Genomic DNA, 69624 nt, shown 5'->3' on the forward strand with positions numbered 1-69624 from the left:
CAATTGTATAAATGGTTATAAATACAACCACTTACTTTTTGTTCCACACGAACAAATCAAAAGACTCAAGATACAAAGGGAAATCTCCAACAAAAGAAACAAAAACAACAAGAGAGCAATGCAAAAGCTCCAAAACCATCGGCACAAACTATCTCAGTTCACAAGAATTTCAGTAATCAGAGACTAATCCCACAATACAAATCCAAGATGAACAAATCACTAACACATCTGCCAAATTCAGCCCAATTAGAGAAATTTCATTGTCGGATTTCACACTGATATACCATGGATTTTACCCACTTTCAGCCATGGTAAGATCCATGGTATATGAGTGATTTTGAAACTATCTATGTTGTTTTGGAGTCCTTTTAGTACTTTTATGATTAGGAGAAAAGTGGTGATTTGGGTGCATTTTGGAGATAAAATGAGAGGAAGCTCGAAGCTGACCATCGAACCAGTTCGAGGTCAATATTCAGAGTCCACACCATCGATCGATGCACACTATGTGCTGTCGATCGACGATGAAGCGTGCAAGCCCGACCGGTTTAAAACCCAAGTCAAGACATAATTACGGAAGTATCCCTAGCCAACTTTTAACCTAATATTTATGTTCTCTGCCATTGTTCTAGGCAACACGTTTTCTGCACTATTCATATTCCTTAGTTTTACATAGCAAAAGTTTTTAGTAGATTTGGAGAGAAGATCCAAAACTCCTTCAAAGATTTGTATTAGAACTCTAGTATTTATAACCTTAATCTATTTATGCATTCCTTTATATTATTTGTTATGAATTGCTTGCTATGTCTGAGTACTTCACCTTGTCAGGTTTAGGGATCAAATAGGATTATGAAGGAGTAGCCACAAATATAGATCTCTGAGTTGTTTGTGATATCCATCAATTGAATTGTTCTTATTGCTTATGTTTCTAGAGTAGCTAACTAGAACCTTGATATTAGGATAATTAGGTGCAAGCGGAAGCATGGTATGTTACCTGAATTAATTCACATTGTGCTAGGATTGCTAGAAACAAGCGACAACTGATTTAGAAACCTAGTGAACATAAATCAAACCCGCTCGGTAAAGCTTGCTGGAATGAACATCGATCGACAACCCAATAGGTGTATCGATCGACGTTCTGAAAGGTGTATCGGTCGATTATCCATTGATAATATCGATCGACACTTTCTCCAGATCAATAAACGACAGTTGAGATCTGAGATCCAAACAATAGATATTCTAAACAAACGACAGTTGATAGAATATTACTTTGTTTAACTTTTAGAATATCCAATAAACTACTCTAGCTTCTATACTATTATAATCATGATTATCTGAATAGAAACCCTAAGTCTAAAGCTTTCTCATAGCTGTTTACAATAATTCAATCGAATCAATCGAACAACTACCTTGTTCACCACTGCAATTTACTATTTACTTAATTGACCTAGCTTAATCATAAACTGCTTTAAGATCTTTTGTGTGCTCCAGCTCCTTGTGGATTCGATCCCTAAGTACTACAACTCGACCTCTTATTTTAGAGAGTACAAATCACTTAGGGTAATTTGAGTGATATCACACACACTCAAGAAAAAACCTGTTGAAGAACTGTAGCGGGCATCCTCACTAAGAATATCTTAATTCACGAGAAACCAACGGCTGAAACATAAATCCCAAGTTGAATCTCAAATCAACATAGTCATGAACCTTCACACAAAATATATACGATATGAGAACGCTTTTGGACCTCCAAAATCTGACAAGCCGAGACAAATTATGCGTTCTCTCCCTTTTCTCTTTCGTGTCCAATCTTAATCTTGTGGATTGTAACACAATTAGATTAAAAGACTTTTGTATAGTATATCACTAACCATATGCCCGATATCAACCTCATGAGTTAATATTAATGGCTCAGGCCCAAGTTTGGTTCTCTCCAACAAAACCTAATGGTTTTCACAATCATTTCTTCAACCTCTAGAAAAATGGTAGCTTCCAATCCAAGCAGAACCCGAATAGATGACATATTCACAACAAGGAAAAAGATTTAATCATAATTAATCCATTTTTCTGAATCACTTAACAACCAATCTAGTATTGTAGCAATGTAGAAAAATTGTAATCTCATGCTTAATCATGAACACCTACCTCTTACGCAATTCCTTCTTGCCTTAGGTAATTTTGCCAAATTGAACGTATGATCTATCCAAAGAATCTATCTTCTCATCCATGGTCCCAAGAATTTTATCCTAGTGTTCATCCTCCAAATATTGAACAAAGATTTCAGGTTCTTCTCCATCATTAAGTAACACATAATCACTAGAATCATACCTTGTCGGCAATTTAAAAACCTCTCTTGTATCTTCTAACATTTGTAGGTTGGTTGGCGGTAGTTGGTGTCTCATCATAATCATCATTATTATCACAAATACCTTCTTCATGTGCAAAAGATGAATCATCATGAACCTCAGACCTCACAGGAACCGATGTAGAAGAACAACACTTGAATCAATCAAACTCTCATAAACCTCATTTGGATATCCAGATTTTTAATGTCTGTAATCGCTTGATCTTCCATGAACAAAACATCTTTGCTTCTTATGAGCTTCTTACCAACGAGATTATAACATATGTACTAAAATCCATCTTGACCATAACCTATGAACACACATTGTCGCAAGCTCATCTTAAGCTTTGATCTTTCATCTGTGGGAAAATGAACAAACTTCTTACACCCAAATACTCTCAGTTGGCCATATGAAACATCCTTACAGGTCCAAACCCCCTTTGGAATACACCCTCCAACGGATTGGTGAAAAATTCAGCACATGAACAACCGAAATTAAAGCTTCACCCCAGAAAGTCATTGATAAGCATGACTATGATGTCAAACATCTCATCCTCTCGTCAATCATCATTTTCATCCTCTCAGCAGACCCATTCAACTGTGGCGCGTCGTGAAATACGATCTTATACCATGCTCTTATCAATAAATATCAAATGGTATGGAATACTTTCCACCATTACCATTGCAGATACACGTTGCATTCTTTCTTATTTCTTATCAACCAATGTCAAAAGTGCTTGAAATAGCTTAGAACCTGATCTTTCTATCCTCTTTGGAAAAATACTAAAACCTTCTTAAATGATCATCAATAAAAGTGATAAATATGATGCAGCACCAAAATATTTGGTCTTATTGAACCGCACACATCTGAATGCACCAAATCAAGTACCTCAAGTTTCCTATAAGGCAAAGAAGCCTTGAAAGACACTCTATGTTATTTCTCTACAAAACAATGCGCACATTTCTGCAGATGCAAACCATAGATTGTAGAAATCACCTCATTCTTAGAGGACATAGACATTTCCTTTATTAGATATGGTTCGATCAATGATGAGTCACGCAGATCTTCCATTTATCCTTTTGATGATACCCTCTATAAGCATCTGAATTTACGTGAAGAAGATATCCATCAAAATAAATTGAGAAGACACCATTTGAGATGTGGACTAGAATGTCTCATATTGTCTTCTCTTAAAATTTGGTGATTCTTATATAAAATGTATGTTTACAGATAAAATTGGACTCAAATCTGATAAATTATACTTCTTTGAATTAGCCCAAAAAAACAAAGGTTATTACTTTTTCAATTCTATTGAGAACAAAGTTTTTGTTTCTCGTAGTGGTGCCTTTCTAGGAAAAAAATATTTCAAAGAATAACCATGGGAGTAATGTACAATTCAAAGGAATTCGAGAACTTGTCTAAGAAGTTATCGAAAATGAAAAAGCTTAAGCTTCAAGCAACTACGGAAAGTGTATGTTTTATTGATAATAAGACCAAGAACAGTTAATGAATACAAAGAGTATCCAAGAACAAAGGAACATGAATGTATTAAGACTATTGTTCAGCTGTTGAGAAGATTGGATCCTTTCTTCTTGGCATATCATCCTCCTTTTATAGATCTTCGGATGTGATTCGATCTCCGGAGTGGATCATGCGTCTTTATGGTGATCTTTAATGCTTTTGATTCCTTTACGTTCTATTTTGACTCGCCAAGTTTGGTATGAAAGATTCTTCCAATTAGAAGTAGGTCCTTGACCTACGTGGACTTATTATTCCTTCTTAGAAATAGGTGACACTTAATTTGGGTTTTATTATGTCTAGGCTAAAATCTCGAATCGAGTCTGGAGCAGGGTGAAACCCGGCTCCAACTTGTAAAGTTTTGTGTCCAATTGTTAACATGTAAGTTTTTGTATCCAATTGTATTCAACTTTCTTTTCTCAGCACAAATTCAGCTAAATGACAAACTTTAAAATTTAGTTCTCACAATTCACAATATGATTAAATCTCCCGGTAAATGTTAAATGGATATTACGAGTTTTTTTTTGGACGTCAAACGGCCATTTTATTACTCAAACTTGAGGTGGACTGGGTAACCAGACCGGAATAGAACAATCAATAAAATGTAACTTCCTATGGAAGGATCTAGCAGTCTTTGCTAAAAAATCTGAAAACTGGTTGCGCGCTCGTGGAACATGAATGATGTTGAAGTCCGGACAGCAAATCATCAACGTCTTTATCCTCTACAATTCCGTCGCAAAGCTAGGCCAGACATGAGGTTCTTTTATCATTGCTATCAGCTCCTTGCAGTCTGTCCCAAAGCTCTGGCAAGTTGAGTGTTGAAGCATGTTCTCCATTGCCCACCGCAGAGCTTCTACTTCCGAATGCAAAGCTGATTCTCGTCGATCGAAATTTTTTGTCCCCAACAATTGAATGTTTCCTCCACTGTCCCACCAGACCCATCCACATCCACTAAACTGAGCCGAGGCTGTCCAAGATCCATCTAGCAAGAAAATATTACCCAAGCTTATGACTTAGGGCTCCTCAGGAATGATTTCTTGTACCACAGATTGTACCACTTCGTTCGCATTAAACCAGACTTAACATTCACTTTTTGCATGTCGAACTAGCTCCAAAGGATCTCTGTCTATCCCCCTGAAAAGTTTGTCATTCCTAGTCTTCCAAATGTACCAAATTATCCAGGGATAAGGATCTCTGTCCTGTTCCGGCTCGATAATGCTGTTTTTCCTCCAAAATAGATAATCCATATTTGCGTAAACGCTTGGTAATGGAAATAAACCTGGGCTTGACGGAGTTGATGATAAGGACCAGACTTGTAGAGCTAGCGGACACTCGAATATAGCATGGGTTACAGATTCCTCCAGCTCTCCACATCTTGGGCAGTAGTTATCACACCTCATATTACGTCTTGCTAAGTTCCTCGTTACTGCCACATGACCAGTTAACAACTGCCATATAAGATGACATATCTTTGAAGGTGCCTTTAACTTCCAAGCGAAGGCTTGAAGCTTTGTGATACTCGGCTCTAGGACTTCCTTCTCCTCCTCTGCCTTTAACACATTCTGAGCCACCCAATATCCAGATTTAACCGTGTATTGGTCATTCCTTGTGTAATTCCAACAAAATGTATCGCGACGATGAGCTGAACTTATGGCCAAGCTCCTTATAAGTGGTATGTCCTCCGGATTGACATAATTCTCCAAAAGACCAACATCCCACTCTTTCGTTACCGGATTAATGAAGTCACTAACTCTCATATTAGGAAGCATTACCGGCGCTATAGGGAGGGCTGGTCTCGCCGGGGTCGTTGGAATCCATGGATCCTCCCACACCTTGACTTCATAGCCTGAATGTATCTTTTGTCTGATTCCCGTTAGAAGCAACTTTCGCGCAGCAGAAATGCTAGACCACACATACGATGGGCTGCTAGCAGAGTTTACTCTGAGTGGTGAACTCATTCTATAGTATCTACCCCTTAAAACCCGGGCCACCAAAGATTCAGGAAATTGAACTAGTCTTCATAATTGTTTTGCCAATAATGCCAAATTGAACTCATAGATCATATGGAAACCAATCCCACCCTCTTTCCTTGATAAACAGACTTTCTCCCATTTCACCTAGTGTATTCTTCTTTTTGGTGGATTTGAGCTCCACGAAAATTTAGCAATGGTACTTGCAAAATTTTCACATATCTCCCGGGAAGAGGAAAGTAGACATAACAATGGATATTACGAGTTTAAAGACAATTTGATTGCTGACAAAAAAATGAAGAAGACAATTTGATTTGTTTTGAAATTTTTCTCTCAGGTGGTGAGTTATCTTATAAACATTGGTTACTTTGAGGGTCGTTCTGCAATTGTCACTTTTATTTTGTTTTAAAATGACATTGGTCACAAGCGCTTTCTCTCTCTAGAATCGATGGCGTCTCATCACCACCTCGACTGTGACTGCCGCCGTCTTCACCACCGTGAGAGCAATCCTCACATACCCGCTTACTATACCACGTCATCACCATGTTTCTGTGCAGATTCTACTCCTTGCTGTACACAATGCTCGCCGCCTGATCTAGATCATCTTCTTCGTCTCATCGCTTCCTATCTCCAAAACCAACAACCTTGCTGCGAAACTGCGTCTACGAGATTCAACGCCGTTAAACGACAACGTTTCGTTAACCAACAGAACACTCAACGAGAATACGAGAATATTCTCCGGAAGATCAACGATCTCGATTTGTCGCTCAACCGATTCTCCGCTCGTCGCGAATCTTACTCTACACTGAAGGACTCGGCGGCGCGTGTGATTCAGACCCATTTCCGGTCTTACCTGGTTCGCAGATCCGTTTCACTCAGGCAACTCAAGGAGCTCACAAGGATCGAATCAAGCTTCGCATCTCTCAGATCTTCGGTTTCTGGTAAAACCCATTTCCCTCTCGAAGCTGTCTCTCGAGAAGCTACTCATTTGCTTCTGCGATTAGATTTTATTAAGGGTAGTGCTGATTCTATGATACGCGATGGGAAACGAACATTGTGTAGAGATTTGGTGAGGTTCTTGCATTACGTTGGTGATTGTGCTGTGAGAAGACGTAATGTTGTATCTAAATATGCGAAAGATGTGACCTTTGGGGCTAAACGTCAAGATAGATCCACTGAGAAGTTAAAGAAACATATAAGAAGGATCTATGTGAGTGACGAGGAGAACATTGCTGAGCTTGAAGAGTTTCGATTCGTAAGCGACGAGATCCCAATTGTTTCTGTTGGAAAAAGCAGAAAGCTTGGTGTTGAATCGGGTAGGGGCAACAAAGTTAAGACGCCGGTGGTTTACGAGCTGGCTTCGAGTGCAGAGGATGATGATGGAGTGGAAATCTTGATGATGTCTGGTGATAATGGAGTTGGTATTAGTTCGAGAAGTAGAAGAGGAGTTGTCAAAAATGTGAGCTTCAATGAGAATGGGAATGTCTATAAGGTTTATGGAGATACGCCAGAGGCAAGTGGGGGAGATGATGGTTCTACAAGTGGATCAAACAATGAAAGTGGTGGAGATGGTTACACTGAGGTAGAGAATATCAAATATATGCCCAAGGAGCATGATCGTTTCGAAGAAGAAGGTGAAGAAAGTCTCTCTGAGAATGAAGAAGAGTCCTCTTCACAGGGAAGCAAAGGGGAGGTACAAGTTTCAGGAAATGTCAGTCATAAATTCCATCTTGGAAAAGGAAGTTTGATGATCTCTCCTCCGTTGCCACTAAAAATGGAACCTTGAGACGATGGTGGTATCTTCTAAGTACTTGGAGGGTTTCTCTGCGACATTTGTGAGGGTTTTCTTCTCGGTTTGTTCGTTTCGTTTTCTGTTTATACCGTTGTAGTCTTGGTTGTTTTTCTTTTGAGAGAGGCTCTAATTCTTTTGCGTGTCAGTTTCCTTAAGATCAGCTTCCTTAGATAGATCAGTTTCTAGACTATAATCTTGTACGTGCTTTTGTAGCTCATCCACAAGAATCTTCTGTTGTTTATGGTGCTTCGGGTTCTGGCTTTACTCGTCTCTTTGTATATATAAAAGAACTCATCACCTCCGATGTAACATGTTATCGAATCACACCGCAGTACTGTTGTAAGAATATGCATGTTTCTATCAGCCTCATTTGCACTATAAGGCTTATGACTTGCACGAACTCGCATGTTCTTTCCCACGTTTTTGACATTTACACTAACTCACATTTACACTAAGAAAAATAACACTTTTTGACAAATAACAGAAGAATTTGGCGCCATGACTTGGATAAAAACTTAGAAAATTTTGTTTATTAATAATTGTTTATTTGCGTATATACTCTTTGACGGAAAGAATGTTGGTTAATTCAACAAATTAAAGAAATATGCTTCTGTTATGAAAGTCTACCGTTTTCGTTGAAAATATAAAAAGATGTGGGGCCCGCTTTACTATTTGCACGTGAATTTCTCTTCTATATAAACGATCGTTTCGATCATTGTAAACATACTATTCCTTCTCCTTCTAATAACACATCCTCTCTTGTTATCAGTATTATTTTCTCCTATGGGTATAAAATTTTGCCCTTATTTAAATTCCCGCGATACAATAAAATTCCAGTTCCTTTTATAACACGTTATCAGCACGATCACTCTGCGATTCGGTAAAATTTATTTGTATCATTTATACCCTGTTATAATGGTCGGTATACCGCCTCTACTATTATTTATATCATGTTATAATGGCCGGAATACCGCCTATATTATTTACTAGTAATTTAATTTATTTATTGGTCGGCCGAGCCGCCTTATATTCTGTTTATTATTTATTGGTCGGCCGAGCCGCCTTATATTCTGTTTATTATTTATTGGTCGGCCGAGCCGCCTTATATTCTGTTTATTATTAATTGGTCGGCCGAGCCGCCGTATAATTTATTTATTACTCTGCATTGATCGGCTGAGCCGTCGCATGATTTGTTGTCATAACATAAATATTTCATTGCCATAATTTTTACTTTTATGAAATTTTATAGATTTGATTGACCGTTTAATACGATATTTTCAGACTGATTTTTAGTGCACTCGATTTAACCCCAACGGTCACAAAGAAATTTTTTCAAAATTTCCCCTTTCTCCAACGGTCATGAACAGTAATTTTCATCTATAAATACAACTCATTTTCACTCCATTTCTCATCCAAAACATTTCATCTTCTCTCAAATATATTCAAATCGCTCTCCTCCGATTTTTCATTTCAAGAAAGATGATTCGCGCACTTTTGTTTTTATGTGCCATTTTTATTTGTGTTTCTATTTATGGTTTATTCGTTGGAGAATTTACTCCGAGTGAATTTAAGATGAATATCGGTTTAATTTTCTTTACATCGCTTCTCCTTGTAATTGCTTGCATGATTAATGTAAACGGTTCCTTTTAATATCAATAATATTCTAATAATTTTTATTTATGTGCTTTAGAAATTCAAATGGCAAAAATCGAGAAACTTCAGTTTCCGGCATTGGAAGTAACTGGCACAAACTACACGGCATGGGTCACAAACATGGAGCTTCATCTAGATTCCGAGAAAATACTCGAAACAATAAGAGAAGGCAATATATCAACCTCTCATGAAAAGGCTAAGGCCGTGATATTTCTGAGAAGGCATCTAGATGAAAATCTTACGCATGATTATGCGAGAACCAAAGATCCCTTAGATCTTTGGAAAGCTCTGAAGGAGAGGTTTGATAACCAAAAGAAAATTACTCTCCCCCATGCACTCGATGAGTGGAAAAATCTACGATTTCAAGATTTTGAAAAAGTGGAAACGTACAATTCCGCTATATTGAGAATAGCGGCGCAATTAGATTATTGCGGTAAGCCTGTCTCGGAAGCAGAAATGCTCGAGAAAACTTACCAAACGTTCCACAAAAATCATTATGTTCTACAAGAACAATATAGAAATTGTGGGTATACGAGGTTCTCTGAACTCGCTGTGGCGCTTATAATAGCGGAGAGAAATAATGAACTCCTCATTAAAAACCACAATGCCCGACCCACGGGAACCAAAGCATTTCCTGAGGTAAATGCAACGGATATAAAAAATCCGGAAAAAGGAAATTATTCCTATCGTGGGCGTGGTCGTGGCCGTGGTCACAATCGTGGTTTTGGTCGTGGTCGTGGTTATCGATTTAACCGCAACCATGAAAGGAGTAACAACCCAAGAGGAAGGGGATCCAACACATGGAATCGATCTGATCGGGTAAAAGGAAAAGAAACCCAAGAAAACCCTACTCATAAAAATGAGAACGTCTGTTACAGATGTGGATCGAAGGGACACTGGTCTCAAGTATGTCGAACTCCTCGGCATCTATGCCAATTGTACCAAGAATCTATTAAAGGCAAGGCAAAGGAAGTAAATCTCAATGAACACCTTGTGGGTACAACATCGACATACCTCGAATCCTCTGACTTTATGGGAGATTTCGACGAGGCCACTCATCAAAATAATTGAAGTGCTTGTACTGATCAAGCTTAATAATGCCTAGTGATGCCATAAAATATTATGTATTTCACTTTCAAAATAATGTTGTATTTCAAAATATCTAATGTATAATTATTGTGTACTTGTTATTGATGCATAATATGTTTACTTATGAAAGTTTATTTTCTTTATTGATATTAACTGTGTGTTACAGAAATGGATAAGAAAGCAAATGGAACAACAACTAAACAAATTGGTAGAGAAGTTTGCATACCAGATAGTGGCACAACGCACACTATACTGAAGGATAAGAGATATTTCTCTACTTTAAAGTCAGTAAAAATGACTATAAACACAATATCAGGTCCTACAGACCTGATCGAAGGAATTGGCAAGGCGAACTTTATGTTGCCTAATGGAACAAAGTTTTCCATAGATAATGCCTTATATTCTCCAAATTCTAAGAGAAATTTGTTGAGTTTCAAAGATATATACCGTCAAGGGTATAACACTCAGTCTGCAACTGAGAATGGAAAGAAGTATTTGTATATAACTTCTGAAAAATCAGGCAAAGGCCTTGTACTGGAAAAATTTCCAGAACTTCCTTCTGGATTGCATCACACTTATATTGATGCTATAGAATCACATCTTGTGATAAAAAGAAATCCAGAAGATGTTACATTATGGCATGATCGCCTTGGTCATCCAGGCACTACAATGATGCGAAAAATCATTGAAAGCTCACATGGTCATTCAATAAAAACCCAAGATATATACCAAAGTAATAAAATGACATGTGATGCGTGTGCTCTTGGGAAATTAATCATAAGACCATCACCAACCAAAGTTGACAAAGAATCACCAAAGTTTTTGGAAAGAATCCAAGGTGATATTTGTGGACCAATACATCCACCGTGTGGACCATTCTACTACTTTATGGTATTAATCGATGCATCGAGTAGATGGTCACATGTTTGTTTGTTATCATCTCGAAATATGGCATTTGCGAGATTTCTAACTCAGATAATCAAATTAAGAGCACAGTTCTCAGATTATCCAATTAAAAGAGTTAGATTAGATAACGCTGGTGAATTCACATCCCAAGCTTTTAATGATTATTGTATGGTATCAGGGATTGAAGTAGAGCATTCTGTTGCTCATGTTCATACACAAAATGGTTTGGCAGAATCATTAATTAAACGGCTGCAACTAATTGCAAGGCCATTGATCATGAGATCAAAACTCCCAACCTCTGTATGGGGACATGCTATTTTGCATGCAGAAGCACTAATTCGGATAAGACCAAGTGCATACCATAGATATTCCCCATTACAGTTAGCATTTGGAAAAGAACCAAATATCTCTCATCTAAAAATCTTTGGTTGTGCGGTTTATATTCCAATAGCACCACCACAACGTACAAAGATGGGACCGCAAAGACGGTTGGGAATATATATTGGCTATGATTCTCCATCAATAATAAGATACCTAGAACCACAAACTGGTGATGTGTTTACGGCACGATTTGCCGATTGTCATTTCAATGAGAAAGAATTCCCAACTCTAGGGGGAGACAATAAACAAGTAGGAAAAGAGATCAAATGGAGTGTACCATCGTTATTACACCTTGATCCTCCTACGAAACAGTCAGAACTAGAAGTTCGACGTATCATGCATTTACAAAATATAGCAAATCAGCTACCTGATGCATTTGCTGATACCAAAATGGTAACTAAATCACATATACCCGCTGCAAATACTCCTGCTCGTATTGAAATACCACAAAATGGTGGAACGGCAGTTGATACACGTGAATCAGGAACACGTTTAAAGCGCGGTAGACCTATTGGTTCAAAGGATAAACTTCCTAGAAAACGTAAGGAATGTGAAAAGCATGATACTCCCAAAATAACAGAAAATATTTTGGACGAAGAAAATTGTGAATCTAATGACAATATAAAGCATCTTGAATCTGAAGGAAATCATGAGATTTCTATCAATTACATCCATAATGGAAAGATATGGAAACGAAATGAGATGGATGATATTGATGACGTTTTCTCATACCTTTTAGCAAAGGAAATAAATGAAGAAAACGAAGATCCAGAACCAAAGTCTGTATATGAATGTCAAAAGAGACATGACTGGATAAAATGGAAAGATGCAATTCAAGTCGAATTAGATTCGCTTAACAAACGAAATGTATTCGGACCTATTGTGCTCACACCCAAAGATGTAAAACCAGTTGGGTACAAATGGGTGTTTGTCCGAAAAAGAAATGAGAAAAACGAGATTACAAGATACAAAGCTCGTCTCGTAGCCCAAGGTTTCTCTCAAAGGCCAGGAATTGATTATGAGGAAACTTATTCTCCTGTCATGGACGCAATCACATTTAGATTCCTGATGAGCCTAGCGGCCAATGAAAATTTAGAAATGCGTCTCATGGATGTCGTTACGGCATATTTATATGGATCATTAGATACTGATATCTATATGAGAATCCCAGATGGATTTAAAATGCCAGAAACGTTAAGTTCCAAACCTAAAGAGTTATGTGCAATAAAATTGCAAAGATCATTATATGGGTTAAAACAATCTGGACGAATGTGGTATAATCGTCTCAGCGAACACTTAACAAAAGAAGGATACACGAATGATCCTATATGCCCTTGTGTTTTCATAAAGAAAACAACATCCGGATTTGTGATAATCGCGGTGTACGTTGATGATCTTAATATTATTGGAACTCAAAACGAAATCCAAAAGGCATCAAACTATCTGAAAGGAGAATTTGAGATGAAAGATCTCGGCCAGACAAAATATTGTCTAGGATTACAAATTGAGCATTCTCGAAAGGGTATATTTGTACACCAGTCTACATATACCAAACGAGTATTGAAACGCTTTAACATGGATAAAGCAACTCCTCTTAGCACCCCGATGGTCGTTAGATCACTTAATGTTGAAAATGATCCGTTTCGACCATCTGAGGAAAATGAAGAAATACTTGGTCCTGAAACTCCATACTTAAGTGCAATTGGAGCTCTTATGTATCTTGCAAATTGTACTCGACCTGACATATCTTTTGCCATTAATCTTTTAGCGAGATTCAGTTCGTCTCCTACGCGAAGACATTGGAATGGAATTAAACATGTCTTTCGTTACCTTCAAGGAACAACTGATTTAGGCTTGTTTTATCCTAAAAGTTCAAAAGGTCAAATGATTGGTTTTGCAGATGCAGGTTATTTGTCAGATCCACACAAAGCTCGATCCCAGACAGGATATGTTTTTACAATTGGAGGCACCGCCATATCTTGGCGTTCTCAGAAGCAGACACTTGTTGCTACTTCTTCAAATCACGCTGAGATCATTGCACTCCATGAAGCAAGTAGAGAATGTGTATGGCTAAGATCAATAAGCCGACACATCTGTTCAAGCAGTGGGATTGACGAAAATACGGAGCCAACTATTCTATATGAAGATAACGCGGCATGTGTTGCTCAAACGAAGGAAGGATATATCAAAAGCGATAGAACCAAACATATACCTCCGAAGTTCTTCTCATACACTCAAGAGCTCGAGAAGAATAAAGAGATTGAAGTAAGATATGTTCGATCATGCGACAATGCAGCCGACCTCTTCACAAAATCACTCCCTACCTCGGTATTCAGAAAACACATCCATAACATTGGGATGCGCCATCAGAAGGATCTATGACTGTTCATTCGAGGGGGAGCTTACGTAGTTGTACTCTTTTTACCTTACTATGGTTTTTCCCATTGGGTTTTCCTGGAAAGGTTTTTAACGAGGCAACAAAGACGTTAAGCGAGAGTGGATAGTGACACCGGTCCCCAAGGGGGAGTGTTATGAAAGTCAGAAAAAGCAGCTACCGTTTTCGTTGAAAATATAAAAAGATGTGGGGTCCGCTTCACTATTTGCACAGTGAATTTCTCTTCTATATAAACGATCGTTTCGATCATTGTAAACATATCATTCCTTCTCCTTCTAATAACACATCCTCTCTTGTTATCAGTATTATTTTTTTCTACGGGTATAAAATTTTGCCCTTATTTAAATTCCCGCGATACAATAAAATTCCAGTTCCTTTTATAACAGCTTCAGTATTTTCAGATCCGATCTAAAGATATTTTATAGGGATATTGCGGTGGGTTAAAAACTTAACCGACCATGACCTTAAAAACTCGCCCATAGAGACATATTTTGAAAAATCTAGAAAAAAACTCTACACTAGTAAATAAATGGAGAGTATGCCAAATATAATCACAAAATTTTAAGTTTGCCCACGCACGGATAGCCTAATTATTTTGTTCATGTTCTATTACGAGTTGTTTGGTTTATTTTAAATTTTTATGTATTATGATCATTTTATTTTGTTTGTGATAAATTTTAACTGTTGGCTGGAAAATTATTTTTTTTCGTTTTTGATGAAAAAATGACTTTTTAATAACAAATTTGAGTTTATGTTTGGTGAGACAATATTTTTTTAAATAGATCGCATAAAAATGCAGTGTTTCAAAAATCATGAACCGGTTAGGTAGTCGACTTGGGTTTTAAAATTATTAAATGGAGAAAACCAATTAAGACTATTAAACCTCCATGAACTGAATGAAAAAAATTAGTTAATATTTCCAATATTTTATATTTAATGTATATTACTATTTTAATTATGTATCATATATACTGTTATTATTTTAAGTATATATTAAAATTAACACATGTATATAATTTGTAAAACATGATCCATATTACTATATTAGACTTTGACCTAAATAATTATGAACTAACTGTAACTTAAATAATTATCCAGCTCCGGTTCCAGTCAGGTTAAAACATCGAAAAATGGTGACTTGTCTTTCTAAACTTGAATTAATAACTAACCAAAATTACTACACAAATTACAAGAATCTGCAATTTTTAGGCCTTGACGTTCATTTTGAATTAAAAACTAATCATTATTGCTTTACCAAGGAAACAACGAAAAATGATGCAAATGTATCAAATACAAAGTAGTCGTCTGTTCAACAAAATTTGAAACACAAAATTACGAGAGCTTATATAAGAAAACAAACAACAAAGGTAGAAATTATATGAAGCAAAAACGCAAAAACAGAAACAATCAAATGTAGAGAGAAAAAGAATGAGCCAGATTATCATTATTATTACCTTGTTCTCGTTCAGACAAAAGCAGGCATGTCCTTAAGCCATGCATCAAGTGGCTTACCAATGGAGTAGACGATGAAACCAATCTCTCTCAACTTGTCCACATTCAAAACGTTTCTCCCGTCGAAGATAAAAGCTGGCTTCTGCATATTGTCAAAGATCTTCTGGTAGTCCAACGACTTGAACTCATCCCACTCGGTAAGAACGCAGACCGCGTGTGCGTCTTTTGTAGCTTCATACGCATCCCATTTCACACTCACTTGTTTCACCGTGGTCGGGCTCATTGGCTGCAAGTGAAGCGGATGGTCCCAATCGAACTTTTTCATCGCAAGGTCTCTCTGAATCTGCTCTTCAGTGACTTGGGGATCATAGATGCTGATCTGCGCCTTGTCTCCTAACAAACCTTTGCAGACATCAATGGCTGGTGTTTCCCTCGTGTCGCCGGTGTCTTTCTTGAACGCGAAACCGAGGATGGCAACCTTCTTGTTGGAGACGGTGTTGAACATAGAAGAGACGATTCTGTTCACAAACCGGTTCTTCTGGTAATCGTTGATCTTGATCACTTGTTTCCAGTACTCCGCCACTTCCGGAAGACCATTGCACTGACAGATGTAGACAAGGTTCAAAATGTCCTTCTGGAAACAAGAACCTCCGAATCCGACACTAGCGTTCAAGAACTTGGGACCGATTCTTGAATCAGTACCAACGGCGTAAGCCACTTGAGTGACATCAGCACCGGTGGATTCACACAGAGCGGACATGGCATTGACAGAAGAAATCCTCTGAGCCAAGAAAGCATTTGCGGCTAGCTTGGAGAGCTCGGCGGACCAGAGATTGGTGGTGATGATCTGGTCTTCAGGAACCCAGTTGGCATATACTTCCTTAAGCGTCTGAACAGCATTGAAACCTTCAGGCGTCTCTCGTCCTCCGATGAGAACACGGTCAGGGTTGAAAAGATCAGCGATTGCAGTACCTTCCGCAAGAAACTCCGGGTTGGAAAGAATCTGGAACTTGATCCCTTTACTGTTATGCATCAGAATCTTCTCGATGGCTTCAGCTGTTTTCACGGGCACAGTCGATTTCTCAACGACAATCTTATCAGAGGCCGACACATCAGCGATCATACGAGCAGCACTCTCCCAGTAGGTGAGATCCGCGGCTTTTCCAGCTCCAAGCCCAGTCGTTTTGGTGGGGGTGTTGACAGAGACAAAGACGATATCAGCTTCCCTCACGTGTTTCTCAACGTCGGTGCTGAAGAAGAGGTTCTTGCCTCTGCATTGCTTCACGATGTCTTCAAGTCCTGGCTCGTAGATTGGAAGCTGGTCACTGTTCCATGCGTTGATACGTGGAACAGAGATGTCAACGACTGCTACTTCAATGTGTGGACATTTGAGTGCGATCACTGCCATTGTTGGACCACCAACGTATCCAGCCCCAATACAACAGATCTTCACCATTGTTTTTGAATCTCTCTCTCTCTCTGCAAAAACTGGAATCGTAACAACAGATCGCATCAATATCGAATAGCAACAGAGATCCACGTTCGTATTTCAAAATGAAAGTCAGATCTGGACAAAGAAATCACTCAGTACTCGAGAATCAACGTAGATCTAAGCACAATCCAGCTTGATTTCGATAAAAATGAGCACAATTAAAGATGGATCTATAAATGGATTTTAACACACGGGATGATGCGATCAATGAGATCTGAGAGATATTAATCTGACGATCCAGAGAGAGAGATCAGCTAAGAATCAATTACAGTCTCGCGAGAATAAAAAATTGACAATGCAGCTCATAAAACGTAAATGATTAAAAGAGGAGAGAGATCGATATTACCTCCGAAGTTCAGCGGTGATATTGACTCTTGGAAAAAGGAGAAGGGAGTGTCAAGGAGCGAACGAGGAAGAAGACGAAGAAGAGAGGGGTGCAATTTATAGGAGACGTATTTCCGATTTTGCCCTTTGACGTCCCACCTTATGGTGGAGCAAGAATTCAATCACACGCAAGGGTAAAACAGAGAGTACAGTGGAAGTATTGTTTGAAATGACGAGAGTACCCCTATTGTAAGTAGCCCATGTTTTTAAACCGTCCATCATGCAGTGTTATCTGGCACGACGAGCTCACTAGCAAACCTTCGCCTTCGCTAAAATAATTTCCTCTTTTTTTCCCCTGATTTTTTGGCTTTATAAATTTAAAGTATGTGCTCTTTGAGAATTCATTACAACTTGTGTTTTTGTGTTTAATCTAATTTAGGATGAATTAATTTTACTACATATTAAATAGAGAAGTTGAGATATTATGACACATTAATAACTTATTATCTGAATATATCTTTTCAGTTTTTTGGCAAAATATTATATATATATATATATATATATGATATGTTGTTCCCTTTTAAATATGTAAATCAAAAGAAAATACTTTATAAATATAAATAATTTCGCAAAATATAAAAAATATAAGAAACAGGATTAAAATATTTTGTTTGTTTCATTGTTTAGAAAATTTATATTCAAAATATTCTTTAGTTTATGTCCTTGACATAAAATACACTTTTATGTTATCTAACTAGTTTTAATAACTAGGGGCATAGCCTCAGCGCAAGAGCGGAACCAGGTACGTTATTGATGCATTGTAGTCTTATGTATGGGATTTTGGTTTTTTTTTTAACTTTTGTTTTTCGTGTTATATATAATCTATATTATAATAGATTGATTAGGTTGATATGAGAATATGTGATTTCTTATGTGTTGATATTTCATATCTTATGTGTGGACGTGTAAAAGAGTTTCCGATATATCTTCATGAATTCGACATCTAACAACATTTTTCCCAGGAATATGTCGGACAGAGATCTACATATCCGTTGAGATTCAACATCTGATACGCTGACTAATTGTCATCCTAATTAGCTATCCAGTAAATCCGCGTGCAAGTATAAGAAAATAATTATCTGACACAGTTTAGAAACCCCAAACAATAGTAATACCTTTTATTCGACATAGAGCAAGAGAATATACATATAACCCTATAAATATGATCAAGGCGAGATCTTTTAACAAAAATAAAAAATGAATCTCCATGAGCTCCTCTCAGGTATATGCGAACTCTCTTAGTCCGTCCAAGAAGCTGTGTTTCTTTTTCATTGGTTGTTCCTATAGTTGTCGGTTGTGTAAATGATTTTGTTCACCTCTTCCTTGAAGCTACCAATGTGTTCTAATTCAGATTTGAAGTCTGGAAAATTAGCAAATCCCTCCATGGCGTACATGTCTTAGTGGAAAACTTCGGAAAGTAGAACAAACAACAAAGAAAAGTTATATTAATCAAGTTTTCAGCAAGACTATGAAATTCTATCAATTTAAAGAGTTTCAATGATACGCGACACTGAATAGAGCGGTTTAGAGTGTAATGGTTTATCATTGGAGGTGAGAGTTAAGTGATGAAGTGGGAGAACCTTAGAGACGGTGAAAAAGAATAGACGATTAGGAGGCTTTTTTGGGCCTGTCTGACGCATCAGCCTTACCTTTTAAGGCTTATGTACTGACTGGGTGCGATAGGCCGCGAGTTAGTTAAAATGACCCAACAACCATTAATTCATTACACAGACCTGTTCGAAAACTCGGCGCCGAGTGCTGTTAAATCGCCCGAAAAACGTAACTCGGGCACCAACGGTGACGATATTTACTGATTCGGTCCGAAAATCGGGATTCTTAAAAAAAAATAATTTTTACTCGTTTCATCCTATAATCGAGTAGTATATATAAAGATTCATGATGTTTTCATGAAAATGACAAAAAACGAAGAAATTTATGTATAACGTGAAAAATTATGAGCCGTCTGGAGTCAATATTGCAGAAAACCTAAAATTCTAACCAGGAAGACGACTTGTAAAAGTCATAATTGTCTTTAATTAAACTTAATCATAAAAATATGCAAAACAACATGGTTTCTATTCGAACTCGGGTTGTTAGCTTTTTAAAAAAATGTGTAAACTGCTGCACTAAATGATATTTATTGTAAGTTTTTACGAATAGATAATATATTAAAACAAAAGCATAAAGATGGATCCCACCAAAATCTATAATATAATGAGGCAGTTGACTCATTCCAGATTTTGGTGGGTCCCACTCTTAAAAAATATGAAAAAGTGTTAAGCCTGTTGTTCGAACTCGGGTTATTGAGATACACACACCAACATTTATACCACTAAACTAAAGGATACATTGTACATTGATGGCCGAAACTAAAATATATTTATGAAGGTCGGAAACCTTTGCTTCTTAAGTTTTCTCTGTGGGCCGGGCCTACAAGTGTATTATGAGTTTCATTTTTAAATGAGGTTCATCACGTTATATGAAAAAACAACAATTATAGTTTTTCCATATTGTAAACTGTCTTCGTTTAACACGAGTTAGAGTTCTTTTCATCATTGTCTCAGATAAGTCTGAGTTACAGAGTTGCGCCGTGTGTCTGTTTGTGTAAAAATAGATGGTAACGCATGGGCTTCGAGAAAAGATTGGGCTAATGGATTTTCACTTTATTGGGCTTAGTATCTGGCCCAGTCTGTTAATACAGACATATAGGAAGATTAGGTTAATCGACATCTTCACCATCTCCTTCGTCGCTTGCGATTCCCCTTCCGGCATTTTAATATATTTTTTTCCTACTCATCGGCCTCTTCTTTCTCTACCTCTCCTCAATCCAATCGACGCTTCAGTGTATCCCTTATTTTATATTAAAGGAAGCAGATCATCCACCGCTACATCTAGCAACAACTTCTGAGATTCTAATCTCTACTGTGACTGAATCATTTGTCAAATCATGTGACCAATTAAAACCCGATACAATACTTTAGGCAATCGATCTCGATTCTTCTCGATGTAGTTTCAATGGTGGTCTACCCGGCACAAACGATATTTCTATCTATTGTCGGATGTAAACTTCTGCAGCTGATGAGAAAGAGGTTCACGTGGAAATTGGATCAGTCGATGAGAATTAGAATTCAAGTGTTGCTATTGGAGCCAAGCTCTCTTCTGATGATACTATGGTTCGTGGTTTAGCCGAAGATGCATTTGGCTCAAACCTAAAATAATCATGTGTTTATCACGGCTGATGTGGTCATCCCGTTAGTGGCGAGCTAGCAGTTAGATTTCATTGTTCTAGCGATGCTTCCGTGATCGGGCTTTGTGGTTATATCTACAAGAAGTTCATGGTCGTCGTAAGCGCAGATGTAAAGGTAACGATATCAAATATCCTACTTATGACCACTTTTGGAGTAACTTTCAGTACAAAGTTGTGACTGTCAGGTGAGAGTGTATATCAAGCCAAGTAGCCAACGAGGCGGTCGGGAGCATAAGAACGCTTGCTTTATTCTGCGCAGAGGTGAAAGTGATGAAAGTAGATAAGAATAAATCTGATGGAAAAATGAATCGTTAGGGGTATCGCGGTATCGCTTTCTTAGATTCTTTCTTCATCCTCTTCGCTTCTTACACCGACAGTTTATATGCAGGTGCAAGGATAATGGAAAAGCAACACTCGATTATGATTTTCAAGGTAACACACCAAAACAAATTTCAGAAAATTTAAACGGTTCTTGTCTTAACCCTTCTAAAGGATAATATGTTTTGTTTGTTTTTTTAAAAGGTTTTTTTTTGCCTTCACCATAGCAGCTGCAGCTATTTCTCATTTGATTTTATTGTCTCCTGATTCCAGCAACGCTACCAATGCAGCTGCATCATGTACACAAGACCACTAACATTCACACATCCGTCTCACGGTTATAGACAGAGAATCAAAGATTGATCCAAGTGATGCATCTGGGAGAATGCTTGATAATGTTAAAGGAGATATTGAACACTGTCATACCTTGATCGTAAACACGTTTTTAGATTGTTCGAGGAAAACCAAATACTTCGGTAAGATACATTCATATTAGTTCAGATTAATTGTGTTTCAATATAAAAACGTTACTGATAAATAAAGATAGAGAGTTCAAAGCAAATCTTTGATGCATATCGTTGAGTTTATTGCCACCATTACTTTCTTCCTTCTTTTGTTAGTGTATTTCAGTTTAGCTTCTCATATCCAAACTCCTAGATTTTTCTAGCTATCTCTGGATCACAATCACCGACTCATATTTTAAAGCCAGTAATCTAATTTTAAGATTTTTGTTTACTCAATTGTATATTTGTATAGCTCGGGAAAATTTTCAGCAAAGATAGCAAGTGAGGAGGAACGCAAGATGTGGATCAATGGATAACCTTCAAGCCATTGATCATAATCTATTGTTATTAACAGGTTGTTGCTTTTGATAACAACATGAACTCTTTACTCGAGTCATATCCATCACCAAGCAAATATAAAAGTACAATATTTTTACATGTTACTTCTTTCAATTATTCAACATAGTAACTGAATCATGTGCTATATGTTGGATTTGCAAATAAGGTTTTTTGTTTAGGAAGTTCAGATTGAACCTTCTCGCATTACTATTAGCCAGAGCTGGTTCCATAAAATGTGAGTATGAAATGCATATTTATTTTTCGAGATGTTTGAGACCATGTATGAGTTAAGATCAAACAACTGACGAAATATGCTGGAAAACACAAGCATAGTGACAGGTAGGATATACTACTAATCAATTGGTATTAAACTATCTCGATAATATTTTTCTAGCAATCACTTAACCCACTGAATCACAAATACTGGAAAAGATACAAAATACAAGTTTAATACGTGTATATAATATGGTCTTCATGCACGTAAAGTCACAATAGAACGGAGGCGGAAGCATAAATAACAAACATGAAGATGGCGTTCAACAACAAGAGCAATAGAAACCACCTACACGTTGAAGACAATTGATAGTTGTAACCAAGTGATTGATTACAAATGTACAATTAACAATGACAACAGTCAACACCTTCCATTTGAGAGGGGCGTCAATTATGAAAATCCATGATATCAGATAAGAAAGGAGAAAATCAACAAAATTAACGAAAAGAAAAAATAAATAGTTATAATTTTACAAATAAAATTGACAGTTAATGGAGGTAATCTTAATACGAGACTAAATAGACAAACAAAATAGACAAGGTGATACTAAAACAATAACATCCAAAAGATCGCACTCACTATTATTAATGATAAAGAACACACCAACCTCCGCGCTTGTGCGGGGTGTAGCCACCTAGTAATTAAAATGCTGAGGTGAACACCCTAAGAAGAGAACAAAAACTCAATTATTATTTTTTTTTGGTGGGCAAAAGGGAGAAAAGCCTCCCTATATTATTAGAAAAAATCGGACAACTACGACATCACTACATGTCTAGGACGAGAAACGCCTAAGACATCATCCTCAAGAATCAAAATTATATCAGGTGGTACATAATCAAAACTATGAATTCCTAATGGTAAAGTAAAGGCATAGTTGGCTAACCCGTCGGCTAGACGGTTAGCTTCCCTATACACGTGATCAATTCGGACAATCCAGTCCTTTGAAAGATAGCCATGGCACAAACGTACCAGGAACGACAGTGGGTGAGTCTCCTCAATTCCTGTCTTAAGAAATCCAACCACAACTGCTGAATCAACCTCTAGCTCCAACCTTGCGATCCTCCTTTCCCATGCCAATACCAGTCCATAATAGACCCCCCCACAATTCTGCCAGTGGAGCAGAGCATCGACCAATATTCAGTGCAAAGCCTCCGCACCAATCGCCAAATTTGTTTCTCAACACCCCACCTGCAGTTGCATCACCAGAGTTTCCATGTGATGCCCCGTCTGTATTGAGTTTAATCCACTCATCTCGTGGAGCTTTCCACCCTATTCTTCTCTCCTCTCGTTCCGGTGCACGTTTCTGATCTCCTAGGGCGCATGTTGCTTTGGTCACCTCTGTTGCTTTCTCCTTGACAAATTTTACTCTGTCCCTGCACAATTGGGTGTCCCCAAAAACATTTCCGCACCTCCATTTCCACGCCCACTATACCGTTACTGCAAAAAAGGTGGACCATGTGCTCTCTCCTACCATCTGGTTATCCCCCAGGTTTGTAAACAGCCATTGGAGTAGTGACTGGGTAAAGAAAGTCTGTCTTTTACCCATTGGAACCACACGATTCCATATTCCTTCCAACGCAGGACAATCCCGAAGAACATGTAATACTGTCTCTGGAGCTCCCTTACAGACTTCACACGTATTCGTAGCTCCAAGATGCCGTATGTATGTCCCACAATTGGTCATGATAACCTGCTGTCCAGCTAGCCACAGGAAACATCGTACTCTCTCCGGAGCTACCACCGTCCATATACGTTGATAGAACCTCTCCATGTTCTGTCTTGGTGAGACAACAGAAGTTAACAGCCTGTAAGCCGACTTTACAGAAAAGCTTCCATTATTGGTTCCTTTCCAAGCTACTCTATCCTTCGCTCCAGTTACATGATCAGGCACGACTGCAAGGAGCTCAAGTCGTTTATCCTCTGTAAGATACGGATCAATGTTCTCCAAATCCCAGCCAATGCCGTCCTTCCACAAATCTTTAATTAGTTGATTTTCTTGACCTTGTGGTAGAACAGATGTGATCGACAGTAATAGAGGATCATCCGATAGCCAAGTATCTGACCAAAACTTAATCTGTCTTCCATCTCCGAGTACCCATCTATGCCCTCGAACCACTACTTCTCTTAGTCCGAGACCCACACTTCTCCAAGTAGAAGACCAAGTTCCTTTAGCCATCATCCATCTCATATATTTGAGATCACCTACGCTGTATTTCTTTCTCACCACCTGAGCCCATAAACTGTGCTCGTTGTTCATAACTCGCCATCCAACTTTTGCTATCAGGGCCTTATTCATCTCTTTTGAGCGCCGGATCCCTAAACCTCCTTCATTTTTCTGTTGACAAACTTTGTCCCATGCCACGAGATGAAGCTTTTGTCGGTCTGAGGAGCTCCCCCAGAGAAAGTTATGCGCAAGTCTGTCTAGTCGGTCAAGAGTACTCTGTGGAAGCATAATGGTACTCATGGTATGTACCGGAATCGACGACAATACCGATTTGGTAAGTGTCACACGGCCCGCAAAGCTCAGCGTCATACTCTTCCAGCCTGTAAGTCAAGATGAAACCCTCTCAAGAACCTCTCCAAAGGTGTCCTTGTTAATCCGCTTCTGCAACACCGGCATGCCGAGATATTTGCCCAGATCATGTGTTGAGTGAATACCACTCTCATGACTAATCATTCTTCACATCTCCCGCGAAACATTCAAAGAGAAGAATATTTTGGATTTCTCCAAGTTGACTTTCTGGCCAGATGCTATGCAGAATCTTTCCAGTACACCTCTAATGACACGTATCTGAGCAACTGAGGCCTCCGCAAACAGTATAAGGTTGTCTGCAAACAAAATATGGGATAACAACGGTCCTCCTTGTGATAGTCGTATAGGTTTCCAATTGTTCTCCACTACAGCTCGATCAATAAGGTGGCAAAGCCGTTCCATACACAGAACAAAAAGGTAAGGAGACAAGGGGTCTCCCTGCCGTAAGCCCCTCAGTGGCTTGAAACTATCAGTCATCTCTCCGTTCCACAACAGACTCATCGATGGTCCTGTAACACACTGCATAATCCACCCTACGCAAGTATCAGGGAACCCGGCTGCCTGTAAAGTATCCTCCAAAAAATCCCAGCGTATTCTGTCAAAAGCTTTTTCGAGATCCAGTTTCAACAGCATCCAACCCTTCCTGCCCTTCTTCCGGCGCATTGAATGGACTGCTTCTTGGACCACCACTATATTATCTGTGGTAAGTCGACCTGGAAGAGAACTTGATTGCGCTGGCCCAATGATTTTGTTCATGATCCCTTTCATCCTTCCCACCAATGTCTTTGTGATCGTTTTAAATAGGACATTGCAGAGGCTTATTGGTCTGAATTGCATTATTCTCTCAGGTCTCACAACCTTCGCGATAAGCACCAAGACTGCATTGTTTGTGTTCTGGGGTAATTCCCCCGTTCTAAAGAAGTCGAGCACAAACTGAACCACCGAGCTTCCAACCGTATCCCAATATCGCTGGTAGAACACTGGTTGAAATCCATCCGGCCATGGGGCTTTGAAGCTTCCCATATTTCTGATCGCTGTCGCTATCTCATCTGCAGTGAAAGGCCGCTGCAAATCGTGTTTATCCGCATATGACAGCGTCGCGAAGCTCCCACGAGGTAATGCTTCCACTGACTGTTCCACATCATCCAAAGAATAAAGTCTCCTGTAGTAGGCGATAGCCAACTTTTCTAGCTCTTCTCCATCGGTCAGCCACTGCCCCTGCTCATCTTTTAGCATCTCAATCCTGTTCTTCCTCCTACGGATGATCGTGGAAGTGTGAAAGAATTTTGTATTGCGATCTCCTTGTATGAGGAGCTTCTCACGAGATTTCTGATACCAAATAATCTCCTCCTGCTCCAACACTACATCGAACTCATTTGTCAAACTACTCTCCTTCTGTAGTAATTCATTCGTTGGATTACTTTCGATCATCTTTTGAACTTCCAGAATCTCACTCAACAGTTTTTCTTTCCTTCTCTGAACATTACCAAACACTTCCTTATTCCATCTTTTCAGAACTCCTTGTAACTTCTTTAGCGCCAGTCTCGTATCCAGATTACTATCCCACGAGGCTGTCAATAGATCCTTAAACCCCTCATGAGTTAGCCATGCCGCCTCAAAGCGAAATGGACGACGACTCTTGTTCATCTGTAGTATCGGCTCCAAATCAACGTATAATGGAGCATGGTCAGACGCAAGAAAAGGTAAGTGTGTGACTGTTGCCTCCTGCCATTTGAGTCGAGCATGGGGACAACAGAGAACACGGTCCAAACGCTTCACAATAAAGAGACTCTCCGATCGTCCTCTCTTCCATGTAAATTGCTTACCTCGAAATCCCATATCAATGAGTGAACTGGCGTTTATCCAGCTCCCAAACTCTAAGGAATCTTGAGAAAGTCGTCCACTTCCGCCCATCCTTTCATCAAGCCGAAGGATCGTGTTAAAATCCCCACCAATAACCACTGGCTCGCTCGCTAGCTGAACTACTTCCTTGAGTTGTTCCCAGAGCCCACTGCATCTGGTTGCAGTCGGTGCTGCGTAGACAGCCACCAAGTTTAGAGTATCCACTCCCTTACTGATTCTAGCGTGAATAAACTGATCGGAGTGTTTCACGATTTCGACATCTCCCACATCAGATTTCCGCAACAACCATAAACCTCCACTCTGGCCCACCGAATCCACACAAAAATTCTGATCAAAACCTAAGTTCTGACATATGCGTCCGACACGATCCCCTCCTGCGTGGGTCTCAAACACTGCAAGAACATCAGTACTATATTTCTTCAATAAGTAACGGATCGAACGTCGGAAATTGGGTTTATTTGCCCCCCGGCAATTCCACATAAGAATCTTCATCATTAACAAACACCAAATAGTAAGAAAAGCCGGGGACAACTGTTACGCCTCCTAAGACTCCATTATCTCCGATGGGACTTCATGCATACCTGCATCGTTTCCCAAATTCGCATCCACCACATCCAAGATCGGGTTCGACTCCGTACCCTTATCAGCCAATTGGGGAAGAACTCCATCTACTCTAACAGGGCTATCCTGTAGAAAGAGACCACCGGATCTCCCCAGATTATCCTGTTCGACTCTCAATCGTTTCTCGTTGCTTGACAGTTCAATCCCTCCTCCGGTTGGACCAAACACAAGCCCTCTCATGGGCTTTGACTTCGAGACTGATTTGGGCCTTGTGTTTTTGTTTTTCGGGCCTTTATATCCTCCTATTTGCTTCTTTATTATCGGTGGGTTTACTTTGGGTCCCGCCGAAAAAATCACTCCTGATTCGCGATTCACACTCTTCGTTTGATTTTTGTGAATCTGAATATTCGCATTTCCCTGAATAATCTCATTCTCCTTATTCTCATCTTGACCAACCACTTCTTGCCTTATCTCCGGAGATTCCAAATCTTCCATCAACCTTCCAAAACTGTTTGAAACCATAATATTCGATGTTTCCTTAATTCGAGGGATCTCCCGGAGGTTTCGGCCGGAACTCTCTCTCTGGTTCCCTGTCGCCGTCTTACTCCTCGAACTTCCCCTCTCCTACCGGAATGACGTACCAACGTAAACCCATCCTCCTCCTGGCGTGCTTGACCTGAGTTACAATTAGAACCCTGAGGTGCTTCCGCCGGATTGGTTCTCTGAACTTTAGAGGTCCTGTCAATGGCCGTTCGCTCTTGGATTACATTCGGACACTTATGCACCAAGTGGCCAAACATCCCACAGCTAGAACAGATTTGCGATAGACCTTCATATGATACAAAGTATCTGTCTCCGTTTATCACTATCGAGCCCTTCAAAGGTTTTCTCAGGTTCACCTCAACACAAATCCTGCCGAATCTTGCCCTTTCGAAGTTCAACGTCGTTAAATCCACTTTGCCCGGTTTTTCTAGCCCCTTAGCGATTCCCATCAAGATGGATTTGTGATAGAAATTGATAGGGATATTTGCCAACCGTATCCACACAGGGGTCGTTACGATATCATCATTTATGGGATCGAAGGATGGTGTCCATGCTTGTACCACAAGGTAACTCCCGAACACTCTCCAAGGCCCCCCTGCAAGCGCCGCCAAATACTCATCTTCTTCTCCGAACCTGATCATAAAGTATTGTCGCGGGAGGTCCATTACGCACATCGAGCCCTTTGGCTTCCACATCTCACGAAGCTTCCGGGTCAATACCGCGATGGAAGTAACTCGCCCCAGAACTTTAACAATCATGCAGTGTTTCCACAGCCGTTCATGACTTCTAGCACCTCTTGTTCAATCATGATCACCGGTTCCCCCTCTTCTCCATTCGGAATTTCCAGCCTGACTCTTTCTGAAACAAACGCATCGTCAATCAGCTCCTCCGGATTTGGCATCCCTCCAGCGCTCGAGCCCGTAACCTTCCTCACCCACGAGCCCGTCATGTCCTGAGGATCCCCCGGAGGACGCCCTTGGTCCACGAAATCATCCATGGCCGTATCGTGCTCGCCGCCACCCAAAACCCTAGAAACGCCCTTTTCGCTCTCCATCTTATACTTAGTGTGTATGTCTTCTTAAGAATGTGGTTCAATGTGGAATGTCGAAATAACTCAATTATTATTATATAATAGATTAACTATAACATTTTTTTCTCTATCCTAGCATTTACTCTTTGACATATCTTTCTCTATAATATGTTTTATAACTTTAACTCTGCGATATGCTTTGTTTATATTATGTGTTATATCGGTTCTAATTGTTCCTTCATGTTTTGTGTAGTAAAATTTGATATCTCACATTTTTTTCAAATTTATATCTAACCTGTAAAATATACATTCTTCTTTTCAGTTATTCTGTTTTGCAAGACCCCAAAAATATAGGATATTCCCAAAAAAGTGTCAAATTTTTATTTCCTAAAACTAGAAATATCATGTGTATCGTGTCTTCTATTACACGTTTGTTTCTATCTCTTCTTTACCATTATTTGTTCTTTATTTAGATTTTTCATCTATCCTACAATGGTTTACATCTAAGTCAAATGTGTTATATGGAGATCGAGTGACAATGACGATTGGAAATTCATTGTTGACGAAGAAAAGCGTAGTAGAGTGCTAATATTGGAGACTAATACTCTTTTGGAACAACTGAAGATCATGAGGTTTGGAGGATTGTGAAATGGACCCCCATATTTTTATTGCTAAGTTCAGTTATATACCAAGTGATATGGTCAACTAGAGAGGAAATCCCCCAGTTATTATCGCCAATGATCGGCAAATCACAAATTTTATGCATTATGCAAAGAGGGTTCTTCCACATGCGTGAGTGTTACATATATTTTTTTTTTTTTTGAAAGAATGTTAAATTTATTCAAATCAAAAAAGGCCTTTATACAACATGTGTGACTTGTTTTGAGTTTTTTCTAAAAGACTCTAATGAAAATATAAAGATTTCAGTCTGTCACTACCCCCTGGTACTGGTAGCAAACCAGGTTGTTAGTGCATTCGTAAGGTGTCGGCTCCCTCCTATTCGCAGAGATGATATCCTGTTCCTCACTCCCTTGTCAATAAATCTGAGCAGAGAAGCCGAGGTTTGGTAAGCTTCTCCATGTTTCCTTCCATTCCTCTCTCTCCATATAGTATGAATTGAGCATTGAAAGGCATATCGAAGAAGAAACAATTCCGTATTATTCCTTCCACTGTCAGCCAAAAGATCCAGTATACTGCTCCAGTCCTCTGTATAGCTTAACCCCAATAGTATAGCCGTTAATCCCCTCCAAATCTGCTTAGAATATGAACAGCTGAAGAACAAATGTTCTCGTGTTTCCAGATGGCCCGAACATAAGATGCAGTGAGCATCCGACTGCGGGCTCAATCTTTGGACTCTTACACCTGTGGCCAAGCGGTCATGGACTGCTATCCATGTGACAACAGAGTATCTAGGAGTGGCTCCTCGGAACCAGATAGCACTGTACCAATTAACTCGTGGCGACTGCATTCTTGTCAGCTGCCATGTTTGTTGAGTGTTGAACTTTTGCTTAAATAAGTCGCCAACTCCCTTCCAGAGCCTGATGTCAGTGTCTGAATTCAGCCCCTGCAATCGCAGTTTCAGAATCTCATTCTCAATATCAATCCTATTAGCAACTCTATGCCTGCGACTTCGATACCTTTGAACAGCAAACTCAACAGTAGCAGTTATAGGTATACCCAGGTCTATACATTTCACTGCTACTAGTGACCATCAAAAGAAAAGAGACAATATTGATTGAACAAGGAGACGTGTGAGTCAAGTAATATTGAAGATAATGGTTTTCCCAAAATAAATCATGAAGAATTTGTCAAAGCTTCTAAGAGGTATGATGAAGTCAAGAGAAAAGACCATGTTGCGCATGATGCTATGATTGTGGTGTTCCTGGTTTAAGTTGTGAAACCAAAGAAGACATGCAAAATAATGACCGATTTTGGTTAGCTAATTGTGTGAATAGAGAGAAATTTCTTAGAAGCAAAAGTATTTTGAAGACAACTATGACAATTTCTATAGTGAAGAATAACTCTGACTACAGAGTTTTCAAATGTATGATAAGATGGCGGCATCTATGCTGTAAAGATATCATATGAAATTAAAGTATGCGTCAAGAATGTTTATCTAGGTCTACATATTAGTGTGGTAGGACATATGTGTGTTCCTTCGAAGAAAATAAAATTTGGCAAAACAACTTCCGCAAAAACAATCGAGAATCTGATAATGCAAATTACGAAGATGTCCTGGAAGGGCCAAAACCGAATGAGATTATTAAGTCTTAGCATTTGTGTCAAATAGACATTTCTCATTTGCTAAAGCGCATAGTAAATTTTACCCGCAACCTATACATGAAATTTTCATCACCATCTATCGAAAAATGTTGAACAATGTTCTGTTCACACATCAGGCCACTAAATGCAAGTTCATGGTTATGAAATTTGTTGGTTTGGTTTTGGCTTAAGTGTTGAGGATTTCAAGCTGGTTTACCGGGGTCCCTATTTTGCGATTAATGACATATTTTCTTGCTAAGAAGAATTTATTGGTGGGATCACCAGGCTTAATTCTGTTTTGATCCTCCTCCTCCTCTTCTGAGGAGAGGATTACATCATCATAACTTCTTCCTAGGGAATTAGTTGTCTCCTCAGACTCGTTTAAAAATTCCCACCAAAACTAACCGTACCTAGAGAGAGAGAGAGAGAGAGAGAGCACCCTAAATTAAAAAGGAAATGCTTTGCTAAATTTCAGGAGCTCCAAAAATGGAATTACGTAGTTGTTCATCGTTACCTTGTATGATGATCATTTTCTCCATTTTCAGGTAAAGCAAACCCATTTTTCTCCAAAAAGTTAAAAGTTTTCCTGTTTTGTTTCGCCTTCCGATCTCTTATCTTTCTTTCTTTCTTTCTCGGGTTCCCATCTCCCTCAAATTGGGAACCTGAAAATCGATTCCTCAACTTCACAATCATTCCTTCAGGTAAAGAAAAAACCTTTTGCCTCCTTCTCTTGCAACCTACGGCACCTAACCTAATTTTATATGTTTCATCCTTCAGAATGGGTCTAAAGCTCTCAAGAGGGCCTGGAAAAGAGAAATCAGCTCTAGAACTAAGGCCTCACATTCTGACTTACCTAACCACCAATTCTTACCTACGTAACTTGGTGTCCAAGAAACGAAGACGGTTAACCATGGGTGGATATGATCTCGACATGTCTTACATCTCTGACAAATTGTTGGCTATGTCCTTTCCCGCTGAACGAATGAGAGCAGTGTATAGAAACCCTCTTTGGCAAGTCAAGTCCGTGCTTGATATGCGACATCATAATCACTACAAGGTCAATAAGACAATATAATCAATCATTACCGTTTATATAAACCGATTAACCAAATCTTGTTTTGGTCAGGTCTACAACCTATGCATAGAAGAATGTTACGATCCAGAAAACTTTTACGGCCGCGTGGAGAGATTCCCATTTGATGACAACCATGTCCCAACTCTTAAAATGATCCAACTTTTCTGCGAAAGTGTTCATTCTTGGCTCTCTTTAGATCCCAAAAACATTGCAGTGGTGCACTGCATGGTATTCTACGAATAAAAAATTCGACCCCGCCCGTTGTTGAACCATATCAGATCTCATCTAATGTAACTTTTGCAGGCAGGAAAAGGCAGAACAGGACTAATGGTGTCAGCATACCTTGTCTACGGTGGAATGGCAGCTGAGGAAGCTCTAGAGATGTATGCAAGCAGAAGAACCACAAACAATAATGGAGTAAGTCCTCTACGAATAGAGAAAGCTTCTCTTAATAAAGCAAAACCATTAATCTCTTCCTTGACAGGTCTCGATACCAAGCCAGCGTCGTTATGTGAAATACTGGTCACATTTACTCTCGTTTGGTAAAAGAATCGGAAACAGACCTCCCGAGGTTAAATTACCTCAAGAACATAGCAGAGAGTTGCTAAGAATTAGAGTTTACGATACCGTCAATGTTGATTCCGTCTTCTTTGTGGTCTCAGAACTTCAGGAGGTAAAAATAACTACATATTGTTCCACTGCAGACTCTGTCTCTGCTTGACGTATACATTTTGATGCATTGTAGACTATGTTTCTTCTTGCAATATACCTTTTTGGACGCATTCTAGACTTTGTTTTACTTAATATATACATTTTGATGCATATTAGACTCTGTTTCTGCTTGAAATGTTCATTCTGGATGAATTATAAACTGTGTTTCTGCTTGAAATATACATTTTGATGTAAAGCTGACTCTATTTTGTACTTCATTTATATACTTTAATGCATGATATATAGGTTCTGACGCATTGTAGATTTATAGACTCTGTTTCTGCTTGATATAAACATTTAATTTGATGCATCACAAACTCGGTTTCTTCGTGTTATACACACTTTAGTCCAATGCTGATTCTGTTTCTGATGTTAGGTTCCGAATGAGATGTATCCACCATCTGTAGAACTTTCAAGAGGTTGTTGTAGACAATTCAAGAAAGGCTACTGTAGAAGCTTGAGTCCACGTTATTATATATCTCATTCCCATATGAACTGTGATTCCGAAGAAGATGAGGTGCTAACAAAAAGAAAAGAACCGCGTCTTGTTGTTCAAATGGATACAGAGAGTTCCATCATCGACGAGAAAACATGTCTTGACTTCTACTTTGACAAACCTGTCAGGGTAAGTAACAAAGATAATTCTTTCGGGCAATGTTTGATAAGATCTTTGATAAGTATATGGTTCTTGGATAGGTGAGTGGAGACATACGCATCACATTCTATCAGAAAATGATTGGAAGCCGTCTCTTTTATACTTGCTTCAACACAGCCTTTATAACCAATGGCTTGCTTCAGGTAAACTTCTCCAAAGCATCCAAGCCAGTTTTGTTCTCCTTGAACATGCTTATCAGTCTCCGTTTTTATTTATGCAGTTTTCCATAGGAGAGCTAGATAAAGTTGGTGGTAATGGAAGATCAATATCTGGTCCTGACTTTAGCTTGGAGTTGCTTTTTACTCCAGCTAGTTCCAAATCAGGAAAGCTTCTTTCCCGAGATGACCTGTGTCTCCCTTGAGGCCTCTGTTTTCAGCTCCTTCAAACCCGAGTCGTTGAAGCCAAAAAGAGTTATGAATACTCAGCTGATGCTACAAACACCTCCATTGCTTACACCGGCATTTCTCCTGTACAAAAGCAGAGGCAAATGAGAAATCTTGAAACACTAGCAGCAAGTAGCTAATGCAAATGGCACATAACATATAGTTTTCTCAACAATCTTTGTTTTTTTGGGTAGCAGGGACCGTAATTTTGGTAAATGATAGACATTAATGTAATATTGTTACTATCTTGCCATCCATTTTTCACTAGGATGGTCTGTTTCCAGTTTAATATTACTGAATAAATTTATCATTTCCCCCACCAGATATTCTGCCAAGAGTTATGGAAACGGTTTATATCTTCATCCTGTCTGTGAATTTAACAGAAGGGAAAAGCATTAGAAGAGATCTATTTTTGGTCATGAATCTTGTTCTTTGAAATCACCTCAAAAGATATGCCATTGTCGTAGAGTCTCTGCTGGATATCAGTTGAACCAAAAACACTGATGGTGTGAAGGATACTAGAGATCCCTCTCTATCAAGTCTGTAATATTCTCATATTCCACTTATGGAAACATGTATAAATGTATAGCTTCTAGGGCATCAGTCGTCTCTGTATATATTGATGTAGTAGCCACTCTTCATAAAGATATATTGAACAATACCTTTATATGGTATCAGAGCAGCCATAAAGTTTTTCTTCCCGGCCTCTTTCTCTTTTCTTTTCACTCGATCTATCAATCTTCTTCCTCCTAATCCTCTGTTTCTTCTGTTACAATGTCCACCACAACTGCTGAGACCATTGATGCCACACCTAACACTCTCCTCCATATTAACATGTCCAATGTTACCAAACTCTCTTCCAACAACTTTCTCATGTGGAATATCCAGATCCAAGCTCTACTTGATGGCTATGGGCTCTCGGGTCATCTTGATGGCTCCACACCACCGTCGGCTCCTACTGTCACCTCCGATGGAATTACCACACCAAATCCGACTTTCACCACTTGGACACGTCAAGATCGTCTGATCTTCAGTGGGCTCATTGGTGCAATTATGCCTACTATTCAACCTATTGTTTCCACTGCCAAAACGTCTGCTGATATCTGGTCCACTCTCGCGTCAACATACGCCAAACCGACAAGGGGCCATATCCAGCTGATCAAACTTCAAATCAAAGGTTGGACAAAAGGTACAAAGACCATTGATGAGTATCTTCAAGGATTTGTTACAAGATCCGACCAACTAGCGCTTCTAGGGAAACCTATTGAACATGAGGATCAGGTTGAATACATCCTTGGTGGTCTCCCGGAAGAGTACAAGTCAATTTCGGATCAGCTGGAGGGCCGCGACATCACGCCTACAATTACAGAGATCCATGAGAAACTTCTCAACAAAGAAGCTAAGGTCCTTACATCCTTGAAGGAAACTGTAGCTATACCTGTCACTGCCAATGTTGCTGCTACACAGACGCAAAGTCATCGCTACAATCAGAACCAACGCACACCTAACCCCAATCCACAGTGGAACCGCAATCAACAGACAAAGAACTTCTACAACAACAACCGATATCAAAAGGGGTCTCAAGGCGGGTACCAGGGGCGCTGTCAACTTTGTGGGACTCAGGGTCATAGTGCGCGCAGGTGTCCTCAACTTGGGGGTCACGGTTCTTCTTCTAGCAGTGCTACTGTCAACAACGCATATCCTCCATGGCAGCCACGTGCAAACCTGGCTCTTGGCTCCACTCAACAGAACAACTCGTGGTTTCTTGACAGCGGCGCAACTCATCATATGACGAATTATCTTGATAACCTTGCCTTACACACACCATACAATGGCAACGATGCAGTCCTTATAGGCGATGGCTCTCCTCTCCCCATAACGCACACTGGTTCACTATCCTTTCCTTCTTCCTGTAAACCCTTATCTTTAAACAACGTTCTCTGTGTTCCAAACTTTCACAAGAACCTAATCTCAGTCTATCGCTTGTGTAATGCTAACAAAGTTTCCGTTGAATTTTTTCCTCCTCACTTTCAGGTGAAGGATCTATCCTCGGGTGCCCTATTGCTCCACGGCATAACCAAGAATGAGTTATATGAGTGGCCAGCCTCACCCACCACCCTTCAATCCTTCTTCGCTTCCACAAAATCTAAACCTTCTCTCAAATACTGGCATGATCGTTTGGGCCATCCTTCTTTATCTACTTTAAAAGCTATTGTTTAAAAGTTTTCTATTCCAGTGTTGCATTCTTCTTCGCAGTCTTCGCTGTGCCCAGACTGTTCTATTAATAAATCCCATAAACTACCTTTTTCTCAAACATCAATCACCTCAAACAAACCTCTTGAACACATATTCTCTGATTCTGGATGTCTCCTGTGATTTCTGTTGATAACTACAGATATTATGTAGTCTTTGTCGACCACTTCACACGATACTCGTGGCTCTATCCGTCGAAAACAAAGTCACAAGTTCGGGATGTCTTCACTGCCTTCAAAGCTCTGGTGGAGAGCAAGTTCAATCTCAAAATTGGCACTTTATACTCTGACAATGGTGGAGAGTACATGGCGTTAAAATCCTTTCTCTCCGCTGCCGGAATATCTCATCTGACATCTCCTCCGCACACACCAGAACACAATGGAGTATCAGAACGCAAACATCGCCATGTCGTTGAAACCGGACTCTCTCTCCTTTCTCACGAGAGAGTACTGGACTTATGCGTTTTCAGCCGCAATCTATCTCATCAATCGTCTCCCAACTCCGGTTCTGAATATGACGTCTCCCTTCTCCAAGCTTTTTGGGACAAGCCCCAACTATGACAAACTAAAGATATTTGGTTGTTTATGCTTTCCTTGGTTTCGACCCTACAACAATCACAAGATTGAGAACCGTTCTACCCCATGTGTGTTCTTGGGCTACTCCACCACCCAGAGTGCTTATCTGTGTCTTCAACAAAGCTCAGGCAGGATCTATGTCTCCAGACATGTTCAATTTGATGAACAAGTTTACCCCTTTCTTCAATCTTCTCCTCTCCAGTCAAACTCCGAACCTCAATCCACTAGACAAACAGAACCCTTGCACTCTCTCATCCCTCTCAGACCGCCGCGAGTTAGCTCAACCTTGCCATCTCTAGGGAACCCGAGGATAGCTTCTCTACCGCCGGTGACGTTGGAGGATTCTGTCGACGGACTCGTTGATAGCGATACACAACCTGATATGACTTCTAACTCTAATCCTATTTCTTCTGAACCACAAACCCAAACATGCCCAATTCCTCAAGCCCATACCCGAGATACTTCCTCTCACAGCCCAGAAACATCCAACACCCAAAACAATAATCCTCAGGCCCAAACACAAAACCAAAACACAAATTCCCTTGGCCCACTCGAAAACACAGTCACACAACCCTCGTCGTCTTCCTCTCTTCCCTAAGAACCACAACTGATACTAGAAAACCACCATCCTATGACCACCCGAAGAAAGAACAACATCTCCAAAACGAAATCAAAGCTAAACCTCTCTGCCAAATTAACCCACACCTACCCTCTTGAGCCCAGAACCGTGAACCAAGCGTTCCTTGACAAGAGATGGAGAGGCTCGATGTCAACCGAATTAGATTCGTTTGCTCGCAACCAGACGTTTGAGCTCGTACCTAGGCAACCATATCACAACATTATAGGTTGTCGCTGGACTTATACTAACAAGTTTTTCGCAGATGGTTGTCATCGCTGTTGTAAATCCCGTCTAGTAGCTAAAGGCCACACTCAACAGTATGGGCGTGATTACACAACTACCTTTAGTCCAGTGATCAAGGCGACAACGATACGTTTGATTCTTGATGTTGCAGTATCACGGTCATGGCCCATACAACAGTTAGATGTGAATAATGCCTTCCTCCAAGGCACTCTAAAGGAAGAAGTCTACATGGAGCAGCCACCGGGGTTCGTTGATCCAGACAAACCGACACATGTTTGCCGACTTCGGAAAGCAGTTTACGGTCTGAAACAAGCGCCACGTGCCTGGTACAATGAACTTCAAACCTTTCTTCTCAGTCTTGGTTTCAAAAACTCACTGGCAGACGCCTCTTTGTTTGTCTACAACAATGGGAACGAACTGGTTTATCTCCTGGTGTATGTCGACGACATTCTCATAACCAGGAACAGTAAGGCCGCGATCATACGGATTCTTTCCCTCCTAGCGGCACGGTTTTCAGTCAAACACCCGGAGGAACTCAATTATTTTCTAGGTATTGAGGCTCGCCGTACCAACAATGGTCTCCATCTCTCACAACGGAGATACATTCTGGATCTTCTCCACCAGTACAAGATGGAAGATGCCAATCCAGTTAGCACTCCCATGGCGTCTGCTCCAAAGCTCACTTTAACCTTAGGCATTGCGCTATCTGATCCGAAGGAGTTTGGGAAGCTTATTGGTAGTCTTCAGTACCTGCAGTTCAGTCGTCTTGACATCGCATATGCTGTTAACAGACTCTCCCAGTTCATGCATCGTCTCACAGACCTTCATTGGCAAGTAGCAAAACGGATTTTGAGGTATCTTGCAGCTACACCCTCTCACGGCATCTAATTCTCTGTGTGCAATGTTCTCAGTCTACACGCCTTCTCTGATGCTGACTGGGCAGGAGACGCAGATGATTACGTCTCTACAAATGCGCACATTGTATACCTCGGCAAGTCACCTGTTTCTTGGACAGCAAAGAAGCAATCTGGCGTTGCACGCTCTAGTACAGAAGTTGAATACAGATTAGTCACAAACGCATCAGCTGAAATCAGATGGATTTGCAACTTTCTGAGTGAACTGGGTATCAAGCTGACTTCTCCTTATGTCATCTATTGCAATAATCTTGGTGCTACTTTCCTGTGCGCTAATCCGGTGTTTCACTCACGTATGAAACATGTGGCTCTCGACTATCATTTCAATTCAAATGCTAAGAGTGGCTCATGTTAACACAAAGGAACAGCTGGCTGACGCTCTCATAATACCACTCCCGCGCCAACACTATACAGAGTTAAGAATCAAGATTGGAGTGTCTGAACCCCCTCCATCTTGAGGGGGCGTGTGAAAGATACTAGAGATCACTCTCTATCAAGTCTGTAATATTCTCATATTCCACTTATGGAAACATGTATAAATGTATAGCTCCTAGGGCATCAGTCGTCTCTGTATATATTGATGTAGTAGCCACTCTTCATAAAGATATATTGAACAATACCTTTATAGATGGGTGTGTCGTTAGTAGGTTATGTTTTAACCCGATTATCTGACTGCAAGTGCAAAGTGTCAAATCTCAAAGATCTCTAGAAACACAAGAAATATAAAGAACAATTTTTTTTATTAGCTTTTGAAACTACTCAAAACTAAAGCTCTCAATGTTTCACTCTTAGATCTTATGAAACACCTCTCCATTAGACCTATATTTATATGAAAGACAATTCCCTTTAACATGTAGGATATGGAAAACACAAACCTAACCTAAGTAGAAATTTCCTTTTCCTATTTCTAGGTTTCCTTATTGTGTTTATCTTAACATATTAAACATCTAATAATATGTTAAGTTTCCACAAGCTTGGAATTATCCAACATTCACCCCCTTAATTCCAACTTGAATTAGGGAGATCAATTTTTTGAACTCCGATTAAGCTCCTCATTTGCTTGAACATAATCCTTGCTAATGGATTGGTAAGGATGTCGGCCTTTCTGCTCAACACCCGACACATGCTCCACTTCGATCTGCTCGTTCTCCACATACTCACGAATGAAGTGATACTTCTTGAGTACATGCTTACTCCTTCCATGGAAAACTGGATTCTTCGTTAGAGCAATGGCTGATTTTTTGTCGATCCTAAGCTTGACCTTCTCGCCTTCTTTGCTTAGTATCTCACTCAACAATTCCTTGGTCCATATAGCTTGCTTTGCTGCTTCTGTTGCTGCCATGAATTCTGCTTCGCATGATGACAATTCAACCATCTGTTGCTTCTGCGATGTCCAAGTGATTAGTGATGAACCGTAGTAGAATGCATCTCCTGACGTGCTCCTCCCGTCATCGAGATCAATGTTGTGACTGCTGTCACTATAACCAACGACACTCATTAACCCATCTCTCTTGAAGAACAAACCATAGTTTGTTGTTCCTTTCACATACCACAGTATAGGCTTGATGGCTTGTCCGTGAGAATCTCTCGTATTGTGCATGTATCCGCTAAGAACACCTACTACGTAACACAGGCCAGGTCTTGTGTGAAGCAGATACCTCAAACATCCTATGATTCTTCTGAACTCGGTAGCATCTACCTCTCGTTCTTCTTCAGCTTTTGAGATCTTCAAATTCGCCTCCATTGGAATTTGAGTTGCGTTACACGCTTCCATCTTCGTGTCATACATGATTCCTTGAGCATACCTTTCTTGTTTTATTCTGATTTCGTCTGCTCCTTGAATCACCTATATGCCAAGGTAGTACGTTAGCTTACCTAGATCTGACATCTCGAACTTCTTAGACATCTCCTCCTTGAATTGCCAATCACCTGAAGCGAAGTTCCTCTCACAAATAGATCATCAACGTAGATGGCTATGATCAAGACGTCTCCACCTTCAGTCTTGCGGTACACTGATGGTTCCTTCGTGCACTTCTCAAATCTCATCTCCTTGTGAACCTGATCGAGTTTTACATTCCATGCCCTGGGTGCCTAGCGTAACCCATACAAAGCCTTGTGTAACACATACACTCGATCCTCTTCTCTTTTCTTTTCAGAACCAGTCGGTCTATCTACAAGCTCCCATACCTTGTTTCTTGTGAAAGATTTCAACTCGCCTGTCATAGCTTCAATCCAATTATCTTCACAAACTAGATTGAGTTCATCTGAGGTTAACTCTCCTCCTCTATCGGCGCATCCTAGATGGAACATAGCTGAGGCAACCTCTCCCCCTCAATCGGTGCAACCTAGATTGAACTTAGGTGAGGCAAACTCTCATCCTCTATCGGTGTGAAATCTTTTGAACCGATAGAATGCCTCACGATTATCTGCTTGCATTGGTGGTGCGATTCGTCCACACAAATCTCCAAGCAATAATCTCAATGGCTTTGATGTACAAACCATGACCTTAGTCGGGAATGAATCTCTGATTTGCTTCCCTGCGAAACATGTGTCACACACGGCTTCTCCGTGTGTTACACTCGATAACGAGTGTCTAATCTGCTTCTCTGCTAGACATGCGTTACACACGCCTTCTTCATGTGTTACACTCTACATTCCGACGATCATCTCCTTCCTCCTCATCGACCAAACCTGGTAGTTTGTCGATGACAACATTGTACAATGGATGGATGTGAATCCAAAGTCTTTGATGCGTGGCGCAGCTGTAGTCACGTCGGCCATCTACTTTCGTGATCTCTCCTTGTGTCGCCATGATTTAAGCTTCATCTTAAGCTTAGATTCGAGTCTCCAACTTGAGGCTCTTTAAGGATGGTAATGGCCCAACTTGGCTCTAATACCAATTCAAATCTCAAAGATCTCTAGAAACACAAGAATTATAAAGAACAACTTTTCTTTTTTTGTTTCTTTTTTGGCAGCAAACGGTTATTCTATTACTCAAACTTGAGGTGGTCTGGGTAACCAGACCGGAATAGAATAACCAATAAAACATAAAGATCTATGAAAAGAATGTGCATTCCTAGCTAACGAATCTTCAATCTCATTATGCACTCTTGGAAAGTAGCTGATCTTGAAGTCGGAAAAACACAACCAAAGAGTTTGAATGATTTCTAGCTCAGTTGAGAAGTTGGGCCAAGCTTGTGGTTGTTCTAACATTGCAATCAGATCCTTGCAGTCTATCCCAAACCTCTGACAGGTCGAGTTTTGTATCATGCTCTCCATTGCCCATTGTAGCGCTCCCAGTTTCGAGTGTAAAGCTGTATCCCGTCTCCTTAAATTCCTTGACCCCATGAGTTGAATCTTCCCCATTGTATCCTTCCAAACCCATCCCATACCACTAAACTGAGCTGTGGAGGTCCATGAGCCATCCACCATATAAATATTATCCAAGCGTAAGGCTTGTGTTTCTTCAGCAATCTGTACCTGTGTTGGAACCGACACAGTGTCTCTTGCATTGTACCAAGCTTGGCACTCGCTCTCTGCATACCTGACTAGTTCCAAAGGGTCTCTGCCTGTGCCTCTGAACAACTTATCGTTCCTAGCTTTCCAGATGTACCAAATTATCCAAGGATAAGAGTCTCTGTCATCTTCTGGCACCACTATACTATTCTTTCTCCAAAAAATATAGTCCATATTAGCATAAATACTTGGTACAAGGAAGATTTGAGGGCTCGACGGTGTTGATGATAACTCTCATGCTTGTAAGGCTAGGGGACATTCAAAGATCGCATGAGTCACAGTCTCTTCTGGCGCTCCACATCTTGGGCAATAATTATCACAACGCATATTGCAGCGTACCAGATTCCTTGTTACTGCTACCTGTCATGAGATTAATTGCCATATAAGTTGGCAAATATTTTGTGGCGCATTCACCTTCCAAGCGAAGGCTTGAAGTTTGGTTATGCTAGGTTGTAAAACTTCTATATCCTCCTCATCTCTCATCAAATTTGTAGCAACCCAATATCCTGACTTGACAGGATATTGTCCATTCTTTGTGTAACTCCAGCAAAATGTATCACGTCGATGGATAGGGCTTATGGCCAGACTCTGAATCATCGAAATATCCTCTTGAGCTACAAATTGTTCCAGTAATCGAGCATCCCACACCTTTAAATCCGGATCGATAAGACTACTAACGGTCATCTTTGGGTTTACTGCTGGGGCCAGGGCGCGAGCCGGCCTTGCTGGCGTCTAAGGGATCCAAGGATCCTCCCACACATTACTTTCATACCCTGAATGCACTTTGTTTCTGAGGCCCATGAGTAATAGCTTCCTTGTGGCAATAATGCTCGTTCATACATACGATGGGGTGTCTAATGTGCCAATTCGCAATGGCGAACTCAGACGATAATATCTCCCCCAAAGAACTCTCGCCACTAGTGAATCCGGAAATTGAACAAGTCGCCAAAGCTGTTTAGATAGAAGAGCTAGATTAAATTCATGGATCATACGGAAGCCAATTCCTCCCTCCTCTTGAGGTGCACACATCTTTTCCCATTTTACCCAATTGATTCCTCTTTTTGGTGGGTTTGAGCTCCACCAGAATTGTGCAATGGCACTTGCTAGGTTCTCACATATCTCTAATGAGAGCAGGAAGCTAGACATTACATAAGTCGGGACATCTAGCAAGATAGATTTAATCAGAACCTCATTTCCTCCCTTAGACAGCCATCTACCAGTCCAGCCATTCGCTCTGTGTAGGAGCTTCTCCTTTAGAAAAGCAAAAAGTTTACACTTTGACCCACTGATGTCTTCTGGGATTCCTAAGTAGGGGCCCATTCCGCCTTCGTTTTGGATACCAAGTGTATCTTTGATCTGTTGTCTATCATTCGCTGGAATCCTTTTACCAAAGAGTAATGAGGATTTATCAAAATTAATACATTGACCTGATGCTTTCCCATATTTCCTGACTACTTTCATAACTTCTTCACATTCAAGGGGCTCCGCCTTACAGAAAAAAAGGCTATCATCAGCAAAGAGAAGGTGTGATACCGAGGGGCTAGCGCGTGCGACTCGCATCCCCGTTATCTTCTCTTGATTCTCTGCTTAATTAAGAAGGCTAACGAGCGCTTCCGTGCATAGAATAAATATGAAAGAAGACAAAAGATCTCCTTGCTGTAAACCTCTCCCAGGGACAATGTTCCCCCTTGGTTCTCCCTTCATGAGGACTTTATACTTGACCGTGGTGATGCATCTCATAATCCAATCAATCCATATTTCTGAAAAATCCATCTTTCTCATGACTGCCTCAATGAATGACCACTCCATCCTATCGTATGCTTGCTTATATCAGTTTTTATGGCCATTCGTTTAACCCATCCTCCTGGTTTAGTTATCAAAGCGTGAAACATCTCCTGGGCTATCATGATATTATCTGTAATCTGTCGACAAGCAACAAAAGCTGACTGGGTCTCAAATATACGCTGTGGGAGAACCTTCTTCAATCTTTGGCATAAGACCTTAGATATTATCTTATATCTGACATTGCATAGATTGATAGGTCTAAACTTTGTCATCTCGTTTGGCTACGTTGTCTTAGGAATTAAACAGATGTTCGTGTCATTTAAGCCATGTGCCATTGTTCCGTCAAAAATGAACTGATTAACCATACGAGTTAAATCATCTTTGACAATATCCCAAAAGTTTTGGTAGAAGAGAGCTGTTATTCCATCCGGTCCTGGGGCTTTCTCTGGGTGCATAGCAAACAACGCTAATTTTACCTCCCATTCAGTTACTGGAGTAGTGAGGCCTTCATTTATTGCCCCAGTGATCGTAGGTGATATCTCCGACAGCACATCAGCTATATCTTCTGGGTTGGAAGACTCAAATATTTGTCGAAAGTAACTAGTAGAAATGGCTACCAATCTTTCCTCATCTTCCACCACATTCCCATTTTCATCTAAGAGTTGTGTTATCCTATTCCTTGCTCTTCTCTGCTTCACCAACGCATGGAAATATTTTGAGTTCCTATCCGCTTTCCTTAACCAGAGAACCCTACTTTTCTGTCTCCAAATCATCTCTTCTGCCTTAAGAGCAGTAGATAATTCCTTCAAAGCATCTGCTATTTCCTCAGATGTAGCATCATCATTCGAGTATAGATCCTCCACCTTTTCTTTAAGCTCTTCCACTAGCTTCTCCGAATTCACATTGTTTTGTCTCCTCCATTGACTTAAAGCTCTTCTACAACTAGCAATGTGTTCCATTATGTTCGCTCCAGGAGGCAAATCCTCTGATTTCCATCCCTCCACGATGACTTGCCTTAGTTCCTCATTATCCAACCACCGTTTGTCAAATTAAAAAAAAAAAATTTCTCCTCACTGGCTTTGTTAGAATCTCTGCTAGGACCGGACGATGATCCGAGCCCCAAAGCCTGAGATACCTGACAGCCGAATGAGGGAACTTTTTATGCCAATCCTCATTCCCCACTGATCTATCCAATCGACATCTAACCATTGTCCTTCCTGATCTTTTCCCTACCCATGACAACATATTTCCAGTAAATGGGAACTCCAGCATGCCACAATCACTCAACATTTGCTTGAAAGGCAAGAAAGAACTGTCAGACCGCCTTCTACCTCCTTCCTTTTCACTATGATCAGTTATTTCATTAAAATCACATATCATGAACCAAGGTCCATTTCGTGTTGTTGAGAAACGCGTAAGACGTTCCCCAACCTGATCCCTGCGTTCTAAAACAGAGTCTCCATAAACAAATGTCATAAAGACTTTTATTCCATCAATGACTGCCTCAATGTCAATCATTCTATTATTCGAAAATAAAACATTAACTTGAAACTCATCCATAAAAATTAAAGCTAAACCTCCGCTAAGGCCAAGTGGCTCAACGGTAAATAAATGATCAAATCCTAAGTCGACCTGGATGTTTTGCAACAGCAGCCTCCTATTCTTCGCCTCAGAAAGAAACACAAGTCCTAGACGATGCTTCTGACACATCTCTGTAAGGTGTCGAACTGTGAGGTTGTTTCCAATCCCTCGACAATTCCAACTGAGTGTCCATCACCTTTGGACACACCTTTGGATACACTACCTCTTTGCTTCTTCGAACTCTGGTAATGTTTCCTTGACATGCTCTAGTCTCTAGCCATATGAGCTCCTTGAGACGAAGAGAAAGACTTTCGAGGAGATCCCTGACGAAGAATCTCAAATTTTTTGCTCTGAAGGCCCAATGGGACATTCGCTTTAGTACCTTGCCGACTGCTCTTCAACACTTTAGTATTAAGCTCTGAGGTCGCAGGCCCCGTCGTTTCCATGCTCACAGCCTGCTGCGCCTCACTCTCTTCCATCTCTTTGAGGTCTATACCAAGTAAATCCTCATCTAGCACTTCACACTCCATCATTCCATCATCCTGATTATCCTCGATATCCATATCATTCAGAGCACCAATAATCTGATTGTCTCCAGCAACGGTTACCGGTTCGTGGTCACTAAGGATCGTGAAAGAGAGAGAACGAGTAAGCTCTTTTTCCCACTTTGTGACATTCTCCTCCATGTCATGGTCAATACGGGATGGCGTTACAATAGTACTAGCCAATCTCTTAGCGCCTCTAGCGCTGTTACCCTCTCCCGACCTCGCACTTTGATGCTCAGTCATCCCATGTAAACCATTGTTACTTGTGCCAGAAGGTTGTTCATATGGAACAATCTGACAATAGCTTGTTGCTGATGACGCTGAGGGTTGTGACGTTGTACCTAGACGCTTAGTAGTCTCAGCTTTCTCCCGCCAAGTCTGCTTCTGATTACGGTCATAAGGACCCTTAGAAGCTCACGAGCCACCATATCTGTTACTCCGATTAAGATCGTTGTGGCGTCGCATGATCCTATCTGAATGTGTTGCACGTAGATCACCAAAATGATGCGTCCTCTGTGCATACTTCCTATCATCCTCACCATACCCTGAAGGAGCAACGTGTCTGGAAGAAGACTCCATACGTTGTACTTAAGGTTGGCGCTCGTGTGCATTTGGCCGCTGCTCGCTGTTAAAGTTATGGCGCTGAGCCATATCCTGTGGAGCTTGCATCCTCTTAAAGATACCAGGACGCTCTGTTTGAGGCTGAAGTCGCGACCGCACATCCAAAGAAGGACAATGATCCTTTTCATGTGTAAGCATACCACATGTAGAGCAGTGTTTAAATAGCTTCTCATACTTGATCTCGATAGTGACCTCATCTCCATCCTTCGACTCCACTTTCCTTGAGAATTTGAGAGGCCTTCGAGAATCCACATCAACGAGCATACGGCCCTCAGCTACTTCCAAAGTATCAACATGAACAAGGCCTAATCTTGCACCAATTTTTTTAAGATTTTTATCCGTCCAAAGATGCAAAGGTATACCAATCACTTGAACCATAAAAGGGACGATCCACGGGTAATCATCATGAACAATGGGTTCCCATTGCACCAGCACAAACTTACAAAAGTTGAAAAGAAAGGGACCCTGTCGAAGAACAGAGTTGAAATCCTCTTTCGAAGTAAAATTGAGAAGAAACTTCCCATTGCCCAAGTCATTGGCCGTAATGCGATCTTCCATACCCCATTGTGATGGCATCTTCTGAAGTAGCTTCTCGACGTTTTGTTTCTTTGGGTTGAGCACCTTCCCAATAAGCGATAAGCTACACTCGCTAGCGATAAGCTAAACTCGCTAGCGATCAGCGTATCATCCTGATCCGTCAGTTTGATCGGCGCATCGTCATCCTCGTAAAGGATACCCTTCCTTTTATGTCCGCCATGTGGCTAGAAAGTGGTCTGTAAGATGACCCCATACGAAGATATGGAGATCAGATCACAGCTCCAAAGAGGTCCGTGATTCAGCTTGGATTAACGCAGGTGATCAGATGTGATCAGATGTGATCAGAGATAGGGATCGGGGGCGCAGCTGTGATTTCTGGTGATCCCCACGTCAAAGAACGTGATGATCAGATGGAGATCAAAGCTTCGAAGGAAACTTCAATCTAGTGGGTTCTACAACCGTATTCAAACCATCAAAACGAAGAAGCGATGCGGCAACATGGAAGCTTGGACGATACGGCAATGGAGAATCTTTCCAGGAACACGTGAGAGCGCTTCGAACACAGGGAGTGTCGGATAGTCTCCCCTGCGTTGATGCAGAGCCCGCCGAGTGCAGGATCTACGTCAGGACGATCTGGATTGAAATCACCTTTCTCATCACCTCTAGAGCGGCTAGGGCTTCTTTTTCCTTACTCTGATTAACACTTAACAACTTTTCTTATTAGATTTAGAAACTACTCAACTAAAGCTCTCAATGTTTCACTCTTAGATCTTATGGAACACCTCTCCATTAGACATATATTTATATGAAAGACAATTCCCTTTAACATGTGGGATATGGAAAACACAAACCTAATCTAAATAGAAACTTTTTTTTCCTATTTCTAGGTTTCCTTATTGTGTTTATCTTAACATATTAAACATTTAATAATATGTTAAGTTTCCGCGAGCTTGGAACTATCCAACAAAGTGAAGTTGGTGAGATACAATGTGGAGAAGAAATTAAATGACATGGCCTTAGATCAAAATAATGGTTTCAAACGTTTATCTTTATCTAATGTTTTGTTTAGTGGAAGGGTTTAGTGGATGTGTTAGTTGCCCTTGCCCATGCATGTTTCCGTAGTAGTTAGTTTGTTTCTTTAGTTTGGTATTTAAGCATGAGTTGGAAAGAGAATGAATAAGAAAAAAATATTATGGTAACTTGTTTTGTTTTATATAATTTGTTCTTTCACAAACTCTCTTAGGTTTGAGTAGGGACTTTAATTGGCAAAATCAAACTTGTGTTCTGAGGTAACAAAGGAGTTATTTTTTTAACATGTGTATGACGTATACAATGAAGATGTGGTGGTGTGCTTGATAGATCAATAAATTTGAAATTTCATCAAAAAAAACTACTATCAAAGTACTATTTTAGATTTTTTTTTTCTTATGATTTTAGAAAGAGGAAAAATGCTATTAAATAATCTTCTAAAATTATGTTTTGCTTAGGATTTTAGAAAAGTAAAATTACTATCAAATAATTATCAGTTACTATTTAAATCATTACTATCATTACTATTTTTACAACTCGTTTTTAAAATTAAATAATCTTTAATATTTTTTTTTAGGAATTTAGAAAATTAAAATTACTATCATATAATCTTATACAAATATCTCTTTATTTAGGATTTCATAAATTACTATGAAATGACTATATCTAATTACAATTAAATAATTTTAAATTTAATTTTTTTTATTTAGTTTTTCTTAATGTCATTACTATTTTTACAATTCGTTTTTGTTAATTAAACAATTTAAATATTTTTTTATGAGTTAGAAAAAAGAAAAATTACTATCAAATATTCTTTTATAATTTCTTTTGCTTAAGGTATTAGAAAGCGAAAATTAAAATCACATAATCTTGTACAAATATCTTTTTAGGATACATAATTTAATAAAACATTTATAATTAGTTTTTAACACATGTTACAATTTCAAATTTTCTATTGACATGTATTACGATCATGTTAATTAGCTATTTTGAAGAACAAGACTTTATATAATAAGATCTCTTATTTAGAATTTTATAAAAATAAAATTACTATCAGATGACTATATTTAATGACTAATAAATTATTTTAAATTTACTATTTTATTTCATTTTTATTAATGTCAATACTATTTTACAATTCGTTTTTGTTAATTAAATAATTTTAATATCTTTTGTTTATAATTTAGAAAAGCGAAAACTACTATCAAATACTCTTTTACAATTTTTCATTTAAGATTTTAGAAAATGAAAATTACAATCACATAATCTTGTACATTATCTTTTGTTTTAACACATGTCACAATGTTAAAAAATTATATAATAAGATCTGTATATATTTTTAGAGCATTTTCTCTGAGGTTAGCCAACTTCTGTAATAAGACCAAGTTTTATATAATAAGATCAATATACATTTTTGGAGCATTTTCTCCGCGGTTAGCCAGTTTCTGTAATGTTAAAGCAAGATGTGTTCAAGGAAAATTAAATCTGGAAAAGTATCACCTAGGTTTGTTTATCATGTAATTGACGGGATGCTAAGCATGAGTATGAATTTGATAAGCTTTGTGTTGATTAGCCTAATGCATGAGTATTGTAATTACCCTACGTGGTTTGTAATGTATTATAAGCTTGTAGCTGTGTTGGCAGCTCAATAGTCTTATAATTTTAGTTTCAATCGTGACAATTTATATAAACGTCTTTTATGGTAAATGATCATACAAGTTTAATTTCAACCAGGACATTTTTCCAAAACATCAAATGTAAATGACCTTACAGCCAAATTGCTCGAGCTGCGCAAAAGTTTCTTAACATTTACACCAAAAAAAAAAAAAAATTGCTCGAGCTGCGCAAAAGTTTCAATCAAATATATATGTTCTTGTACTGTTAGAAATGTATGTACAGTGGTGATAAAATTTATTGATATTATAAATTTTGATCTCCAATAAAAAATGCATAAGAGTATACATTTCTTTCCTGCTGCTGAATTTATATAAACTAAAGTTCCTTTTGACTGAAGAAGACCCCTTTAAAGTAATGAACCTGACCAACAATTACATTGTAAAACTTAAATAAGCTTTAGTATCCAACCCCACCTTCTGGTATAAGATATAAAAACTTTTTGAGAGCCGTTGTTCTGTACATTAGAAGATTCAAAGGCCAGTTATGATTTTCATTATGAGAACTCTGTTTTTTTGTTAAGACATCTGAACAACTTGGGAAAGATTAGCTAACTAATCTACCTTAATTCTTTCTTTTTTTTAGACTATTGGTTAGGTGTTTTCTAACACTAACAGATTTGATTGATCTCTCTGTCAGACAGGTGACAAAGTTAAAACAAATGGAGGAGGTGACAGAGCTAAATATGTCTTTTTCACTTTCTCTCTCTTTGTGCGGTTGTGTTTTTGCAGCTTCCCTTGCCTCTCTTTCAGAAGAAGACTCAACCAAAAAAAAAAGTTTCCTTTTCCTTTTAATAATTTTGTCATGTGATTTTTTTTCTTTTCTCTTTCCCACCTTTTTTAATCTTTGTTCTTTGTTCTTCTGTCTGCAATCCCATTTCATCTTTTTTGGCCTCATGAGGGGTTGAACAATTAATCTCTAAAAATGGGTTGCATCAGCTCCAAGAACGTCTCATATTTAGGGGACCAGAGTGCCTCACCGGTCCAAGACAGGGAAAACACCCCTGGACCGGACTTCTCCTCCACGAACCAGCACCATCGAGTCTTTGTTGATCATTCATTGGAGGCGAGTCACAATATTAACAGACGGTCAAGGAAATCGAAAAGATTGGGCGGTTCTGATTCAAGGGTTGGTAAGAGCCTGCTTTCCGGGCTGTCTCATAGGAACATAGAAGCTGAGCATGCGGCTGCTGGTTGGCCATCTTGGCTTTGCGAGGTTGCGTCTGAGGCTGTTCATGGGTGGGTTCCTCTTAAGGCAGAGGCGTTCCAGAAGTTGGAGAAGGTTAACATTATGTTTCTTGTGAGGGAAGGTACCACTAAAACATTTATTAAAAAGGATTGATGTGATTATTTTTGGGTTGTAGATTGGACAAGGAACATATAGTAGCGTTTTTCGAGCACGGGAAGTAGAAACCGGGAAAATGGTGGCTTTGAAGAAGGTAAAGTTTGATAATCTTCAACCAGAGAGCATTAGGTTTATGGCAAGAGAGATTTTGATTCTACGCAAACTCAATCATCCCAACATCATGAAACTTGAGGGTATTATCACGTCTCGTGCGTCGAGCAGCATTTATCTTGTTTTCGAGTATATGGAACATGATCTTGCCGGTTTGTCCTCAAATCCGGACATCAGATTCACCGAGTCACAGGTACTAAACCTGAAATATGTGGAAACCAATAAATTTTTCTGTCCTTTTTTCTCTGACATTGTATATAGCTTTTGAGATTCTTTCTTTTGATTCTTGTATACAAGATCAAATGTTACATGCAGCAACTACTTTTGGGACTAGAGCATTGTCATATGCGAGGCGTAATACATAGAGACATTAAGGCATCAAACATTTTGGTCAATAACAAAGGAGTTTTAAAACTTGGAGACTTTGGGCTAGCAAATGTTGTTACAGCTAAGAACAAACACCAATTGACAAGCCGTGTAGTGACTTTATGGTATAGAGCTCCTGAGCTTCTCATGGGATCTACTAGTTATGGAGTATCAATTGATTTATGGAGTGTGGGATGTGTTTTTGCTGAAATCCTCATGGGAAAACCAATCCTAAAAGGCAGAACCGAGGTAATATTACAAATATCTTGCACATGAAAACGATGCTTCTAAAATAATTTGTTTTATTGCTGATTTTTTTCTTTAAACTATGTTTTTGGTTTGTAGATTGAACAATTACATAAAATCTACAAGCTTTGTGGATCTCCAGCGGATAGTTTCTGGAAAAAGACTAGGCTTCCGCACGCAACTTCCTTCAGGCCTCAACATACTTATGAAGCCACACTTAGAGAACGATGCAAAGACTTATCAACAACTGGTGTTCTTCTGTTAGAAACTTTACTCTCTATGGAAGCATATAAGCGTGGGACTGCTTCATCTGCACTTAACTCTGAGGTGAGGAAGAATTTCAGTTTCCCCTTGCTCCTTTTCTTTCTACCTCTCAATTCTTTTTTCTGGTTTCCTATGACTCTTAGTATTTCTTGACGAGGCCTTATTCGTGTGATCCTTCTTCATTGCCTAAATACCCACCAAACAAAGAGATGGACGCTAAAAATCGAGACGATATGCGCAGGTCAGAGTTCTTCTCTTTACTTGTATCCATTTCGTTTCAAAGTAATTAAAGCCAAAATACCTACATTGGAGGACTCTGGTCTTGTTCTAGGGAAGATTATGTTTTAATAAATATATATGTTTTTCAGGAAAAGAGCAAACCTCAAGCTTAGAGAATCTGGAGTTGGCAGGAAACACAAAAGACCACATAGAGAAGAACAAGATCCAAAGAGTTACGCTAAGCTGCCAATAAGACAGGTTTTGCCTGTTACACTATATCTAAAACTCCTCTTTCAGCTTAGTTCCTTAAGTCTCAAGTAAGCGTTTTGCCTTGCAGGACACGTTTGAGGACAAGAACATAACAAATGAGGGTCCTCGAGCCACTACAACAACACAAGGAAATTACTACAAACTCTCTGACCTCCCAATGACGACAGGGACGGCCAGTGGTTTTTCGTGGGCTGTGAAAAGGCGAAAAGATCCTGATAATATCTCCACTCTTACCTACTATCAACCAAGCTCAAGGAGCCAATTGAGCGAAACAAGTGCCGCTTTTGCCAAGAACACTTTTGGTTTGAACCTCAAACCCGAAAATGAATCAGTTTATGAGATTCAGGGAGACAACGATGATCAGATTATGGATGAGTTACCCAGTGAGGACAAGCTAAGCCGCACTGGTAAACGACACGGATCACTTGATGGGTCTGGTTTGGATTTCAGCCAAAGAGAGGAGGATTCTCCATTAAAGAAGAACTTAGTAAGTAATCTTTTGATCATATGCAATTTTATGTATGTGTTTGAAGTTAAATGCTTGTGATTGTTGTTGTTGCTCCAGGAGCATCTACAGTTCGGAAAACAGAGCATATCAGGACCGCTGATATTTAAATCAGGCAAGATCGACGAAATTTTGCAAAGGAACGAAAGTAATATCCGGCAAGCGGTCCGAAAATCCCACTTCAAAATGGGTAAATAAATTAATAACTCAAGACTAAACCGAAAATAACCAGATGGTTTTGTAATTTATAAAACCACTTCTTTTTTTCCTTTCTCTTTGGCAGAACAAGATGACAGATAAACCGGAAACTCAGAATTATCGAGAAGCAAAATTCCACATTTCATCGTTGTTAGAAAAGGAGAAAAAAATATATGCAATAATACGGAAATTTTATGAAACCGATTAATAATGTTTCTGAGCCTAATCTATGAGTGACCAACCTATGAAGGTTGCTAAACCAATGATAAGCATTCCCAGTTAGTACAAATGTAGTTTGTCGTACTTTTGCATCGTCATTGAACACTCTTTGATCATGAAAATAGTCATCATAAGGTGGAAATTCCATTCAATTGCATTTGGAGTACCATCATAAGGTGGAAACTCCATCTTTTATGGTGGCACCACACGCATGTCTGAACTGCTGCCTCCACCATCTTTGGTATCATAACTATCTCCCCAACCAACTCCTCCTTGAACCCGAATACTTGCGTGAGATCCACTTGCGATTATGTTAACAGAATTATGTTATATGTCACTCATCTTTGGTATCATAACAGATCCACTTGCGTGAGATCTCTCAAAATTATGTTATTTGCATGACTGGCAATATACTTGCGTGAGATCCACTTGACATACGACCCAATTTTATATGTCACTCATTTAAAGCCTAAGAGAATGCAAGGTATTTTCCAAATCTCTCAAAAAAATTTAAAAATATTTTAATTTTTCTTATTCTTTCAGTTGAGCAACTCATTACCAGTAAAGACATTTCTCATGTTAATCTGTTTCATTTGGTTATGAATCTCTCCTCTCTTATTGTTTAATAATTTGTTAACTAAAATAAAGATGAGAACATGTGTTAGAGATTTGTGATGAGGATGGCCTTCAAAAATATTCAAAAATACATAAACATTAAGCTTTCCTCGTAACAATTAGGCCTGAGACTTATATCCGAGATCCGTTATCCAATCCTGGATTTTCTCCGATCCGATCCGAAAAACGGATATCCGGGAGGTCCGGATCCGGATCTTGATTTTACGGATTCGGTGGATCTCGATAATGAAATTTTAGGTCCGGATATCCGGATCTGGATCCGAACTTACTATTTATTTAAAATATTTAAAATTTATTATATTTATATATGTATACTATATATAATTTCCATATAAAATAATGAATTTTTTTATTTTAATTCAATTTCAATAATTTTTCATTTTAAAACATTAATAGGCTAAATAAATTAAATAAATCATTTCAATTAGTTAGTTTTAATTTAATTTTTTTAATTTTTTAATTTTTTTTAAAAGGATATGGATCCGGATATCCGCGGGTATTCGAATTTTAGTCCGGAGAGCCCGAATCCGGATCCGGATAGCAATTTTACGAATCTGGATCCGGATATCTCAAAATACCCCGGATATCTGATCCGTCCCAGGGCTAATAACAATGAGTTAATATAATAAGTCAAACGATAATACTTGACGGATTTGTTGATGATACTCACAATTTAAGTTTGGAAATCAAAAAGAAACTTTACACACAAGAATAAAACTTTGACTTATTTTAGGTTCACCAACCAATAGGATTGTGTTATTTCTTATTTGATATTTAAAAAAAAAAAAACAAAATATTGTCAAATTATATTATCCTTTTAAAATTAATAGGTAAAAAGAAATAAATAAAAAATAGTAGTGATTAAAAAAAAAAAAATTTAACGTCGTCAGCAAAACATTAAACCTTAAATCCTAATCCCTAAACCCTAAATCCTAAACCCTAAACTCTTGGGTAAACCCTAAACTCTAGGATAAATCTTAAACTCTAAATCAAAATCACTAAACACTAAAAACTCAAGAGTTTAGGGTTTAGGGTTTAGGGTTTAGAGTTTTAGGGTTTAGGGTTTAGAGTTTTAGGGTTTAGGGTTTAGAGTTTTAGGGTTTAGTGTTTTTATTTAGAGTTTACGATTTATCCAAGGGTTTATGGTTTATCCAAAGGTTTAGAATTTACCCAAGGGTTTAAGGTTTACCCAAGGGTTTAGGGTTTAGGGATTAGGATTTAGGGTTTAGTGTTTTGCTGACGACGTTAAAAAAAAAAATTTAAATTTTTTTTTCTGTAACTAGTTTTTTTTTTTACTTTTTTTTTAAAAGTATAAAATAACTTGACATTATTTTGTTTCTTTTTTTTTAAGATATCGGATTTGAAATAATGAAATCCTATTAGTTGGTGAACCTAGAGGTTGAATAACTCTAAAACTTTTCACTCACACATCAAGAAAAAATGATATTTTAATATTTTATGTAGTTTTTCTAATGTATCTCAAAGCAGATGTCGAATATCATCGACTGGATTACATTATGAGTGATGAACGATATGAGAAATATATATCATCTTCATTAAGTTTTTCAGAGTTTAAATATTGCTTCAAGATTAGATCACCTGTTGAAATATAATCAGTCAAGGTTGAAAGTTAATGAATTTTATTTTGCTACAAACCGTTCAAATATAATAATAAGATATGGAGTTATAGGATTGAGTTACATAACCTATAAATATACTAGAATAGACTTCAAACATATCATAAAACTCTAAATAAGATATATACTATGGCATAAAAATGGTCAAATCCATAGTATATCATTCATCCCACATCTCATTCCAAGCAAAAAAAAAAACACATGTCTTCTAATATGAAAATCACACCATTGAAAGATGTGAAACCTTTCAAAACAGAATGGCAGTTACACGTTAAGGTCCTACTTACATGGAAGCAATGCACTTCTAAGTCCGGAAAAACATTGGATATCATCTAAGCCGATGAGAATGTGAATTACAAGTCTATTTATCCTATATTTTGATTTCTAAACTATTATGCATGATATCTACTAAATTTTTTGGCCTTCTTACATGCACAAGGATAACAAAATCCAAGCTTCGTGCAAGATGACTTATATCTTGGCGAATAAGAAAAGATTTCAACTCGTTGGAGTCTTAAGGGAAGACTTATTTCCTAGCACTTTTTCATCTTCTCTTTTCTTTGAACAAGTCCTTAAATGAAAAAATTATTAAACATTAAATGGAAACATCTTATTCGAATCATACTAACAGAGGAAGAACTAATGTAGCATATATATACCAGATCGTGTCTGTCTATTGGTATGTTTTGCAGAGTTCATATAACCATTTCGTGTATGAAGATCTGAAACATCAACTCACTCCTAAGAACTGAGTCTTTCAGATGGAGGAAATCGAACATTGTTTTACGAAAATATAAAGGTAGTCGAACCAAACATTAACAATGTAGGCTGAAGTGTACAGATAGATCGCTGATTGATATTCAGTTCGTTTATGTTCCACCACCACCAGTTCATTTCACTTTATTTTTGTCTGATTCATCTGATTTAAACCTCAAATATGTGTTATGAAGCGGATTTTGGCTTGCCTGTCAGAAGTATAACAACATGTACGTTACAACCTGTCATGTGGGAACTACCCGGCCCCTGGGCTCCAGACTCAAATCAATTGGTGAGAGCTTGTTTTATGGAAGAATTATTAAAGGTTGAGGTCTTGGGTCCGAAAATGCCAAACGCATCAATAATCTACATGGGGAGTCAGTGAAGGCTCACATGTGAAAGGTTAGGGTCGGTGCCTTACAAGGCTGTGAGCCTAAGTCCGCAGGACAGGTTGTCACAAAAAAAAATTGACTTTTATTGTAACAATCCGCCCCGTGGAAACTACCCGCTCCATGGACCCCAGACTGGCCCTGCAGAACATCGACTCCAACCCTGCACTTATAAGCTCTCACTGACTCTATAATTAGGTTGTTGGTATGTTTAGTATTCCTTGAAGACAACTTTTAGGTTTTCCTCTTTGTTGTTTGTCTTTTTTTTTTAATTTCAATTTGTTGGAATCTTCATCGATTTAGCTAGGTTTGGTTTGTGAATTCGTCGATTAATTCTTCCGTCTACATCATCAACACTTCTCAAGAACGTAAAGTTAACATTTTTTTCCTTCAAACAAATGATATTTTTTTATGTAAACAGTCACAAAGATGTTTCTGAACCATGAGACCAAGCATTATACAAAGCCAAATTTTATAACTGACTAGGGGTTTGCCCTGATATGCCCAGAGTTTTTTTTGTTCTACAACTTTAATTATTTTTCTATTACAGTTTATATTTAAATATATGTTTACATATATATATTAGAATTTATCATTAAAATTTCGACCTATTTATATTAAATATTTTTGACTAATAAATTTGAAATGTTAGAACTCATAATATGTATGTTGGGTGTTTTTATTCCAAATTCTAGATTAATGTGTATGAGTTAAAATAATTAAACCTTAGTTTTTAATTTTTATAAAAAAAAAATTATTTTGAATTTTTAAGTTTTTATGCAAAATAATTGTTATATTTATATTTTATATTTATTTATTATTTAATGACTTTAAAATCATTGAGTTTCCGTTTTATTTATCATCTATTTAAAAGAAAGTATAAACCAATGTCTAAACCAACTTTTGACTTGGTCTATTTCAAAATTAAATTTATCAGTCTAACAAAATATATAGTATGAAATCTTGGTTTAATATACTTATAGATTTCCTATTATTAGTTTTACCCAAAAAAAAAATGATTCTATAGCTATCTGGCTATTATAATTTGATTGAAATCTTTTAAACTTTATTTTATAAAATTTAAGTAAATATTTAAATTAATTATTATATTTATAAGCAATAATTAAAAACTGCCTCGTTTTAGTTTTTGAGCATACTTGTCTAATTTTCTTTAGAAAATATATAGATTTTTTATTTCCGCATTTTTCATTTAATTATCATAAGTTTTAATTATCTGATTTTTTAGTTTTTTTAATCAGAATAGTATACTCAACATCATAATTTTTTTACCATTAGAATTGGGTATAGTTGTTATATTCTATTCATAATCGACGAGCTATCCTATGTGTTCATATTTCATGAGATCCACAATCTACCATATATATCATTTTAATCATAATTGGTCTTCATATACACCAAATTCTTTTGTACAACTTTCTAGTCACTTCTCTCTTTAACAACATCAGTGTTTATTTGGCGTCAATTATCTCTAGTTCCATTCATTACTCACTTAAATTGGTGTTTTCTTTGGGTTGGAGAAGAGAGATGGCGGCCTTTGCTATTCCACAACTACATAAGAAGGAAGGAGATCTAGATTAATCTATAACATATGATTTATAAGTAGATTGGAAAGGTAAAGTAAGTTCAAATTTATTATACCTTTCAGTGTGATTAACCACATCTTAGGGGGTGTATTCAATTGAGAGTTTTAGGTGATTTGTGTCAAAATGACAAATCCACTGTTATTGAAACATGAATTTTAAAAACTCATTTAAAATCCAGTGTTACTGAACTTGACATTTTATAAAGTACTCTGAAATCTACTGTTATTTAAAGTATTTTAAGTCGCGGAGTTTTAAAGTTTTCAAGTGATTTTAGAGTGTTTGGGTGGAGTTTCTTTGTTAAAAAAATTAAAATTCAAATATCATGGTTTTAGATGATTTTCTAGAGTAGTTTAACAAAAAATATTTTATTCTCTTCAATTCCTTAAAATCATCTAAAACCTCATTAAAAATCAAATCACCTCAAATTTTAGATTGAATACACCCCCCTTAGAGTTGCAATGTGAGAAGGAACAAAACGTCGGCGTTTATAGATTAGATGATATCAAGGTAATGAGATAACTAATCTCTTTTTAGTTTTTTCTTTCTTCAAATGGCTATTCTATTACCTATTGCTCAAGCTTGAGGTGGTAACCAGACCGGAACAGAACAACCAATGTAATACAATTCCCTATGAAAGGATCTGGCTATCTTAGCTAATGAATCAGACGATATATTTTCCGAACGAGGAACAAAAACAATCGAGAACTCCGTGAATCTGATCTTCAACTTCAAAAACTCCTCCAGCTCTGTAGAAAAGTTCGGCCATGCTCCGGGGTCTTTGGTCATCGAGATTAAGTCCTTGCAGTCGGTCCCAAAAGATTGACATGTCGATACCTGAAGCATACACTCCATTGCCCAAGATAAAGCCTCCAGTTCTGAATGCAATGGTGAGATTCGTCGGCGTTGATTCCTTGCTCCCAAAATTTGTGTCACTCCGCTTGAATTTATCCATGTCCACCCATAGCCACTAAAGAGTGCGTTATGTGTCCAAGATCCATCTATCATGCATCTCTCTGAGATTAGAGCCCGTTCTGGGTTTTGTGCTTCCACCATTCCTTCTGGTCTTTGATTTGCTTCAAACCAGTCATGACATTCTGATTTCGCGTGTCTAACTGTTTTCAAAGGGTCCTTGTCTATCCCTCTAAATAGTTTATCATTCCTCGCTTTCCAGAAGTACCATATGATCCAAGGATATGGGTCCTTGTCCAACTCTGAATCTTCAATATCATTCTTTCGCCATAAGTGGTAATCTATATTTATGAAGTGTCTTCCACTTGGGAATAGTGTTGGCGGTGTTGGTGTTTTCGCGTGTGCCCAAGTCTGTAGGGCCGGAGGGCATTTGAAGATGGCATGATTTATAGTTTCATCATCTGCACCACACCGAGGGCAATGGTTGTCACATGTCATATGACGATGAATCAGATTACTCGTTACTGCTAACTGTCCAGATATCATCTGCCAAATTTGGGAGAAGAGACCGAGCTTGATTTGGAGGAGGAGCTGAGCTTGTCTTGTGGTCGGCTTGTCTTCTGTTGTTCAAGCTCGTCGAAGGGTGAGTTGAGGTCGTCACTGGTGAAGGTTCGTCGATGGTGGCTGAAGTCGTCACTGGTGAAGGTTTGTCGATGGTGGCTGAGGTCGTCACTGGTGAAGGTTTGTCGATGGTGGCTCCGAGGTCGGCTCTTGGTGTTACGAGCTCGTCGACGGTGGCTCCGAGCTCGCCGGTGAAGATCCCGAGCTCGTCGACGGTAGTTCCGAGATTGTCATTGCAGCTAATTGTGTGCTCATCATTCCAGGATGGTCGGTGGTTGCAGAAATCAGGGTGTCTGGTTGCGCTGTGGGTTCTGTGACTGCCGAGCTGTCTTGAGGTGAAGAAGAATCCCCTGCCCCACGGTGGGCGCCAATTGTTGTTTTCATATCCGGTCGGTGATGTAATATTTATAAATGATATAAAGGGGTGGAGATTTTCGTATTAATAGTCAAGAATAAACAAGCTCGGTCAATTACAAGAACTAAAGATGCTCGTCTAAACAGTTCGTCTAAACAAGTATCTTTCTATTTTATGGTCTGAGGTCGTCTGGGCCGAGCTCGTCTAGTGGTCGAGGTCGTCCGAGACTTTGTTTGTGATGAAGAGGCAATGCTCTCCTTTTCTGTACTTTCTGTACTTTTCTGAACCTCCTTTCAATGAGTCTGACGTCTTCTATTTATAGTGACGTACATTTTGTCTTCTAGTGAAATCATCAATTGTTGGTTAACGGGTCGGGCCTGATTTTAGGCTTAACTTTTAATGGGCCTGTGCTAAGCTCATCTCCAACAATTGCCCCCCACAGTTTGCCAACTGTTGAATCTTAGTGAATTCTTTTGGAATCTTCTGTCTGAGAAAATCAGGTCGGGCTCGGAAATTGTCGGGAAATAGGGAAACACATTTTTCCTTTCCTATATAAGTGATGGTTGAGTCTTTTTTTTAGGTTCTTGTCTCCCATTTGGAATCAAATGTAAATTTTTTTTTTTTTAATTATTTTTGTGTGGTCCTTTGCCTTCTTTATTTAATATTATATATATATATATATATATATATTTTTTAGTATATATATATTTTTAGTATCTTCTTCCCTGCCCCCTCCTTGCCGACATTGTTTCCCTTCTCTCTTTATTATTTGGCCTCTTCTTTTGTTTGTCGTGAGCTCATTGGTGATGAACTTCTGGGTGTGAGGTCGGCTTGAGCTTCTTCTCATTACTCTTCTCCTCTCTCTTTTTTTTTTTTTTTTTACGGTAGACAGAGTGTTGAGGTCGTGTTCTGTGGTGTGAGAGGCTGAGCTTTGTTTGGAGGAGCTGAGCTCGCGGTCTGTGATGTGGGAGAAGAGACCGAGCTCGATTTGGAGGAGGAGCTGAGCTTGTCTTGTGGTCGGCTTGTCTTCTGTTGTTCAAGCTCGTCGAAGGGTGAGTTGAGGTCGTCACTGGTGAAGGTTCGTCGATGGTGGCTGAGGTCGTCACTGGTGAAGGTTTGTCGATGGTGGCTGAGGTCGTCACTGGTGAAGGTTTGTCGATGGTGGCTCCGAGGTCGGCTCTTGGTGTTGCGAGCTCGTCGACGGTGGCTTCGAGCTCGCCGGTTGTGATGCCGAGCTCGTCGACGATAGTTCCGAGCTCGCCGGTGGAGATCCCGAGCTCGTCGACGGTAGCTCCGAGCTTGCCGGTGAAGATCCCAAGCTCGTCGACGGTAGCAACGAGCTCGCTGGTGGAGATCCCGAGCTCGTCGATGGTAGCTCCGGGCTCGCCGGTGGAGATCCCGAGCTCGTCGACGGTAGCTCCGAGCTTGCCGGTGAAAATCCCAGCTCACTTTCTAATATCCCGAGCTCGTCGCCGGTTGTTCCGAGGTCGGCTCCTGGTGTTACGAGCTTATCGTCGGTGGTTCTGAGGTCGGCTCCCGGTGTTGTGAGCTCGTCGATGGCAGTTCCGAGCTTGATTTCGTCTGTTTCTGCACCGGGTTCTTTGTTGGTAAAAGAATGTGGTCGAGATGTGGAGGGTACGAGCTTGTCGCTTGCTATGCCGAGCTCGACGGAGCCGTGTTGTGATGAAGTGGGGTTGAGTTCGTTGGATGGGAAGTTTGCTCGTGAGCAGCTGTCTTTGTTGGTTTGTGAGATGGAGCTTACTGATGGCCGCAAGTCGTGGTCGGAGATTGCTGAATCTGTTATTTTTGCTGAGGTAGGTACTCTTACGGGAAGCGAAGCAGAAGATAGGGTAAGCGCGAGTTTGATTGAGGAAGGGACCGAGTTTCTTTTTGATGAGCACAGGACAAATTTGGTGGCGGAGCCTGGTGTTGGGGGGTCGAAACTATCTTTAAAAACGCCTCCTGTTGTCTCGAGTTCGTCATCTTTGGTGAAGAAGACTGTTGGAAACTATCCGAGAACATGAGCAGATGCAGTTGGCGAAATCCTTTCGAGCGAGAGAGTCGTCGTCGGAAACTACAAGTTCCTCTGATGGTAGTTCGTACTCGAGTTCTTATAGTGAGGAATCTGCGGATGGCGCTGATGTTGCTAATGAATCTGATAACGTTGTTCGAGATGACGGACAAGATGATGATGTTGAAAATGTTGATGTTGAATATGATGGTGTTCTGGGAAGCGCCGGTGATGAGCAGAATGGAACCCGTGATGTTGATGTTGATGAGGAAAGTGAGCAAGACGAGTTTGCTAGTGACGGTGATCGTGCCGCTGTTGGAGATGATTACATGGGTGACCGAGATGGTGTAGATAGACGTAGTAATTTTAGTGATGAGCATGATGATTTTAGTGATGAGCAGGATAATTTTAGTGGTGAGCAAAGCGGTGTTAGTGGTAGTCTAGAGATCATTGTTGTAGCTGATGGGAGGGATGATGCCGACAGAAGCAGTGATCGTCGAGCCGATATTACTGATATTTTGAGAAAAATAAAACAAGAAAGCTTGGCTGCCCCCCTTGCTGGTTCGCTTGATGCCTTTGGTGCTCCTTGTGATTATGTGAAGAAAAAAAGGGTCAGGAAGGCGAGGGAAAGGCCTAGGAGTTTCATAGGTCCTCTTGTTAATCATCCGGATCCATCGGAGTCATTTCCTTCTATTGTTAGTGAGGACACAGTTAAGTGGATCTTAGCCAACTGTTGCCGCAATGGAGTCATAGAAGCGCGTATCCCTGGCGAAGATGAACGTCCGTGGATGGTTTCGGATGGGTGGCTTTGTGTTTATGACTTCTGGTTCACCGAGCATCATTTGTGGTTTCCCCTCCCGAGGTTGCTGTTGGCGTATTGTGATGAACATCTTATTGGACTGGCTCAACTTACTCCTGCTGCTATTCGAAACATAGTTGCGGCTTTGTTCACAGCCGTGGATATTGGTGTTCACATAAGCATATGTTTGTTTGAACGTATTGCGCATATTACTCGGTGTGATAAAACGGACGGGGCTTTTTATGTGTCTATGAAGATTGGTTGTGGTGTTGTTGGGGAGAGGAAGAGAAAAACGTTATGTTGGATTAAGAAGTTTTTTTATGTTCGAATTGCACCTTCGTCGGTCCCTGACGTTTCTGATATGAGTACCCCTTTAAGGAGTAGTTGGAATCCTTACAATGGTAGTTTAACTCTTATTGGTGTGTGTGTTTTTGATATTCTTAATTGATTGTTGTCTTGTTTTGCAGGTCGTCATTTGGCTGGTGTTCCTCTTGCTCCTGGTGATAGTGAGTGCGTGGAATACTTTAAAGGGATGAAGGCTCGGGATTGGACTGTGGTGAGGCAATCAGAGGTTTGGCGGTGCATCCCGTTTATTGACTCAGGTTGGAAATATGCATTTTCTTTTGGTGGGTTAAATGCCTTTGATTGTTGAGATCTTGGTTTAGATATGTTACTGATTTTGTATGGTTTTGTTGATTTTGTAGCTTGTTGGAGGAAGATGGATTTGAGCGAGATTCCGAGTTTGGTTGACTGTTTTGCTGGAGGTAGTGACGATGCCCTTGTTGAGTCTGGTCAGTGTACCGCCGGTGTAGAGCCTTCGGCATCTGCTCGTAGTATTGTTGTGAGTCTTACTAGTACGACAGTTCCTGTTCCGTTCGCTGGTGTTTCCGGAAAGGAAGTTGTTGTTGCGGGAGGCGAGAAGGTTGTGAAGAAAAGAGTTGCCGCTGGTCATTCACCAAAAAACGTGCCCCCTTCGAAATCTCGCAAAGTTGTGAGCTCTGATGTTGAGCCATGTTTGGTGGTTGAGTCGCCTGCTGCGGAGAAGGCTGTCTTTGAACCGTTTGAACATTCGTTCAATGGTTTGTCCTCGGGATGTGGTGATTTTTTTAAGTTGTTTCAATCGCCTGGTGGCGTTGATGGTTTGCCTTTTGACCACGGCAGGCGCGGTGAGTGGTATCAGGAGTTCGCTCATCACTTGGCTGTTGTAAGATAATTGTTTCTCTCTTCAAAGTTTGTTTTTATTTTATTTTATGGTTTATGGTTTTGAACTAAAGGATATATATATTTTTTGTGCTGTTTTGTGCAGGCTACAATATTTGTGAACAAATTGGTGGTTAATCAGGATGAAGAGCTTGAAGAGGTGAAGGCGGAACTTGAAAAATGAAGGCTGAGCTTGCTTCTGTTGAGGGCAAGGCTGATAGTTCTGAGGAAATAGCGGCTCTGCGCGGTAAGTATGAGGCTGAGAAGAAAGTGTCCTCAGATGCATTGGAAGAAGTTCAAAGACTCACTGCAAAAATAGCTCTGGAAGCTGGGTGGGTGAAGAAGCGTCAAGCGGCTGACTTGGAGCGTTTTAAGAAGGAAAAAGAGGTGGCGGGCAGGAGGTATCGCAGGGCAGTAACGAGACATGATGATGTGCTTGCTACTTTTAGTTCGTGTGATCGTCAAGGCCCTGCGTGGCTGCTGCTATCTTTTATTTTGCTGCTTTTTTTTAGACTTTGGTTGTTATGATTTGATCATGTTGATCTCTTTCGGATATGGATGGTGGTCTTCTTGTTGGTTTTTGTTGTTATGATCGATCATGTTGGACTTCTTTTATATGATGCTTGAATTCTTCATGTTTGTTTTTATTCTTCTTTGCACGGCTTTTAATCGTTGATATGTTGTAGGGCTGGTGTTTTGAGAACGGATCTCTGTATATTTTATTTTGCAAATTTGATTGAAGTGTGAGCGCGGAGCTGCAGCACTGAGAACGGATCTCGTATTTTTATTTTGCAAATTTGATTGAAGTGTGAGCGCGGAGCTGCATCATTGAGAACGGATCTCGTATTTTTATTTTGCAAATTTGACTAAGTGTGAGCGCGGAGCTGCAGCACTGAGAACATATCTCGTATTTCTATTTTGCAAATTTGATTAAGTGTGTGCGCGGAGCTGCAGCACTTGAGAACAGATCTCGTATTTTTATTTTGCAAATAAATTAAGTGTGAGCGCGGGGCTGCAGCACTGAGAACAGATCTCTTATGTTTTTTTTGTGAGTGATGGTCGTATCCTGATATTTTTTTGAAAAATATATAATTTTTTTATAGAACTAGCTGAGCCTCGTGAGAGGTTGCCTACGTACCCCACAGGCGGGGATCAAGCCGACCGTAGTTCACCTTTACAAGGAAAGTAAATGCTTGAATTAAAAAGGGTTGATCCTCCTGGAGTCTTATTTTTGGTACATCAGGGGCGCGCCGGTCTTCGTAGATTTCTTTAGTAGTAAAATCGCTTGAGATTCAAGGAGTTCCATGATCTCGGAAATTTTTCTCCGCTCATTTCGGTGAGTTCATAGACACCTGGTTTGATGATTTTTGAAATCATGTATGGGCCTTCCCAGTTCGCACCGAGTTTTCCTGCTTTCCACTCGCGAGTGTTTTCGAAGACTTTGCGAAGGACGAGGTCATTCATTTGAAAGAACCTTCCTTTGACTCTCTTGTTATAATATCGAGCGGCCAGGTTTTGATAGTTTTAAATGCAGAGGAGAGCTTGGTCTCGTTTTTCTTCAACTTGGTCTAAATGGTCGATGATCATTGAGTTGTTGAGCTCTTCATTTTCGGTGAGTGTGAGCTGACAGAAGCTCAGAATGCTGACTTCGGCTGGTGACATTGCCTCCATTCCATGGGAAAGGGAAAACGGTGTCATACCCGTGGAACGGCGTGGTGTTGTGCGGTGTGACCAGAGGACACCGTCGAGTTCGTCGGCCCAAACACCTTTCTTTTCTTCCAGACGTTTTTTGATTCCGTCGATAATCGTTTTGTTTGTGGCTTCAGCTTGCCCGTTTCCCTGAGGGTTCCTTGGTGTAGATTTACTTAATCTGATTTTCCATAGAGCGCAGAAATTTTCGAAGGTTGCTGAGATGAATTGAGAGCCATTATCGGTGACAATTTCGTATGGGAGACCGTGGCGGCAGATGATGTTTTTCCAGACAAATTTCTGAATGTCGAGGGAGCGTATAGTTGCGTATGACTCAGCCTCGACCCATTTGGTAAAGTAATCAGTCATGATCAGGAGATAGCGCTTCTGTTTGGATGGTGGCATTGGGCTAACGATGTCCATTGCCCATCTCATGAATGGATATGGTGACGTAGTGGTTGAGAGGAGCTCTGTTGGTAGATGAATCATAGGGGCATGGCGCTGGCACTTTTCGCAATCTGCGACCATTGTTGGCCAGAAATGTCTGTGTCGCTTGATTTTAATGACTAAGGCTCGTCCTCCTGAATGATTACCACCTGCGCCTTCGTGTGTTTCTTCGAGGACCCATCTAACTTTTTGACCATGTATGCACCGCAGTAATGCTTTGGTCTAGCTCCATCTGAAGAGGGTGTTGTCGTACATTACATAGTGTGCGCATCGGGCTTTCAAGCGTCTTGCGGCCCAACGGTTGTCTGGTGTTGTTCCCTCAGTAATGTAGAGTTTGATTTCGTCGCGCCAATCGATTGAATCCGCAACTTCTTCTTCGGGTGTAGGTTCGTTCATCTCATTGGTGTCGTCCATCTCCTCGTCGAGGTCATCTATGATGTTGACTCCCATAGCTAATTCAATACTAGGTTTATCGATGCTTTCCACTGGAATCATTCTTCTGAGCGAAGGATCAGAGGTTGATGCTAAAGCGGCGAGAGCATCGACGGAGGAATTGTCGCTTCGGGGAATCTTGGTGAGGGTGAAGTTGGTAAAATCCTGGGAAAGTTTTTGAACGACTTGTAAGTAAGCATTCATTCGGTCATTTCTCGTCTCGTATTCACCGCTGAACTGATTGGCGACAAGTTGAGAGTCGCAGAAAGTTTCTATCTTGTTCACACCAACTGCTTTGGCAAGACGGAGACCAGCGATGAGAGCTTCGTATTCAGCTTCGTTATTGGAAGCAGGGAAATCGAGGCAAAAAGACTGCTCGATGATCTCGCTGGTAGGAGATATGAGTCGTATTCCAACACCTGATCCGTTTCGTGAAGATGAGCCGTCGACGTATAGGCACCAATTCTTGGTATTGAGATCGTCGTCGTATTGGGATGGAGGTAGCTCGGTCAGAAAATCTGATAATACCTGAGACTTTGCGCATGTTTTGCTTTTGAACTCGATGTCGTATTCGCTGAGCTCGACTGCCCATTTGTCCATTCGTCCTGATTGACTTGGGCTGTGGAGGATCAATCGAAGCGGATGGTTAGTCAGAACGTGGATGGTGTGGGATTGAAAATACGGCCTGAGTTTGCGAGCTGCGACAACTACGGCGTAGGCGAGTTTTTCAAGTGGTGAGTATCTTGTTTCGGCGTTGTTGAGAACCTTGCTGGTGTAGAAGATTGGACACTGCTCCCCACAGTCTTCGCGAACCAGAACGCTGCTTACAGCGCATGCGGAGACCGATATGTATAAGTACAAAACTTCTCCGTCTTCGGGTTTGGCCAGAATCGGTGGTGTGGATAAATATTGCTTCAGCTGTTGAAAGGCTTCTTCGCATTTTGCGTCCCACTTGAAACGTTTGTTGTGTCGTAGAAGTTGGTAAAATGGGAGGCATTTATCTGTTGAGCGCGAGATGAATCGGTTGAGTGCGGCGATGCGTCCTGTCAATCGTTGGAATTCTCTCGTGTTTTTGGGAGATGGGAGTTCCGCAATGGCCGCTTTTTTTTGTGGGTTTGCTTCGATTCCTCTCTTAGTGACAATATATCCGAGAAATTCTCCGGATGTGACGGCGAACGTGCATTTGGTCGGATTGAGCTTCATATTGTACTTGTTGAGGCTTTCGAAACAAGTCGTTAAATGTTTGATGTGGTCGGTGGCTGTGAGGGATTTGACGAGCATGTCGTCGATGTAAACTTCCATGGTGTCGCCGAGCTGTTCGGCAAACATTCGGTTCACTAAGCGTTGATAGGTTGCGCCAGCATTCTTGAGTCCAAAGGGCATGACTTTGTAACAGTATGTTCCTCGATCGGTGATGAACGAGGTTTTTTCCCTGTCATATGGATGCATCATAATTTGGTTGTATCCTGAAAAGGCATCCATGAAAGATAGGAGCTCGTTCCCTGCAGTTGCTTCGACTATCCGGTCAATGTGAGGGAGTGGGAAACTATCTTTGGGACATGCATTGTTGAGGTTGGTGAAGTCGACGCACACGCACCATTTTCCATTTTTCTTATTGACGACAACCGGGTTAGCGAGCCACTATGTGTACCTGACCTCTGTGATGGATCATGTGTTTGTCAAACGTTCAACTTCGTCGTTTACAGCTTTGGCGCGCTCTAGGCCGAGCTTGCGACTTTTTTGCCTGACTGGTTTGAATATGGGGTCTACGTTTAACTCATGGCAAGTGATAGATGGGTCGATCCCGGGCATGTCCTCGGTTGTCCAAGCGAAGGTTGAGGCGTTGGATTGAAGGAAGCTAATAAGTTGGTCTTTGAAATCGTCTTTTAGGTCTGCTCCGATTCCGACGCATCGTTCTGGGTCGCTTTGGTTGATGTTAACTTGTATCACAAGTGCGCGGGCGTGGTCATCTGCAATTTCCTGCTCGTCGCCTTTCGTAGCTATTAAACATGTTCTTGACGATTTTCTTAATTTATGCTCGGTGACAAAACATGTGCGTGAGAGACGTTGGTTTCCTTTGAGGGTGTAGGTTCCTGACGTAGTGGGAAACTTGATGCACTGATGGTACGTAGACGGTACTGCTTTCATTGAATGTATCCATGGGGTGCCGAGTATGGCGTTGTAAATGGCAGGGCTTTCGATAACCACAAATTTGACGATTTTGGTGATTCCTGCTACGTAGACTGGGAGCTTGACTGTTCTGATTGTCATTGTTGTATCTCCGGCGAAACTTGTGAGTGGTATTTTACAAGGCTTCAACTCGTAATCTTTGACATCCATCCGTTGAAGGGTTTTTGAAAAGATTAAATCAACTGAACTTCCAGTGTCGACCAGTACGCGTGTGACTTCGCAGTCACCTATCCTGAGTTCAATGACGAGGGGGTCGTTGTGTGGCGTATCTAGTCCCTTGGTGTCTTCTTCTGTGAAACAGATTTCATAGCCATCTTTTGGTTTATTGTCGATGTGACTGCTGCTTCTCCATTTCTGGGAGGTGAATGTTTTACGCTCGTATTCTTTGATTGATCGGACTGAGTCTTTGCAAGTCTGGAGACCTCCCATGATCACATTAATTACACGTCGAGGTGGGGGAGTTCTTTCGCGTTTTTGCTCATTGTTTCGGTTGTCGCGTGCGCGCTTGTGAGCCTCTGTGTCAGCTTTTGTTTGCTCGTTGGGACGTTTCTGTCCGTGTTGGCGATCGCGTTCTTCCTTGACTTGTCGAAAACGTTCACCTTCATTTGTTGGTGCCTTGTCGTTTTGCTGGTCTTTAGATGATG

The 69624-nt window shown here is 39.8% G+C and overlaps 8 protein-coding genes across 9 annotated transcripts; 4 read left to right on the forward strand and 4 right to left on the reverse strand.

Moving 5' to 3' along the window:
* Positions 1-4582: 4582 nt before the first annotated feature.
* On the reverse strand, positions 4583-5818 carry LOC106404011. The gene is made up of 3 exons (XM_013844773.1): positions 5380-5818; positions 5140-5286; positions 4583-4827 (listed from the first exon to the last, which is right to left on the reverse strand). The coding sequence occupies exons 1-3, from the start codon at positions 5816-5818 to the stop codon at positions 4583-4585; spliced, it is 831 nt and encodes a 276-aa protein (XP_013700227.1).
* Positions 5819-6197: 379 nt separating this feature from the next.
* LOC106404013 (BAG family molecular chaperone regulator 8, chloroplastic) lies at positions 6198-7926 on the forward strand. Its single transcript, XM_013844774.3, has one exon. It carries the CDS (start codon positions 6279-6281, stop codon positions 7614-7616), a length of 1338 nt encoding a protein of 445 aa, XP_013700228.1. The 5' UTR covers positions 6198-6278; the 3' UTR covers positions 7617-7926.
* Positions 7927-15319: 7393 nt separating this feature from the next.
* LOC106406052 (UDP-glucose 6-dehydrogenase 4) lies at positions 15320-17484 on the reverse strand. The gene is made up of 2 exons (XM_013846647.3): positions 17337-17484; positions 15320-16986 (listed from the first exon to the last, which is right to left on the reverse strand). The coding sequence occupies exon 2, from the start codon at positions 16952-16954 to the stop codon at positions 15512-15514; it is 1443 nt and encodes a 480-aa protein (XP_013702101.1). The 5' UTR covers positions 16955-16986; positions 17337-17484; the 3' UTR covers positions 15320-15511.
* A 9510-nt stretch (positions 17485-26994) lies between these two features.
* Positions 26995-28220, reverse strand: LOC125588400. The gene is made up of 2 exons (XM_048759727.1): positions 27664-28220; positions 26995-27520 (listed from the first exon to the last, which is right to left on the reverse strand). Exons 1-2 carry the CDS (start codon positions 28218-28220, stop codon positions 26995-26997), a joined length of 1083 nt encoding a protein of 360 aa, XP_048615684.1.
* Positions 28221-31280: 3060 nt separating this feature from the next.
* LOC106404014 (phosphatidylinositol 3,4,5-trisphosphate 3-phosphatase and protein-tyrosine-phosphatase PTEN1) lies at positions 31281-33997 on the forward strand. Of its 2 annotated transcripts, XM_013844775.3 has the most exons (8): positions 31281-31548; positions 31625-31904; positions 31974-32150; positions 32226-32339; positions 32407-32595; positions 33010-33258; positions 33330-33431; positions 33509-33997. In XM_013844775.3, the coding sequence occupies exons 2-8, from the start codon at positions 31626-31628 to the stop codon at positions 33647-33649; spliced, it is 1251 nt and encodes a 416-aa protein (XP_013700229.1). In that variant the 5' UTR covers positions 31281-31548; position 31625; the 3' UTR covers positions 33650-33997. The 2 variants fall into 2 exon arrangements, with proteins under 2 accessions (XP_013700229.1, XP_048616563.1); XM_048760606.1 differs by lacking the exon at positions 31281-31548 and having other exon boundaries at positions 31611-31904.
* A 7358-nt stretch (positions 33998-41355) lies between these two features.
* LOC106404016 lies at positions 41356-42475 on the reverse strand. Its single transcript, XM_013844779.1, has 4 exons — positions 42206-42475; positions 42131-42151; positions 41487-41941; positions 41356-41401 (listed from the first exon to the last, which is right to left on the reverse strand). Exons 1-4 carry the CDS (start codon positions 42473-42475, stop codon positions 41356-41358), a joined length of 792 nt encoding a protein of 263 aa, XP_013700233.1.
* A 7868-nt stretch (positions 42476-50343) lies between these two features.
* On the forward strand, positions 50344-53286 carry LOC106403163 (cyclin-dependent kinase C-2 C). Its single transcript, XM_013844004.3, has 9 exons — positions 50344-50844; positions 50927-51211; positions 51316-51633; positions 51730-51957; positions 52038-52135; positions 52263-52371; positions 52451-52870; positions 52949-53078; positions 53172-53286. Exons 1-9 carry the CDS (start codon positions 50488-50490, stop codon positions 53186-53188), a joined length of 1962 nt encoding a protein of 653 aa, XP_013699458.2. The 5' UTR covers positions 50344-50487; the 3' UTR covers positions 53189-53286.
* An 8948-nt stretch (positions 53287-62234) lies between these two features.
* LOC106382936 lies at positions 62235-64859 on the forward strand. The gene is made up of 4 exons (XM_013823022.3): positions 62235-63423; positions 63490-63624; positions 63727-64226; positions 64329-64859. Exons 1-4 carry the CDS (start codon positions 62241-62243, stop codon positions 64404-64406), a joined length of 1896 nt encoding a protein of 631 aa, XP_013678476.1. The 5' UTR covers positions 62235-62240; the 3' UTR covers positions 64407-64859.
* Positions 64860-69624: the final 4765 nt, after the last annotated feature.

The sequence above is a fragment of the Brassica napus genome, chromosome C6 (assembly GCF_020379485.1).
Source record: "Brassica napus cultivar Da-Ae chromosome C6, Da-Ae, whole genome shotgun sequence".
Taxonomy (NCBI): domain Eukaryota; kingdom Viridiplantae; phylum Streptophyta; class Magnoliopsida; order Brassicales; family Brassicaceae; genus Brassica; species Brassica napus.

Bases quoted from the DNA above. Each gene is read 5' to 3' on its own strand.
- LOC106404011 (XM_013844773.1), bottom strand. From the start codon at position 5,818: ATGAGTTCACCACTCAGAGTAAACTCTGCTAGCAGCCCATCGTATGTG. The intron at 5,287-5,379 runs GTATCACAAAGC...GTCATGTGGCAG, and splicing joins GAAGGAAGTCCTAGAGCCGA to TAACGAGGAACTTAGCAAGA. The intron at 4,828-5,139 runs GTTTATTTCCAT...GATCTTGGACAG, and splicing joins ATCAACTCCGTCAAGCCCAG to CCTCGGCTCAGTTTAGTGGA.
- LOC106404013 (XM_013844774.3), top strand. From the start codon at position 6,279: ATGGCGTCTCATCACCACCTCGACTGTGACTGCCGCCGTCTTCACCAC.
- LOC106406052 (XM_013846647.3), bottom strand. From the start codon at position 16,954: ATGGTGAAGATCTGTTGTATTGGGGCTGGATACGTTGGTGGTCCAACA.
- LOC125588400 (XM_048759727.1), bottom strand. From the start codon at position 28,220: ATGGACCTCCCGCGACAATACTTTATGATCAGGTTCGGAGAAGAAGAT. The intron at 27,521-27,663 runs GTTTACGTTGGT...GGTTTCAAACAG, and splicing joins GCACGCCAGGAGGAGGATGG to TTTTGGAAGGTTGATGGAAG.
- LOC106404014 (XM_013844775.3), top strand. From the start codon at position 31,626: ATGGGTCTAAAGCTCTCAAGAGGGCCTGGAAAAGAGAAATCAGCTCTA. The intron at 31,905-31,973 runs GTCAATAAGACA...TGTTTTGGTCAG, and splicing joins GACATCATAATCACTACAAG to GTCTACAACCTATGCATAGA. The intron at 32,151-32,225 runs GTATTCTACGAA...TAACTTTTGCAG, and splicing joins TTGCAGTGGTGCACTGCATG to GCAGGAAAAGGCAGAACAGG.
- LOC106404016 (XM_013844779.1), bottom strand. From the start codon at position 42,475: ATGACCGTTAGTAGTCTTATCGATCCGGATTTAAAGGTGTGGGATGCT. The intron at 42,152-42,205 runs GTGAATGCGCCA...ATCTCATGACAG, and splicing joins TTCAAGCCTTCGCTTGGAAG to GTAGCAGTAACAAGGAATCT. The intron at 41,402-41,486 runs GTTAGAACAACC...TCCGACTTCAAG, and splicing joins TGCAAGGATCTGATTGCAAT to ATCAGCTACTTTCCAAGAGT.
- LOC106403163 (XM_013844004.3), top strand. From the start codon at position 50,488: ATGGGTTGCATCAGCTCCAAGAACGTCTCATATTTAGGGGACCAGAGT. The intron at 50,845-50,926 runs GTTAACATTATG...TTTGGGTTGTAG, and splicing joins CGTTCCAGAAGTTGGAGAAG to ATTGGACAAGGAACATATAG. The intron at 52,136-52,262 runs GTCAGAGTTCTT...TATGTTTTTCAG, and splicing joins AATCGAGACGATATGCGCAG to GAAAAGAGCAAACCTCAAGC.
- LOC106382936 (XM_013823022.3), top strand. From the start codon at position 62,241: ATGCAGTTGGCGAAATCCTTTCGAGCGAGAGAGTCGTCGTCGGAAACT. The intron at 63,424-63,489 runs GTAGTTTAACTC...CTTGTTTTGCAG, and splicing joins TAGTTGGAATCCTTACAATG to GTCGTCATTTGGCTGGTGTT. The intron at 64,227-64,328 runs GTAAGATAATTG...TGTTTTGTGCAG, and splicing joins TCGCTCATCACTTGGCTGTT to GCTACAATATTTGTGAACAA.